This window comes from Glycine max, chromosome 10 (assembly GCF_000004515.6).
Source record: "Glycine max cultivar Williams 82 chromosome 10, Glycine_max_v4.0, whole genome shotgun sequence".
NCBI lineage: Eukaryota > Viridiplantae > Streptophyta > Magnoliopsida > Fabales > Fabaceae > Glycine > Glycine max.
This window is the reverse complement of record NC_038246.2, coordinates 5809479-5881567: the sequence shown is the minus strand read 5'-3', so window position 1 is coordinate 5881567 and position 72089 is coordinate 5809479. Positions and strand designations below refer to the sequence as shown.

Below are 72089 nucleotides of genomic sequence, written 5' to 3'. Positions count from 1 at the left end.
GAAACTTCGCTAACTATAAATCGATATTTAAATGTATTTATCGTGTTATTTGATTATATGATTGACTTGAATGAATTGAGGTATGACGTGAATTAGTCATGTGTGATTTGTTTCATGTGAATGTTGAGTTCTGTCGAATTTTATTTTCTCGTGATTTGGTTAACTTCTGCTTTGTTTAGTGTTTCTTGTATGCGAGGTAACTCTTTTGCAGGTGATTTAGCTTCATTAGATTTGGAGATAAAAGCTACTTGTAGGAGAAACAACACAGAGAGAAGAAGAAAAATTTTACAGGAAAAGACAACACAACCAAGTTTGGAGGAAGCTCAATCAACCAAGAAGTGGCTGCATTCGTTTAAGGGAAATAGCTTGAAGACTTGGGAGGAGGTTGTAGAGAAATTTTTGAAGAAATATTTTCCTGAGTCTAAGATAGCTGAAGGCAAGGCAGCTATCTCCTCATTCCATCAATTATCAGATGAATCCTTGAGTGAAGCACTTGAGAGATTTCGTAGCTTGCTGCGAAAAACACCAACTCATGGATTCTCTGATGCAAGCTCCATTGGAGCTTGTAGGCCTAGGATCTTCTTCATCAATGGATTCCTTTGCTTCTTGGAAGATGAATGGCAGCGGAATGGAGAAAGGAAGAGAGAGAGGAGACGCCACTTCAAGGAGAAGATGAGTCTAGAAGAAGCTCACCACCATAGGAGGCCATGGATAAGAGCTTGGAGGAAGAAGGAGATGAATGAAGGGAGAGGGAGAGAAGAGCACGAAATTTTGTGCTCTAAATGAGCTTTGAGATCTGAAGTTTAATATTCAAATGATCAAAGTTGAAAAAAATACGCACACATGACCTCTATTTATAGCCTAAGTGTCACACAAAATTGGAGGGAAATTCAAATTTCACTTGAATTTGAAATTGAATTTGTGGAGCCAAACTTTGGAGCCAAAATTTCACTAATTATGATTAGTGAATTTTAGTTATGGTTCAGCCCACTAATCCAAGATCAATTACAAGATTCTCCACTAAGTGTGCTTAGGTGTCATGAGGCATGAAAAGCATGAAGGACATGCACAAAGTGTGACTATATGATGTGGCAATGGGGTGTAGTAAGCAAATGCTCACCTCCCCCTCTAAAATTTAATTGGATTGGGCTTCTACCAATTCAATTAAATTTATTTCCAACCACACACATCAAATATCCACTTAGTGCATGTGAAATTACAAAACTACCCCTAATACAAAAACTAGTCTAGGTGCCCAAAAAATACAAGGGCTGAAAAATCCTATATTTCTAGGGTACCCTACCTACAATATGGAGCCCTATATACAAGGACCAAATATAATGACATCCTAGTCTAATATGTACAAAGATAATTGGACCCAACCTTGGCCCATGGGCTCAGAAATCTACCCTAAGGTTCATGAGAACCCTAGGGCCTTCTTCAGCAGCTCTAGCCCAATCTTCTTGGAGCCTCTTGCTCATGGTTCTAGTGATTGGTCCCTTCCTAGGGAGGATTGCATCATTCTCCGAGCCAATTCAATTGAATATTTTTATAGATGGTTTGAGACCACAGTCCAAGCAGTTATTGGATGCTTCTACTAGAGGGAAGATTAAATTGAAGACCCTTGAATAAGCTATGGAGCTTATTGAGAATATGGCTACTAGTGATCATGCTATTTTACGTGATCGAACTCATATTCCTACAAAGAAAAGCCTATTAGAGCTTTCCTCACAAGATACACTATTGGCACATAACAAGTTGCTAGCTAAGCAGCTTGACACATTGATAGAAACACTTAATAAGTTGCCAACTCAACTATAGGTGACTCAACCTTCACATTCAACAGTTTTGCAGGTTGAAGGTTGTAACATATGTGCAGGAGCTCATGAATCTGGTTGTTGTATACCTCTTGGTGAAGCTGTACAGAAGTGAATTATATGGGGAATCAACACAGACCAGGATTTAATGCAGGTGGATTTATAGGTTTTCAGCAAGGTTCTAATTTTAATCAGAATCAAGGGCAGTGGAGGTCTCATCTTGGGAACTAGTTCAATAAAGACAAAGGAGGATCATCCAACATGCCTTAAAATCAAGGGCCTAGCCTTTATGAAAGAACAACCAAGTTGGAGGAGACTTTGGCTCAGTTCATGCAGGTTACTATGTCTAATCACAAAAGCACAGAGTCGGCCATAAAGAACCTAGAGATTCACGTGGGACAACTAGCCAAGCAAATAGCTGAGAATTCTTCTGGAAATTTTGGGGCTAATACCAAGAAAAATCCCAAGGAATAATGTAAAGCTGTCATGACCCGAGGCAAGAAGGCGATCATAGTGGAAGATGAAAGGAGGAATGGTGATGAGCAAGAGTTAGGAGCTTAAGAAGAAAAAGAAAAAAAAAAGATCAGTTGAGAGAGAAGTGAATAAATGAAGAAGAAAAAAATAAAGAAAAGAAAGAAAAAGAGGAGGAAAAGAAGACCAAGAGTGAGTTGGCTAGAGAAAAGAAGAAGGAGGTTGTCCCATGCTTAGGGAAGGAAGTACCATATCCTTTGGTGCTGTCCAAGAAAGACAAGGAACGACACTTTGCTCGTTTTCTTCATATCTTCAAGAAATTTGAGATAATTATCCCTTTTGGAGAAGCCTTGCAACAAATGTCACTCTACTCTAAGTTTCTGAAAGATATGCTAACCAAGAATGGCAAATATATCCACAACGATAATATTGTGGTGGAAGGGAAATACAGTATTGTGATTCAAAGAATCCTTCCACCTAAATACAAGGATCCCGGGAGTGTCACAATCCCTTGCTCTATTGGTGCGGTGTCAGTTGGAAAAGCTCTCATTGATTTGGGAGCTAGCATTAATTTGATGTCGCTCTCCATGTGCAGAAGAATTGGAGAGCTGAAAATTATGCCAACAAGAATGACATTGCAGCTGGCAGATCGTTCCATTACAAGGCCTTATGGCGTGGTTGGAGATGTTTGGTCAAGGTGTGACAGTTCACTTTCCCTGCGGACTTTGTGATCATGGACATTGAAGAGGATGCTGAAATCCCTCTAATTTTGGGTTGTCCCTTCATGCTAACCGCCAATTGTGTGGTGGATATGGGGAAAGGTAATCTGGAAATGGGAATAGATGATCAGAAGATCACATTCAAACTTTTTGATGTAGCAAAGCACTCACTTGACTGGGATATCTGCTCCGAGATGAATGAAGTTGAGAATGAGATGGTTCTGATGGCTAGAGCCAAGCTTGCTCCAGACCCTTGAGGTAATATGCGTCAAGCTAGTGATGTTAAAGAAGCGCTTACTGGGAGGCAACCTAACTCTTTTTCCTTTATTTTCTTAATCATTGCATATAATTAGGTTTCAACTTGTTTGTGATTGCTAGAATAAGTCATCAACATGCTTTGTATGATACATGGGGTTGTTAAAGCTTCTTTGGAGTTGTGGATGAAGAATAATTTAGAAAATTTTTTAGTCATCCACTCGCTTAGCACGCCTTGTGTGCTAAGCGAATCATCCTTCATGCGCTGAGCGAGTCACCACTCGCGCTAAGCGCATCAACCCCAAACCATTGGCTGAAGGGGCCTCGCTAAGCCCAAAAACCTCTCTGGAATTGTATTTATTGGAATTGGGCTAAGCAAGTCAACTCGCTAAGCGCGCAACATAGTCTTGCTAAGCACATATGTTGCTAACTTGTAATGGAAGACTAAATCTCTTGTTGGGGAGTTCTCCTGAACCTTTGATGTAATATTCTTTTACTATATATTTAAAGTTGTTTTTATGTGTTCATTGCTTCTATCTATGCTTATTTCCGTATGCTTGTGGCTTGATCACCCATTTGTATGCATAGTTAGGATTTCTAGTACTGGGAAGTGCTTTAAAACCTTAGAACTTGATAGAGCAAGCTAGAAAACTGTATGTCTGGGGATGTAGTACAACAATATAGTCCTTATTATGTTGTAATCGTAATGCAACTCTTTTAGACTAAGTTTGTTGAGGGATCAAGGACGAGGTTTAAATAGAGTTAAGCCCATTCACTTGAGGGATCTTGGTTTGGGTAGTTTTTCAGCATAAGAACACTAAAATAGCGTTAAATAGAGAAAAACATTTAGCAACATCAAAGTAAGTTCAGTAGAATGACCTAACGCTTGTTACTTGATTGTTTAACTTCTCAACTTTTAGATATTTTAATTTGTAGTTAATTAGACTTTTAGACAAAAACCCTATTCAATGTTTACTTGCTTTAAACAAATGTTTGCTTATAGAAGATATATTTTATGAATGAAACATGTTCCCTGTGATTCGATACTCGATTCTTACCGTTTTATATTACTTGTACGACTCAGTAAACTTGCTGATTAGCATCATAGAATATTATTAAACAAGTTTTGCTGCGAACAAAGTACATCTAGTTTTTTATGAGGAGGAAGTTTTTCATGAGGAGGAATACTTGTACTTGAGGGCATGTCACTCGGTTTGTAACTCTCTTGAGACTCGGGCTGATCACCATGGGGGGAGAGAGTTGTCTGTGCACGACAAGGTGACCTCAACACTTGCTACATAGTTTTTCTAAGTGAAAGTGTCGCGTGGACATGCTTAAGCTATTTTCTGACGAATGATACCACATTACATTTGAGAGTTGAGGTCAGGTGCATGCATCATACTGAGCATAATTGATTAGAATTATGGAAGGTTGATGACTATTTTTTGAGTGTATGTTGGACTAATGAATACTCGTGTATGATTATGATATTTGTTAATGTTTTCTTACTAATCATAGTCATTTGATTTTTGTGTTAATTTCTTTTATAATAAACTCATCCTTACAATTTTTGTATTGTGTGGTTAATACCTGTGAGGATCGTGAACCTTCGTTTGTGAGAGTAAATAGACAATAATAGAGTATATGAAATGAGATTTTTTTGTGGAGCCGCTAAGCCGACGTGATGATGTTGAGATTATTTTGGGAGAGAGTTATGTTTTGTTGATCAACTCCTCCCTAGTTGATTATATAATTTTTTTTGAATTGAGGATGTAAATCACATATTTAATTATATGTATGAACTAATTTACTTTCCGTTATATGAATGATGTGTACTGAGTTAATATATATATATATATATATATATATATATATATATATTTCTTTAAGTAATTGTGTCTTATTTGGTGAATGTATATCATGAAAAATTCTCATTTTTTATAAGCAAATTATGGAGTTTTCATTTAAAAATTAAAATTTATGCGGTTTAAAGTAGTGATATCGTAGTGAAAAGGCGAGTCATTATACTACTAACTAAATTAACTAATTTTCTTAATTATGAAAAATTAATTGGATATTATAAATAGATTTGAATAAAATATTTCATAACAAAATCATGGTTAAAAGCATCTAAACATAATAAAAAAAAACGTGTAAAGGTCCAAAAGCCCAATATATATAAACTTATCATTAGTTGTTTTTTTTTTAAGTCAGGGAAAGGGAAAGTGTAAAGTTATATTATAAGCATATTGATTATGTTAAAAATGAAAAAAGATATATCAAGCATATGGAGATTTTAAAAAGGGGGAAATGTATGACTTTACAAGCTATTTTGTACATTGGTCTTCAGATACATGGTAAAAATAATCAACCTTTCAAAAGTCTCGCTCTCCTCCATAAAATTGTCAACCGCGTATTAATAGTTATTAAACAGCAATTAACAGAATAAATAATAATAAATGTGAAAGCTACTGTTCTTTTGGACTTCCACCTCCATTAAGCAAGTGAAAAATTAACACAAGACAATATAAAAAAAGAAATAAAATAAGCCATCTTACTGTGTATATATTTCTAGATGAATCCGCCAACCCTCCCCAAAAATGAAGTTATTTCTGGAAACTGTGTTTGTATTTTGTACTCTCAGAAATTGAAGATTTCAAAACCAAATATCCAGCATCCAATCAGAACCATATATGATATAAAAAATAGTGGTTTGATTTTGTTAGCCCATAGTTCTCCTGCTGCTTCAATTCAAAGAACTCCTAATAACAAAAACCATATATGCTACTACCCCTTTTGAAATTGAGTGAGCAGTGAGGTATCACTCTTTTCAATTTTCAAACCACTGTTGGATAGAGAATTTTGATCACGACTATAATAAATCCTAAGGGTAGCAAAAAAGAAGACACGTGAGGGGAAAATTGGAAAGGTGTTTGTCATATGTGGAACCAAAGGAGAGTGTGCAAGGGTATATGCTTTGGTAGATGCTATATTAGGAACCTCCATTTCACTCTTTATCACTTTAATTTATGTTCCCTTTAACAAAAAGTCATCCCCCAACACCGCACAAGGTACTTAAGTCATCTTACTCCTTTATTGCCATTATGACCAAACAAGAAACAAAATCCCTATAACACCCAATCCTAGCTACAACTTCAAACCCTCTCTGAATTGCACCACCCCCATCATCCCAAACATGTAACACCCCTTTTGAAACTTTTTCTCATGAGCCACCCCCCCTTTGCCCCATGCCACCACTTCCTTAATCAATTTGGCATGTGGGGGTGGTGAACATGTTGTGGATATATGGTGTGTTTGGTGTGGCTATAATGGTATCTTCCTTATCTTTCCATGCTCCTTTTCTTTCAAGGCTAAGCGAAAACGCTCCTTCTTGAGGGGCGGTTTCTGTTGGAAAGGGCAACTTCAATCCTTTGGCATTTTTCAACTCCTCCATCTCACCTCACACACTGTGATTTGGGCTCTTGAGGGACATCTCAGAATGGCAACACCCCTTTTTATGTGTACCGTACTATTTTCTAGTTCTTTTTCTTGTACAACGAAATTTAGATGCAGTTTCTTAGATGTTGGTGTTGTTTTTTAATCAAAATTAGAGTTTTATCTTGATAGTACCGGATTATCAAGGTAAAACTCTGATTCTTATCAGAAAATGGCACCAAAAATACTTTAAGAACTGTATGCAAGTTTTTTGTTGTTTTTTTTTGGTAATTCTTGTTTGTGATGTGATGATTTCAACTGCAAACTATGCCTATCAGTATGGTTACCATAGACTATATGTTATCTAATAAATTTACATTTGAATAGGCCTTTGGCCAAAATGTATTATTGTTGTCGTTAATATGAATATGGTTAAATCTGACTCTAGTCATGTTATTTTGCTAGTGTCTTTGCATCTTACATCATTATTCATTTACTCTATATTTTTGCTGATAAAAATAAGAAAATCATTTTCTTTATATAGCACGAGACTTGTGGTTTTATTTTTTTATTTTTATCTTTTTGATAAATTAACTACATATCATCTGATTTTATTAGACATATATATATGGCAAAATCTACTGCCATGTGCAAATTATATGGAGCCATATAAAGAAAGCCCCCACAATGTAGTGTTGTAAACGTGTTCTGCACACACCTTAGCAAACAAGGAGCATAAATTATCCATCCCTTCGTACGGAGAGATAGATTATTAGTGTTTTAGTGCTTCATGTTTTCTAACTTCATCTTCCCTTTGTAAGGTTGGACCATCTGTTTGTCCTTTTCTTTTTTCCTATTTTTTTTCTCTTTTCTCTTCAATAATTAATATATCTTCAAAAAATATTATCATGTGAGTTTTGAGTGTTCGTTAGTATGCGACATGCTAGCTGATGATACTCAATTCACACATCAGTGATATCAACGACGTTTAATTACAAATTTCTACACTAGCTATTGGTTGGAACTGATTTAGAACACGAATCATATAGTTATTAGTCAATTACAATAGAAAGCGGGACCCAAAGTAATTTCAACGTCTTTACAGTTACGTCCAAATTTGGATCTAGTCCTAGTTTCTTTCAGTTAAAGTCGTAATTAACTATATGTTGCTTTCTCAGCAATTTTGCATGTCTAATATCAGTTTGTCTAGTTATTAGACAGTTTAATTTCCAAATAACTGGTCTGACTGCGTTTCAAAATGTATTATTGGTGCAAAATTAAGCAGTACTAGGCAGAAATCACCTGGGATTTTTTATATGAACGGAAATCAGAATGTGTTGAGGGTGTGTCTATATACATTAAATTAAGTAAAATTAATTTTGATCAAATTAGTTTTAAATTACATTACTGAGATATGTGTCCAAAGTTACTTTCAATCATAAATTCTACCTTGGAATGTATGGTATGGTGGGAGGAATTGATTCTAATGTGTAACCAAATAGATACTAATAAAATCAATAACAAGTTGTTAGTTTCGGTGGAATAAATTTGAACTTCTTCTTAAGTAAGATCTTGGTTTGAGTTTTATGAAAAAAAAAATGACTGAAAAGAAAGAATTTTATTAAAAGTGATAAGCTAGATAATTAGATAACTTTCACTAAATCAATTAATTGAGAGGATAACATGAAGTAGTCTTATAAAGCATATTACGTGAGAGGGGCAAGACAATTAACTTTGCCTTTTACAATCATGATATAGATGAGATGATAAGATGAACATTGTGAATTCTTCTCATTTCTTACATCTGACAGTATCACAAGTCACAACATATCTGATATGTATAATATGTAAAAGATTGCTAACCTCCACACCTTCATGTGAAAGTAATTAACAACTTTCACATTTTGTTGTAGATGAAAAAATCAAAATTCTACTTTATAAAATAATCAAGTTTTCTTTATCAGTAAGAATTGAAAATACTTATGTAACATGTTCAACTAGTTAAATTAGACCCCTTTAATTATAAAATAATAAAATTTTAATTATATCTGTCACTTTAATTATAGAATTTAATAAAAAGAGAGAATACTTGACTTTAATTATGTGTTGGTTCAAGAACTCATATTCTTAAATATATAACTTTAACGTCAGGTCATGTGATTCACATTTTTATAAAGGAAATATTTCTATATATTTTTGGGAGTGTGCCCGTTAAGCACGTCTTCCCTTAAAATCATGTCAAGTGAACTCATTTATGTACAAGCAAGAATTTATCGATTCTAAAAAAATAGAATATATATATATATATATATATAATCGTAATCAAACACACTCTTTAACAATTCCACGTTAACTTGGCATACTTCACGTGAATTTGGTGCTAAATGTGACTGAAAAACTGAAATCCAAACATGCTATAATTAAACAGACGCGTTTAATAATTTAAAATCAATAATACAAACACACTCATGCATTAATTGGTGTTTATCGCTAATTGGCTACTTCTTCAACTCAAAGCCATGTTGTGGCGCAAGATCTTCTTATTATAATGTTGGAACTAATATAGGATGAGAAGGCCCCTCCACAAGTTTCTGTTTATTATGTGGAACCTATATATATATAACCTATTGAGACATTACATTTCTAAGAGGTCCTCAAGATTCTTACCCTTACATATGTAAAGAGGCTGTTTCCGGATTCGAACTCATGACCAACAAGTCACCAAGACACAACTTTACCGCTGCACCAGGGCTCGCCCTCTATTACATTATTATGTATAATGTAATCTAGGATGATATTTTTACATTTTACATTTACAGTACAAATATTCTTATATTTATGTAAGAGTGTCATGATCAGTCGAAGGCAGTGGATATGCAAAGTGATGGAGTTGGCCTTAAACCATACTGCAGCCATATGTGCTTTGGTTCCCTTTTAATGTGAGATATAACTTGAAGATTATAAGACTTGAAGAGATTTGATGAAGGCCTCACACTTGTTATGAAGAAGGATTGCGTCAAGCTTTTCAGTTTGGGCTTATGTATGTTTGTTGTGTCTTGATGTCCTTATTTTATTTTCTTTGTTATCCTATTTATTCTAATGAGAGTTTTAGATCCTTGAGCTATTTGAGAGTAGGAGTTAAAACTGTTGAAAAGAAAAGTTAGAGGGACCAAAATGTTAAAAGAATTTGTTTAGTGATTAAAAGCAAAATTTTTAAAAAGTTTAGAAATAAAAAAATATCAAATCCTTTTTATATTTAGTCTTTGCAATGATTTATTTTATTTTAATATTTATTTAAAAATTAATTGAAAATTAAAATCTCAACATGATATTTTTAATAAGATAAAATATGTTTTTAATCCATCATTTTCTTAATTTCTGTTATTAGTTCCTATGTTTTTTTTATTTTTATTTTTACTTCCTTAAATTGTTCTATTTTGTTTTCCCTACATGCTAATTTATTTAAGTTTATGGTGACTTTTAAGTGGTACAAAAATTTTGGGGTCTAAATGTTTATTTTTGTAACATTTCTAGTGATTTCAGAAAATTTGAGGGTCAAGATCTACGGAAACTCAAACAGAAAATTTTCAAGCACAAATTCTCTTGATTACGTCACTTAACAGTTGAAATTAATGTGAAAAATTAAAAATAAAATGAAATAATATACGAGAGACTAAAAATGATATTTTTTAAGGTTAAAATATGTTTATTATAAATATAAAAAAATTTAAAATTCATCTCTACAAAATTTTAAGAAATCACCACAAAATATATATATTTTTTTAAAATCAAATCACAATTTGTGACGGTTAAAAACCATCACAAATTGTAAGATTTTTTTTTTTTTCAAAAAAAAAACCTTTTTTTCCCATACCCATGCTACCACCAAACACCACCCTCGTCCCACCACCATTAAAATCAAACACCACCAAATATTGAGTGTTCCACTCTCCCTTATATTTGTGATCTCGACATTCTCATATGTCGTCATCTGCAATCCCAACACCGTCGTGTAGGTTGTGCTAGTTAGTGCGGGATAGTGGCAAGTGGCGGAGGAAGTAATGTAGGTGACCATGCAATGCGGAGAAGATGGGTAAGGTGGTGATGACACATTAGTCCGAGTTGTGGTTGAAAGAGAATTAAAGAAGGTGGAAGGAAAGAAAATTAGAGAATAAAAAAGAGGAAACATAGCTCCACATATTTTATTTTTAATGAACACTTAGATTTAGATTTCTCCAAATTTAATTTTAGGTAAAAAAATAAAATTTTAATTTTAGGATTAAAAAAAGATATCAAAAAGTTTACATGACAAATTTCAAACTTTTTAATATTTATAGAAATAAAAAAAATATTTTAATTTTTTGTGATATTGATAGTTGATGATGTAATATGCCAATACCATTAGTTACCAAAGTGTAACTTCGTAGGGGTGCCGACCATTGACCAAACAAACAAAATATTCCATAAACGTTCACAAAAAATAAAAATTATAATATGAGTAAATTATTAAAAAGATAAATGACGAAATTCATTAGTAAAGTGTAAAATAAATTGATTATTAAAACACTTTTTCTTATAAACTTATAAATCAAATTTAAAATTTTCATCCTTATTAAATTGTCGGTGTCTCTCGTATCAAGTGAGAGACGAATTTTGGTATTTATCTTTTTAAAAAAAATAAAAACGTAAAAAGATATAATTTTTTAAGATAATAAAGAGGAAAAAAATTAATCCTGAAACTATCCCCACACATGATCCACACCTCCTTCCCTAATTTGTGAGCTGGTCAGTTACTTAGGAGGAGTGAATGAGTGAGTCAAACTCGTCGTGGACCCCTCTCGTCTCCATTCCCATTTCCCCTTCTCTTCTCAATCAACAACATCACTCCAAAACCCTACTTCTCTCTCCGATTCCCATGTCCCCTTCCTCCTAATCCCCCTTCCCCCTCCGATTTCTATTCTCACCCCCCCTATGGAATCCACCGCCACCACCGTTTCCCCCGATTCCGAAAACGACACCACCAACACGCGAGTGAACGGCTACGTCGTTTACACTCGCCGCAAGCGCACCCTCCTCACCCTCCATTCCGGTAATGACGCCGCCAAGAGGCTCAGAACAGCTGAAATCAAAGTCGAAGCTCGCAACGACGATGACGACGTCGTTTTCAAGCGCCCCAAGCTCGAGTCTGAATTAACGGAGGAGGAATTGAAAACGACGTCGTCGTCGAAGAAGATCATTGTCGTCCACAAGAAACCCGCCACCGTCAAGGAGCTCTTCCAAACCGGCTTGCTCGATGGGGTACCGGTCGTTTACGTCGGTTGCAAAAAGGTTCCTGCATTTTTATTTTTTCTCTTCATAATCATAATAATAATAATGTACTAGTAGTAGATTGTGGCGTGCTACGTGTCCGAACCTTAACTAGTCTCAATTTTAGATTAATTTTAGTGACACATGGTTCGGACACACTCTAAAATTAGCCTAATACATTTTCTTAAACAAAAAAAAAAAAATCTAATCTGGTTCGGGCACGAAGGACATTTTCTAAAACAAAAATCTAATCTTAACCTTATTTTAGAAAATGCATGTGCTTACTTGGTTGGTTAGTGACTGTATTTGTTGACTGAAAAATTGCCTGGCCCGTTGGGGGAGTGCGTTGATAAAGATTAATATTATCAATGCAATTAAAATTTGAGAAATTATTTTGTAAGTTAGAGAGAAATAGGACAAGTAATGAAATAAGATGAATGATAAAGAGAGATGAGATAAATTATAACTTGTGTTGTAATAATATTATTTATAAGAAGAATAAATAATCCCCATATGTTTATAATGACTATAAGTTGTGCTTAGTTGCTTTCTATATCTATAGAAATTTTTTATTGTTTGGTTGATAATGTCAACTCTTTTTTTTAATATGGTGGGTACTATCACCTAGTTGAATGATATTGTAAAAAAAATTTAGATAGACATTACGTCGAAATTAAGCTCTTATTAATAACCCTTTACAAACAGGCTTGACTCAATGTAACCTTATTTCAAAATTATTATCTTGTTTTCTGTTTTTTGGCTGGTGGGTGGATCACTAGTTGTCTATTTTGAAGTGTGGCTTTCGTGAATAAATATAGCGCCACTGAGCTTAATGCTGGTATGGTGCGTTGGGATTGTAGGATTCAACTACGGAATTGCGAGGTGAAATCAAAGATGGGGGGATCTTGTGCTCATGCAGTCTGTGCAATGGACGCAGGGTGAGTTATCATTGTCATTTTGTTTTTGGGTCATGCTGTCATGGGTACCCACTACACTACCCGGTGGTTCCTTTAGTTTGAGACTACCCTCTCATTTGTTATTCCTTGTTCCTTTTGCCCTTGTAGGTTATTCCACCTTCCCAATTCGAGATTCATGCGTGCAACATATATAAGAGGGCAGCACAATATATTTGCCTTGAAAATGGGAAGAGCATGCTTGAACTAATGAGAGCATGCAGGGCAGCTCCACTGCATACATTGGAGGCGACCATTCAAAATTTCATTAATTCTCCACCTGAGGAGAAATATTTTACTTGCAAAAATTGCAGAGGTGAGAGCTTTGCTTTTGTTATGCTTGTTGTTCATTTATCACTCTGATCTAGTGTTTATTTTATTTTATTTTGTTTGATACTTATTGGTACTAATTTTAATCGCATAGGGTGTTTCCCTTCTTCCAATGTGGAAAGAGTGGGGCTTTTATGTCTATCTTGCGTGGAATCAAGGAAATCTGAAAAAAGTTCTATTCATGCTGTTGGCAAAAGAATCAGGTATTAATTTCTTCGGCCTGCTGAGTTTGATAGTTAACTTGCTGTCTTTGCTGAGATTTTGAAAAACCATGCCCTATGATTATTTGTATACTTATGTTGTAAAGTTAGTAATAATCTGCGGCTCACTAGAACAATGGCTTTTGAAGGATAGAAGTTAGTGTTTATTGAAAGTTGAAATGTCACATAGGATCTTGATCCTTGATATTTGTTTTAAGAGTAGTAAATGAAAAATTTGACAAGTTACAAATTCAAGAATCAGGTGATGGCAGCTCAAGGGTGAAAAACAGTTGTTTTAAAGAAAAAGTTATTGGAGGAAGGTAATTGAGAATCACCAGGTAGCGTTAACCTCATTAGAGATGAGATGTCTGAGAAGGATAGAATGGTTGGCAAAGTAGTCTTCGGTGAGTCAAGAAGTTTTGGACCTAGATAAGGAATCTTGGTGGTGGAAGGAAAGCGTTCAAGAAATGGTAAGAAACAAGAGGAGTTTAAAAATTGGGCAAGGTATTGGAAGTTTAAAAATGAAACAAGGAAAGTTGTGAATGAGACTGATCCAAAGCTTTTGAGGAGTTTTACCAAGATCTTGAAACATAGAATGAAAAACACAAGATATATAAGCTTACCAAAAATAGGGAAAGGAAATCAAGAGATTTGAACCAAGATGTATTAAAGATGAAGAAGGGAAAGTTTTGGTTATAGATCAAGATATCAAAGAGAGATGGGAGAACTATTTTTATAAGTTTTTCATTAGTGTAAGAATCGATCATTAATATGAAGGGATTAAAAATCCAAGTGGACAAATAGAGTTTTATTTACTACTGTAGAATCTGAGTCGGAGACGTTAAAGAAGCCCTTAAGAGTGTGGTTAATGGTAAAGTTGTTGGTCTTGGTGATATTCTTATTGAAGTTTGGAAATGTGTAGAATGACAGGGTATTATTTGGCTAACTAATTAATTTAAAGGGATCTAAGAAAATGTCATATGAGTAAAGAAGGAACACTTTGGTTCCTGTATATAAGAACAAAAAAGATATTCAAAATTGTATAAATTACAGAGGGATAAAACCTATGAGCTACACTATGAAATCATGGGAAAAGTGATTGAGCATAAATTGAGAAAAGCTTGGATTTTATGGAATTAATTTGGATTTATACCAGAAAGATCTACTATCTTTTATGGGGGTTGATGGTACTGAAATAAAAAAATAAAAAAAGAGACATACAAATGATCTTTATTGACCTGCAAAGGAATGTATGATTGATTGCTAAGAGAAGTGCTGTAGAAAGCTTTAGAAAAGAAAAGTGTCCGTCTGTCTTATATCTAGGCTATACAAGATATGTACGGTGAGATGATTACTAGTTTGAGAACTTTTAGAGATGAGACTAAGGACTTTCCAATAAGGATAGGTTTACTTCAAGGCTTAACCTTGATTCTTTACATGCTTAATCTAGCCTTGAATATGCTTATTAGAAACATACAAAACATTATCCCCAAATGCATGTCTTTTGCAAAAGATATTGCTTTGGTTTTGATTAAGGAATCAAGAGAAGATATTGACTCCAAACTTGAGCTTTAGAGACAAACATTGAAATCAAAGGGTTTTTACTTGAATAGGAATAAGACAAAGTATATTGCATTACTATTTTAACAAGAAACAAGGGAAAGGATGTCGAGGTAAAAATTGGAGATGATGTCTTACCATAGGTTTCTTAATTTAAGTATTTGGAATCAATAAGATGATGGAGAAATTAATGAACATGTTACAAGCGAGATACAAGCTGGGTGATTAAAATTGAGAAGGGATTATTTGTGACTGCAAATTACCTATTGAGCTCAAAGGGAAGTTTTATCAAATTGTTATCTTAGTGAATGTTGGACTTTGAAGGGATGAGAGAAAAAGTGGGAGTAGCAAAAATGAATTTGTTAAGATGAATGTATGGCTATACAAGAAATAACAAGATATGAAATGATTGTGTATATATGGGGAGATATTAGTATGACACCTGCAAGGAAAAGATGACAAAAAAATTGGTTTAGGTGATTTAGATACAAGAAAAAGGTCTGGAAGCATTGATGAGGAGAGTAGATTACTTGGTTTTTAGTCTTATGAAAAGAAGTAAAGGGAGACCGGGAAGAACATTTGAGGAAATTATTAAAAGGGATCTCATGGTGAATAATATTTCTGAGAATTTAGTTTTTAATCAAGCTCAATGACATTGTGTTGTCCATGTAGCTAATCTCACCTAGTAGGATAAGGTTATTGTTGTAGTTATCAATGCTCATTTTACTTTTTGCTTACAAATACAGCTGCTGTCTATCCGATATAGTCATTATAGGAATTATAAAAGAAAATGCAACAGGTAATTTTTACAACAGAATAATAAAGAAAAGAGAAAGCTCTTAATTTGGTCCTCCAATGTTAGATGTGTCACCACAGTACTCCAAAGTTATGATTACAAAATACTAAATTGTTCCCCAAAGATTTAAATCATCACTAATCCTCCAAAGATTTAATTTGACAATGAATTGGTTGCTAAAAAATATAAACTATACACTGTATTTGTCTTTATGGAGAATTGAAGTGGTTGATCCACATATCTTATAAAATTTTAATATAAAGCAAACAATATCTTCAACTTAAGGCAATGCAATAACATAAATTACATGAACAAAATATGATCTGATAATCTGACTAGATATATTTTTCTTCTAGTTTAAAATGAAAGCAAAATAGGTGCAAAATGTTGAAACCATGTGTATGGTGCTATGAAAAGATTTTGTGCCCTTTCCACTCTCTGACATTCTTTTCTTTCATCATTGCATTGCATTATTTCAGGTCCCCTCGGCCAGTATTATTCTCCCGTTCATGTTCATGTTGTGCTTCTGAATCTGAACTATGTATCACTCCTCAAACTAAGAAACAGTGGAAGACAAGAACAAAGTTGGTATTTATATCTATTTCATTTATACTGGTATATGATGTAAATTTGAAAACTTTTTGCATAACTATTTTGCACCAACTAATAAACTGTGTGGTTAAATAGTTTTGAACTTGATGGATTTCTTAAAAGAAATTTCTGATTATTTTGCCATCTGCTTTCTTGTTGCTATTTATATTTTTTTTAATTTATATGCTCTTGAACAAATTATACGTTCATCAAAACTGGTTAGCAGCTCAAATTCTTCCAAGAGTGTTTCCGTGCGTAGTTTATTTCACAAGAAAAGCTTGTTCAACATGGAGACAGTTTTTTTTTTTTTTTTATATCATTCTTGATATTATTAGGATAACAAGATTGCAAGTTAAATTGATTATAGCCAAGTATCCCTCTCTCCCTTTTATTATAATCACTTGTTATTACTAGGTCATCAAAACTGTCGGTAAAATTGAAGACTGCACCAATTACTTCAAAGTGTTTATCTCCACAAAATAAAAGTCAGTGGAGGATCTCTAAAAGGTTAGTTCCTTTCTGCCCCTTGTCTTGTGTGTATATATATCTGCCTCTAATTCTTTTTGCATATCTTCTTTAGTGATGATATTAATTATTTTTCACCCAATATATTCTTCTTTAGGTATCAACGATTACATAAATTAATTTTTGAAGAGGATGGATTGCCTAATGGAGCTGAAGTAGCTTATTATGCACGTGGACAGGTAGTTCATGTGTGAATTTCTTGTACAAATAATTGTGTGTTGGTTACCCTGTTAATTGTTTCATTCTGGTTGGTAGAAATTGCTTGAGGGTATCAAAACATGCTCTGGAATTGTCTGTCGATGCTGCAACACTGAGGTATTTTTTCTTACTTTTGTCTCATTTGTTTGTGGACAGACCTCAGGAATTTCTAAGTTGTATAGATAATGTTTTCAAATTTCATTTGTTAAATGTTTTGCAGATCAGCCCCTCACAATTTGAGGTCCATGCAGGCTGGGCTTCTCGCAGGAAACCGTGAGTTTTCTTCTTGCCAAGTTTCTTGGGCGGGGGGATTTGGATTATGGTTGTGTGGGATGAATTTCAGAAGCTTTTTGAATTGCTTGTACCTATGAATTTTTATGGCAGTATAATGTTTTTTGGCAGTTATGCATTCATCTACACGTCAAATGGGGTGTCACTCCATGAGTTAGCGATATTTCTCTCAAAAGATCACAAATGCACTACAAAGCAGAATGATTATGTATGTGTTGTTTGTTGGGATGGTGGAAACCTGTTGCTTTGTGATGGATGTCCTAGGGCATTTCATAAAGGTCAGATTTAAATGACAGAAAAGAGTTCATGGACAAATTGTCTAGTTTTTATTGTGTGTAGAATCATCCCCCCCCCCCCCCCCCCCCTTAATTTTCTATCCCCTGCCATTGTGGCTAGAAGTTCTATATCAACTACACTGAAGTCGAGATATTTAAGATGCAGGAGTTTTGATACAACTGTATTCCCTAGGGTGCTAACATAAGAAACAGCTCCTTTACAGTTTTTTCAGTGACCTTTGTCAATAGTTTGACAAGTGTATCAAATATTCAAGTAGTAAAGACTCGGAAGTCTGAGTGTCGATTTTCACAGAGACTTTATTTTGTACTAGTGTTGTATAATTTTTAATTTATAAGAAAAAAGATGGGCAAAAAGAACAGAATAAGATAATAGATATTAATATAGAACAAAAGGAAATAATAGAGAATTCAATGAGATGAGAATGTTAGCACCTAGCATGTCTTATTTGCCTAAGATGTATTATTTTTTATTTTTCTTTATCAATCAGGTGAATTTATCCTACTCACATCTATTAGATTACTTGTCCTTGATGATGTCTCACGATGACAAGTTTATTTTACTTATCTATCTCCCAAATGTATTTGCAAAGATTCAATAGATAAAATGCATGAAGTTCTAATTGTAGATGCTTGCTTTGATGCATGGACATAATGCAATCACTCTATGTTTAACAATGATTTTATTAAAATACCCCTTTTAGTTCTTATTAGAAATTATTCTCTGTCGAGCGACTAATTCCTAAAACTAATGCATGCAAAACCTTCCTTGTATTCCTATTAAGGATTATCTTTTGCTGAGCATCTAACCCCCAAAATAATACAAGGATGAATGATGCATGAAATTAAAAGTAAGAAAGGATAATAGGAAAGAAAACACCTGTTGCATTGATGAATATGAAGTATACAATACATTTTTTGACTTTTTAGGACTGTCAGGTCCTAATTAAGGGTTTAGTCTCTCATAGTCATAAGGGACCTTACACTTGAAAGGGGTTTAGAAACTAATGGAGGAGAAGGGATGAAAAAAGGGAATAGAAAATGATGAGAGAGAAGAAAGAATTCCCTAAGGGAGAGTTCTTAGGCTTTAGGTGTGTATTAGAGTGCTCTGAGACTTGGTGTGTCTTTTCTCTGACTTTACTCTCTTTTTATAGTTGCTGGAGTGGACTTGGGCCTGTGTGCTCACGCTTAGCACGGATGCATGTATTCGTGCTTAACGCGCCTCTTCCTCCCTTAGCGTTAGTGCTTGTTTTCGCACTGAGCGCGCCTTGGGTGTTGAGCGCGTATTGGACTGGCCTTTTTCAACTTTTTTTTTTTGCTATTTTCTTCAGCTTTTAGGCTTTTAATCCCTCCTTTTCATATCTGCAAGCCATAAATAGGAAAAATGTCAATTCCTAACAATTAAGCATGAATAACTACTAAATAATTATTTTTAAAGATATTTGCACTCTATTTTCATCATCAAAAACAACTCATATTTTACAATTATCAAGCTTGTCTATGAAATGTGCAAGTGAGAGTGTATACACCCTTGAATTTTAGTGGTACAGGATCACAGTATACTTTAAAAAATTAAGTTACTTGAAGAAGGAGCAAGAGAAAAATGTTTGTTTATATATTCTTTGCTTTCTCTAATACTCTTTTACCTCCTATGCTAAATACCTTCTTAATAGTTATGTTCCTCTAGATATGATTTTGAAATGCTTACAAGTTAGCGTAATCTCATTTGTCTAATATAATTGATGGATGGGATTATTTTACCCGGTAGAATTTGTACTTTGGCCATGCTTCGAGGCCTTTTGATTATAAACTTCTATAAGACTAAGACATTGTTTTCTACAGGTATTAAATTATTAAACTTAAATTATAGAACTAGATGAAGTTTTTATTTTCATACTTCCTAAATTTTCGTTTCACAATTTACTGAATTGGAAGCAGCATCTGTGAAGAATATTATTATTATCTTTGATAAATTACAATATAGTCATCTTGTAAGTGGATTTATATGTTCCTATGTTTGGAAATGTACAGAATGTGCATCTGTATCAAGTATTCCTCGGGGTGAGTGGTACTGTCAAATTTGTCAACACACATTCCTCAGAGAAAGGCCTGTGTTACACAATGCCGATGCTGTGGCAGCTGGAAGGGTAGAAGGTGTTGATCCTATTGAGCAGATTGCCAAGAGATGCATTCGCATTGTAAAAGACATAGGAGCTGAGATGGGTGGATGTGTTTTGTGCAGGTGATAATTGTATTGTATTGAATTAGAACGTAGAAGCCAATGCATGGACTTCACTTGGCTCTCATCTAAATACTTATTGAAATTAGAAAGAGTCATCATGCTTTTACTTTGGTATTCAAGTTTAATAAAAAAAATTTGCAATAGATTCATGATTTTCCACCTTTATATACTTGAAAAAGAAAATTTTGACCATGTAGGAGTTCTGACTTCAGCAGATCAGGATTTGGTCCTCGCACAATTATAATTTGTGATCAGGTAGGCATTATAGTATATTTTTTATTTTTCGGCAACATAATAGCCCTGGTAACATGCAAAGTCATGTTCTCTTTTTTGAAGTGTAGTATGATCAACATCGATTTATGCCTAGTTCTTGATGATGCTAGTATCTAACTCAAGGGATTGATCTGACTATACTGAACTAACTTCATGTTGTTTTTCATAAACCCTCTTACCCCCCTACTTGTTTGTTGTAGTGTGAAAAGGAATATCATGTGGGCTGCTTGAGGGATCATAAGATGGCATATTTAAAGGTACTCACCATATTGCTGTCTTTATATGTGGATACATTAGTTTAGACACCGAATTTGCTCTTCACTTTTAGCCCTTTGGACATAATATGTGTGGAACCAATGACAGGAGTTGCCAGAAGGGGATTGGTTTTGTTGCAATGATTGCACAAGAATACATTCTACTTTGGAGAATCTCCTGATTAGGGTGGCTGAGAGACTTCCTGAATCTCTTTTGGATGTTATAAAGAAGAAGCAAGTGGGAAGATGTTTAGAACCCCTTAATGAAATTGATGTACGATGGAAACTTCTTAATGGAAAAATTGCATCTCCTGAAACTAGGCCATTGCTTTTGGAGGCAGTGTCCATGTTTCATGTAAGTTCTGTCTGTCCGTATGAGTTGATTCATCATCATTATCATTAATATTATTTTATATGGTTGCTTCATTATCATCATCATCCTCGTATCATTTTATTCTTTATCATTTACTATCATCATCCTTGTTTGTTCCCAATGAATGGTAGAGCTGCTTTGCATTTTTATTAATGGTGTTATTCTTCTTTTACTAGATTGATCTTCTTCATCACATGACTTCAGCGTGTGATTTAATAGTTGTTGAGACAATTATCTATAAATCCATTTTTAGGCAAGTAATGAAAAGTTTTGCCTTCAGCAAAAATGCATGTTAATGTCAGTGTAAGACTTACACCATTCAATCACTTTATTTAAAATGAGATTTTGATCAATTAAACCATTGAATCATAAGTATATATTATCTTGATTGTTTGTGTTAAATCTTTTGTAAAAATTGAGCAACAATTAAAATATAATCAAATTGTTCTTATTCCCTAAAGAAGGATATATTATGTTAAATTTGATCAATAAGGTATCCAATAATTTTGGATTACTATAAGATTTAATAGACTAGAAATTTATGATTAAAAATTTCATTGGGGAAAGCCTTTTTGAGTTATTCATAAGATCATTAAAAAAATTTAATACAATTGTTGGACTTTGGCCTTTAGACATATCTTGCATGTTTCAGGAATGCTTTGATCCTATAGTTGATCCAGCTGCCGGACGTGACCTTATTCCTGCCATGGTTTATGGGTAAAATTTCTTAGAACATTTGTTTGCTTTTCAATTTTCTCTTCAATTTCTTTATTCCCTTTGTCTCAACTAACATATCATTCATATGCAGAAGGAATTTGCAGACTCAGGATTTTGGAGGAATGTATTGTGCATTATTGATTGTCAAGTAAGAAGTAGTTTTCTGTATTTAACTACAATTATTTCATATCTTTCTTTCAGTGATGTTCACATTTTGTTCGCTTTGACATTGAAGTTCATCTGTGGTATCCGCGGGCATGGTTCGAATTTTCGGTAGAGATATTGCCGAACTTCCTTTAGTTGCAACAAGATATAAGAACCGTGGAAAGGTGAGAGATCGTGTTACCAAATTGATTAGCATTTCTTGGGACACCATTGTCTCACCTGCCCCCAACCTTATTTTGTTTTAAAATATTCCCATGGGGATTTAAAGTTCAGGTTGGGGAAGGTGTAAGTAACCTGTACAACATATCTAATAAGCTACTAGTTCTGCAAATGTTTGATTAGCAAAATCTCCAATTAATGCTTCATAAAGTTAGCTATATCTCGCAAATTTCCTTTTAATGTTTTTATTGACATTAGATTTAGTTCTGTGATCTCCACTACTGTTCTTTTATGTATTTAAAGTGGTTTCTGTCTTGCTTGCTTCATAATTTCATCCCATTGAAGTTCTGTCTGGAATTTTGATATATTGCTCTGTAATGATGATTTGAATAGCGGGATGACTAGATACAACTTGGTTTTGTTATGTTATGATCACTTTTGCCTAATTCTTGGTAATGCACGATTTATATTTATATTGATATACTCTTACAGGGCTACTTCCAAACACTTTTCGCGTGCATTGAGAGGCTGCTGGCTTTTTTGAATGTGAAAAATCTTGTGCTACCAGCTGCTGAAGAAGCAGCATCTATATGGACAGAAAAATTCGGGTTTAGCAAGATGAAACCCAACCAGGTATATGTCTACAATTAGGTTTCTGTGGTTTTGATAATTTAACTAGCTGCATTATTTGTCACAAGACTCACCCCAGCTCAAAAAATGATCGGAGTTTAATTGTGTTGCAGCTTACCAACTACAGAATGAACTGCCATCAAATCATGGCATTCAAAGGGACAAATATGCTTCATAAAACGGTGCCTCAATGTCGGGTCATCAATACTCAATTGTGAGAAATTTGTATACAAAAAAGTGAATCGTGAAAGGGGAAAACCCTAGCTTTCTTGTCGCCATCTTTTTTTCATTCAACCTAGTCTGTACATGTATCGACTTTAGGTTATTTGTAGCCAATCCTGAGCCGCCTATACTTGATATTTGTTTGACGTTTATAATGTCATTTTCCTATTTTAAGTTTTGGTTAGTCTTGAGCATACTCGAGTTCTTGATCTTGGACCTTGTGCTTTGCTGCGGTATAATATAATGCTGTTTTATATAAATGAGATGTTTCTGGTTTGATTTAGAATTTTAGATTGGGATAGGGGAGGGCTAGCAACACATTTTCTTTGATACTCTCCCAACTTTATATAACCTTAGTAGTAGTTGAATGCACAAGAAATATTAGTAATGCATTCTTAACATTTTTGAATATATTCATTATTGGATCATATTTATCTGAAATCACAAAATTGTGAGTTCTACTTTTTAATAAGTTATATTCAAGCTAATAAATGGGATAGCAGCAAAGTCAGATTATTCTACTATCTTGATCCGCTTCAATTCTACTCAAAGGAGAAGATACAATAATGCTTTCAAATTTGAAAATTCTTGGTTACTTGAACCTGAGCTAAATGAAGTGGTCCGAAAAGGCTGGGACAAAAATCCTGATGTTGATCTTACATCAAAATTCAAAAATTGTTATAAAGAAATGAAAAAAATTTCAGGCGACAATACAGAGATCAAATTGATGATTGTAGAAGACATTTAGACATGATTCGCCAATCTTCTGATGTTGTAGCAAAAAATTTCTTAAAAATAAATAAAAAGCTAAACTAGTTGATTGGCCAAGAGGAACCATATTGGAAACAATGGTCCAAAATTTTTTGGCTAAAAGATGGGGACAACATAATTCTTTCACAGTGTTGTAAATATGGTTATCAAACTCTCGAGTTAACTCGTTAACTCATACGAGTTTACGAGTCCACTTGTCATTTACGAGTTGATTCTTGAGTAAATATTTTTTTATAGACTTTGAACAAACTCTATGAACTCTAAGTAAATTCGGTAGACTTTCCAGTTTACTACCGAGTCAACGAGTTAGCAAGTTAAAAAAAATAAATCAAAATGTAAGTTATTTTTTATTATTTTTTGTCTGTTTAACATTCAACATATCTTCATTTAGTGTATTATTCTCAAATACAAAATTCTCACTTTTAATAATATCAAACTCTTGTTCTCTAATAACATCGAACCCTCAATGAGAATGATCTACCACTGTTATAATGTCTGCAAGTTATTATCCAGTAGTGATATATTATTACAAAACTTGGTTATTTAAATATTATGAACTTTATGATTTACTGTTTTGTTTTATTATATTGTTGAAATATTTAATTAGTATTTTATTTATAAATATTTTGTTATTATTTTTATATGAAGTAGATTCTTACGAGTCTACGAGTTGAGTCCATGAGTTGAATCTATGAAATTCTCACGAGTCTGCGTAAACTCTCGAGTTTGATAACCTTGGTTGCAAATGCCAAGAGAAAATCAAATCATATTTCCTCTATCGAGAAAGATTTTGGTGAATTAGTCTATAGTTATAAGAAAATTTGTGATAGGTAGTTTCTTACTTCAATAATTTGTTTCAATAGAAAAATCTTTATAATGATTTTCTCCCAATCATAAATAAAATTTCCATTTCTGTTGCCTCTTATGACAATAACTCACTTTTGTCCCCCCTTCATAGATGAGTTCAAAGTTGCCATTTTTCATATGAACTCTGATAAATTACCAAGACCAGACGGTCTCAACCTAGCTTTCTATAAACAAAATATGGCATATGTGTGGTGAGGAGATACCACATGGTTTGAAACTGGTAATTTTTCTCCTCAAGTCAATAACACCTCCATTGTTCTTATCCCCAAAACCTTGAACCCAACCACCATGAAGGACTTTAGGTCAATCTCTCTATGCAATGTCTTGTATAAAATAACCTCGAAAGTCCTAGCCAGCATATTGAAATCTATCATCCACAACTGTATTTCCCAAAAACAAGTTGCTTTTGTTGAAAACAGGTCCATCCTAGATAATGTTTTGTTGGCCTCTGAAATTATTCACCATATGAAGTGCAAACATAAAGGGAAAGTGGGAGAGGTTGCCCTTAAAATAGACATCAACAAAGCTTTTGACTGTGTGGATTGGAATTTTTTGTTTGATGTTTTGCACAACATGGGTTTCAATGATTAATGGATTGGATGGATGAGACTGTGTCTAAAATTTGTGCAATACTCGATCCTTGTAAATGGAGACGCAAATGGACAAATCATTCCAAGGAGAAGGCTTGGGCAAAGGGATCCATTATCCCCATACCTTTTCATTTTGTGTATTGAGGGGCTTTCTTCTTTGATTAAACACAGTGAGGGCAAAGGAGAAATTCATGGAGTGAAAGTGTGTAGAGGTGCTCCGACACACACACCTTTTATTTGTTGATGAATGTCTTTTATTTTGAAGAGCAGAAGAAAATGAGATAAACAAACTTAAGGAAATTATCAACACCTATGGAAGGATCTCTGGCTAAACTATCAACTACCAGAAGTGAGCAATCTTTTACAACACCAACACCCCACAACATCTCAGAGACAACATCTTTACAATACTGGGGATCACTCAAACCATAGATTCAAGCAATTATCTGAGACTGTCTTCAATTATTGGCAAGAAGAATAGAGTTGTTTTCAGTTTTCTCAAGGTCTGTCTTTGGAAACACATCAACCATTGGTCATCAAAGCAACTCTTAAAAGCGAGTAAGGAAACACTCATAAAGTCAGTTGCTCAATCAATTCCCTCTTACAACATAAGTGTTTTTCTCCTACCAATCACTCTTCAAGATGACCTTGAGAAAATGATGAATTCCTTTTAGTGGGGTTCTAATAATAACTCGTCAAAAGGAATACATTGGCTTAACTAGGAAAAATTATCTATGAAAAATGAATTTGGGGGAATGGGTTTCAGACATACATGCTTTTAATCTTGTTATGCTAGGGAAATAGAGTTAGAGATTATTGACCAACCAAGATACTACTTTCTCAAAAAGTATTCAAAGCAAAATACTTTTCGTCGGGGAATTTTTTGGAGGCTAATATAGGCCATAAGCAAAGCTATGTTTGGCGTAGTATCCACGTTCCATGGGTAATTGTAAGACAAAGTATGAGATGGCGTATTGGAAATGAAAACTCTATAAAACATGTGGACTCAACCTTGGTTGCAAAATAATTCTTGTCCTTTTGTTTCCTTTCTCCTATTTTAGGCTTGGAAAATCTTACAGTGGCAAATCTCATAAACCATGACCTACAAGAATGAAATAAAGTCTTGATAAAGGATACTTTTACTGATGATGATGCTGGAAAAATCTAGTGTTTGCCTTTAATACTCACAAATGAACTTTATTTTCTTGCTTGGAGCCGCACCAATACTCGAGCTTACACTATTAAAAGCGCATACCACAACATCATGGAAGAAATCCTTGACACAAGCCATCTCAAGGTTGCTGGAAATTGGGTACAGATTTGAAAGCTTAATGTCCCTCTAAAGATCAAGAATTTTATTTGGAGACTCTAAAGAAATTGTGTGCCAACCCGACAATGATTGCAGAAGAAAGTGTAGAGTTCCAAGCCAAAAGATAAGGTGCATGCATAGTAGGAATTGAATTTTTATCACTAAGGTATAGGTGGTTTAAATGTAAAGTGGAAGATTGCATTTTACGTCTATGCACTCTCTCTTCCTCTCAAATCCATTTTTTCTTGTTTCTTTCCCAAAACCCTCTTCTTCCCCATACACTCAAACCTATATCAGTAAAATGACGATCCTAGACTCGTTAACCGTTGGATCACTATGAAATTTGAAAGGATTGTTCGAAACTTAATTTTGGACATACCCACCGTTGGGAGTTTTGAGATAATGTCTTTGGTGGATTAAATGACCCTTGCGCTGAGCTTTCTCTTTTCCTGCAAACACCTAAAACCTGTTCTAGTAAAACTATGATCTCGGATCTGTCAACTGTTGGATCATCGTGAAATTTGGACACCATATTCATAACCCATTTTCTCACATTCTCATCATTGAGATTTGCAAAATAATAACTTTTCAGAGAACAATTAGTCTCGCACATTGACGGTAAAATAGAGGCTACAATCTCTTCCCTTTCTCTCTAATGCTTGGAAACCATAACAAAGCAAACAAAGGAAAAACTTGAGAAATCTTAGGGAACTTCTAGAGGCACCACTATCACTGCCGGACTACACATGTGAGTCCTCTTAGAGGTAAATGATGAGTTTATCACAGTTGGGGTTAGAATGAACATGTGTAGGGATCTTTAGGGGATCAAATTGGGATTTATTTTGGAATGTTTATTAAATTATAATTTTTCCTTTATGATTATAAATACGATATTATTGTGTTTGACGGACCAATTGATGTCCTGATACAAATTGGTTGATAAAATTAAGTGCTCTTGATATAATCCTCCCTAGGAAGGGACCAGTCACTAGAGCCATGAGCAAGAGACTCTAAGAAGATTGGACTAGAGCTGCTAAAGAAGGCCCTAGGGTTCTCATGAACCTCATGATAGATTTTTGAGCCCATGGGCCAATGTTGGGTCCACTTATCTTTGTACATATTAGATTAGGATTTCATTATTTTTGGACCTTTTATTTAGGGCTCCATAATGTAGGTAGGGTACCATAGAAATGTAGGATTTTTAGCCCTTACATTTTAGGGCACCTAGACTAGTTTTTGTATTATGGGTAGTTTTGTAATTTCACGTGCATTAAGTGAATATTTGATGTGTGTGTTGAGAAATAAATTTAATTGAATTGGGAGAAGCCCAACCCAATGAAATTTTAGAGGGGGAGGTGAGCATTTGCTTGCTACACCTCATTGCCACATCATATAGTCACACTTTGTGTATGTCCTTCATGTTTTACATGCCTCATGACACCTAAGCACACTTAGTGGAGAATCTTGGACTTGATTTTGGATTAGTGGGCTGAACCACAACTAAAATTCACTAATCATAATTAGTGAAATTTTGGCTTCAAAATTTGACTCCACAAATTCAATTTCAAATTGAAGTGAAATTTGAATAGAAATTCAAATTTTCCTCCAATTTTTGTGACACTTAGACTATAAATAACAACCATGTGTGTGCATTTTTTCAACTTTGATCATTTGAGAATTACACTTCAAAGTTCAGACCTCATTTAAGACACAAAATTTCGTGCTCCTTCTCTCCCTCTCCCTCCACCCATCTTCTCCTACCTTCAAGTTCTTATCCATGGCTTCCTATGATGGTGAGCTTCTTCTTGACTCATCTTCTCCTTGAAGTGGCGTCTCCAATCATCTTTTTTCCATCTCCATTCCGCTTCCATTGATCTTCGGGAAGCAAAGGACTCCATTGATGAAGAAGATCCAAGGCCTACAAGCTTCACATGGAGCTACGTCAGCTCTTGGTGTTTTCATGTTTTTAACCTAGGATTTTGATTCATTGGTTTTGATATGATTGTGTGAAACTTGTTGAGGGGTTTTACTCCCCATGTTGTGAGAAATATTTTTGTATAAATTGTTTGTACATTGGACAAGATTTGCTATATTAGCATGATAAATTGTTATATTGAGATTATGAAATTGTGATTAAAATTGTGCCTAAGTGATAAATTGAATATGTGATAAATTGTGAAATAACATGCTGCTTTGAGATCATAACATTGCTATTGGGATTGAGTATAAGTATAAAGTTGAACATGCATTGATTTGTGAGATACACGTAAACATGTGATGGTGGATTGTGACGTTGTGATATGCTAAAATTGTTTATTATGAAATTTGGTTGTGAATAAGTGTGTGGTTAACACTTGATGTGAAAATACTTGTGTTGTGAGTTGTGAATTATACAATAACCCGATTAGTGTTTACCTTGAGAAAAATGTTTATGCACAATGTTAAAGGAAAAGTGTAGGATTCCTAGTTAGGAAGCTAAAGTGTTAAATTGTAGCACAATGTTTTAAACTTGTTTGAAACACGAGTGTGAGGTCTTGGGTATTGTATAATTTATTAGTAGTGTCTGTGTGCAAAAATTGTTTTAGGGGTTGGATCTGAATCAAGAAGGTGAGGTCCTAACGAATTCTTCAGAGTCTAGGCCTTGGGGGTAAATACACTCAGTTTGAGTGCTCATTTAAGCCTATGTTGATCTCATATGGTTGGAGTATTCTCATAAAACATAATGATCCTGATTGGTCACCTTATGATTTTATTTAGTGAGAGTGACCTGACATACCCATTATGTGGTGTGTCTTGTTATGCACTCCTAAGCACCTCAGGATGATTTTTCACTAACATGGTACCACATTGCGTATAGGCTTGAATCTTAGTATAATTGTTGCATAACACTTGCTAATTGTTTATTATGAAATTGATGAGTGTTATTACATTTTGACTCGAGTGTGTGATTCATGTGTAACGTGATTGGTGATTGAAAAAAAAATTTAATGATAAAGTGGTGAAGTGACATGGATTGTATTGTGTTGAGCTATGTTATAAAACTTCCATAATTTATTTTGATTACGTCTTTGTTTATTTGTATTTTTTTAGAAATGTGATAACTCACTCCTTGTGTGTTATTTGTGTTTGGATCCTGTGATGATATTGAATCTTGTGTTCGTGGAAGCAAATGACTAAGTCGATGACTTTAAAGAACCTCGTACTAGAGGATGCTGGGACACAATGCTTTGATAGAGTGTGACATTGGGGATGACTTTTTATTTTAATTGTATGATGTTATTTTATTTTATTTTATCTCCCTGATATAACAAAAAAAATCTTGTAAACTTTGACGGCCTTGTTCCGAGCTGGATATGTTTTTAATAAGTTTTATTTGATAATATTAAAGCGAATGTGGTCTTTTTACTCACATGAACATCTTTATGTTAATTGAATAAAATCATTTTATTTAATTCCACATTTTTATATGTTTTTCTTATTTATATGTATATCGGGGTATAAGGTGTCACAAGAGGTGTTGAACCATGATAAATTGTTGTGTTTGTTATTATTTTTTCTACGGTGTAATCTTTGTTGTGTTTTCACGATCATTTGTGGATGTGAGTAATTTTATTTGAGAAAATGTTGATTACCCAACAAAAAGGTATCCCATGTTCATCTGAATGCATATTTTGTAACTCTTGAAATTGAAAATACTTGACACCTCTTTGTCACTTGTCATAAAGCTCAAGAAATATGGAACCAAGCTGGAATTTTCGAAGTCATCCAAAGACAATCCCAAATAGTAGAAAGTTTTCACTCTCTTGTGTCTAATCTGCTTAGCAACTAAATGAACCAAGTAAAGCGCATTTCTCAATGTCCTTGTGGTGCATATGGACATGAAGGAATGAAGCCTTGTGGAAGCAGATTGCCAAACCTCCTAATATTTCTTTTGATGCAGTTATGAACTACCACTCTCAATGGCAAGCAGCACGCACAACAACATGCTCCAACCAAACACCACCAGCACTAGACCAAGTTATAAAATGGAGTCCTCCACGTCAAAACTACATCAAGTGCATTCTGGATGTGGCATTGCTCGCTAATGATAACAAATTTAGTCTTGGAGTTTGTTTCCGGAATAGCCTTGGAGAGTTTCTAGAAACAAAGACAACTTGGTTTTACGGCATTCCGTCAGTTTTAGAAGCAGAATGTGGGAATTATATGAAGCAATTCAGTCATCCATTCAGTTGTAACTAAACAATGTGATTTTTGAAGTAGACTCAAAGATGGTAGCAGGCAATTTAAATATTTTGGGATCGATTGTCTCACTCCTTGGAGTGCAGCTTATATATCTGTTGAACAACTTTCCCTAATATTAATTGATTTTAACATGAAATTTAACATGGTATCAAAGTAGGCTCTCACCCTCGAGACCTCACCTCCGCTTCTGCTGTGACAACCTACCATTTTTAGAAATAATCCAAGTGAGGGTTGATTTCATCTCATGCTTCTTTATCATCTCTCATAAGGAAATGTCGTGATAGTTTAAAATTGATTCCAAACTAAGCCAATCATGTTGCTCACACTTTAGCATGAGTTTCACGATTTCATGCTTGCAGCCAATTCTTGGATACCATTCTCACTTGTATTCGTGTTTTACAACTACCTTAACCGTATATTCCTTTTAAAAAAAAGTTATATTCATGATTTTATAATTTTTAATAAATTTTAATTGATAATAAAGAATATAAAAGTGTTATTAAAAATACGCTGATGTAATGAACAGTGATATAAAAAACATTAAAACTCTATGTTTTAGTCCCTGTATGGGCAATTTTTTAAAATATTTAGTCTCTGTTTGTCAAGTAACTGTTAATTTTTGGTGCTCTAACCCCATCACAAAATTGAAACTGATGTAAAATCTTTAGGAATTTTTTGGTGGTTGTTAAATAGACAGAAAAATGAAAGCGAAGATGGTTTCACCATGCACCACTATTAAAAGAAATTGTTGACAGTAGGGATCCTCATCCTAATTTTTTTTCTCACGCTTCTCTTCTCCGTTCCCTCCTCTTTCTCTCTTCTTTACAAAAACAATCAAGACAGTGAAGACACTAATAAAGCTAAATTCAATATATATACCTCAAACAATATCCTAAATTGTCCATAAAATCTCAAAGCCTAGGCAAATATGCCACTGTGTGCATATCCAACTATAATTGAATTCCAAGATACCTAATATATATCTGACATCACAAATCACCTCCAACGAGGATGTGTGGTAGAAACATCTTTGTTTATAAATATTTGCCTATGTTAGAAATATTAAAATATAAAATTTTAAATAAAATGAATTAAAGGAGAATAGTTGGGTATAGTTCACATGCGTGAGTGGCGATATTTATGAGAAGTTACTTGAGCACTAAAGTCTTTTTTTTTATATATATAAATTACATGTATTTTCTTCTAATAATAATCATGTTTTAATTTAGTTAGGTAAAATTAATGTGAGTAACAAAATTTTTCCTCTGAGTGATTAACTGAAAAGTGGATATTTAAGACTTCTTATAACTCTTAATGGTAGGATACTTTAATTTCTAAAATAATACTACACATTTAACTGGGATTTCAACTTTTCACAAAATTTATAATCTTGTTGAGACGTACTCGTGAACATAGGTAAAAAGGTGTTCAATTTCGTAAATTTTTCTATGTATCACCAATCACCATTTTTGTGATGTGTGTGTTTATGCCATTGATATGGAGTTTTCCCAATAACCCATTCATTCCTTATCTCACACTCCAATCATGCATCACTCCATTACCCTTTTTCCTTTTCACATGTTATTAGAGAATAAAAGCATTCGTACTTGCCTCCTCCACTCATACTGACCAATTCATAAAGCTCAAGCACGAGAATCAGTAAAACCCCTTTTAACTCACTTGGTCAATTTTCTCCTTCATGTCTTAATTTCTCACATTATGTCACATTTCCTACCAGGCTACCGCCATCACGTGCTGCCATTCCATTCCAAATTCAATATTTGTATGAAAGACTATAACACTTCAAACGTGTTGTATGCAAGGAGAATTAGCAACATGATCGTCATTGTTCATTTATTTAAAATCCTACATTGTTTTATTTCTTTTGCTTAATCATTTGTTTTCTCCCTCCTGATCATACCATCTTGTTGTATATATTTTTTCATAAAGTCTTGCATGATTAACTTTAATATGACACTTCCATTTTGTTTTTTCTTTCTACTGTTATTCATTTGTCAGTTTGTCATTTCCTTTATTTCTGTAATTGATTTTTTTAATCATATTTTATTGATAAATAGTTTATCTTGTCATTTTCTTTTCTTATATTTTTCCATTATTATTTATTTCAATTATTTATATAAATAATAAAGTTGTATAATTAAAATGAAAATAATTTTTCATTAGTTATTCCCATCAAATATGTTTGGTACATACTTCTAATTTTTAGGAATTTTTTTATATTTATTTTAATTTTAAAATAAAAATATTGATTAAATAAATGATGAGATTGAATAAGAATAAAATGAATAAGTTATTTTAAATATTCCCACGGGGACGTAAGTCTCATCCTTTTACATGAGAATAAGAAGATGGAGAAACATATATCACATGAATTCCTATGAATTATGTTTGAAAATATTTTTTGATTACCTTTCAATAAACATGAAAATACATATTTTAATCTCTATATTCTTAGAAATTCAAATAAGAATTTGTGAAACAAATGCCCCCTTAGTTTTTAAGTAACAAGGTTTTAATACAAACTAAAATTCTTAAAGTGATAAATAATATAAAACAAAAGGAATGTTTCCAAAAATAAATGAAATGATTTGAGTTTTATTTTATATAATAAATACTTTTTTCTTATTATTTATCTTGTATCCATGAGTACCCAAGCACAACTACGCCATATTTTAAACATATCATTACTTTTACTAAAACAATATAAACTATTAAAATAATTAATAAATAAATAATACAATTATACATAAAATATTTTAAAAAATACTATCATGTTTTATTTTCTGAGTTGAATACTATCATGTTTTCTGTACAAATATTTAAATAAAATAGTTTTTAAAAGTGTTAACACGATATTCTGAAATATTTATAGATATTTTGTGGAAAATTAAAGTTTAGAAGAGGTTATCCTTATTTAAAGACCAATATGTAAAGTATGTCAAGTCACTGTTATGTTATAAAAAAAATGCAATCAAGTCATTAAGAAAAATACAGACTACTTTTAATCACATTATGCTGAAAGTCGATTGATTAACCTTTTAATTTGTGAGAAATTGACTTTCTTATTTATTATTATTATTAGGTTAAAAACTAATTTTGCTTATAATATGTAATTACGACTGGTTCTAATTCGCACATATATGAACCCAATAAAATTTACATCACTCCACCCATCCTTTTGGATTATTGACTTCCTCGTTTAAAAACTCAAATTAACATTGTAGATTCCCACATTGAAAATATATTAATATTCAATGCTCCAACACCCAATACACATCATGCAATCCTCAATTATTTCATTTTGGGTTTTCATCCACAATTATTCAATTGTTAACACTATTTTGGGATATTTAAAGATATTTTGTGGAAAAAAAATGTTTAGAAGGTTTTCCTCGTTTAAAGACTAATTATGTAAACTATATGAATCATAAAATGAGAATATATATATATAGAGCGATGATATAGTTCTATCAACAAATTAAAAGATAAGTCATTTTCTTCTTATAAAAATGCAATCAAGGCATAAAAAAAAAAAAAGACAAACCGGCTAACATACCTTTTATTACACTCTGAGGGAAAGTTTGATCGCTCACTAATAAAAAGTTGTTATGATCTAAAAATAACTACCAAATATGCTAAATTTTGACTAATTAACCTTTTATCTCTCAAAAAATAAAATCTTTTTACTCCTTCCTTTCCTATATATAAAATCCAATTATCTAATATCAAAATTTAAAAAATGGTTAATTTAATTTATAACAATAAATTTATAATTTTTACTAAAATTATCTTTATCATTAATATTTCTCATTCTTCTAATGATTTTTCAATATTTTTTTCTTTTAATAAGGAGTATTTCTAGTATAAAAATAATTAATGCAAAGAACATTGTAGATTGAATTTTATAAAAAACAACAAACATTATTTCAAACTTAGGTCTTATAAATAGGAATGGAGAGAGTAATTTGTTCAATAGAAAAAAACTTTTAATTTGTGAGAATTTGAGTTCCTCTTTTCTTTAATGTTTTACTATATTATAAATGCGAAATATTCATTAATTTTGGTTATCTACCAAATAATCTTGCTGATTAATTTTGGTGAAGTCTTCACTCTTAATCATTTTTTTTAAAAAAAAAGAAAAAATCATGAGTTTGATCTCTCTTACTAATAAAAATTAATAATTAATATTTACCAATAAAAAAAATATATTCAATACTCTAACACTCAATACTCATCATGCAAATCCTCACTAATTCAATAGTTACCGCTGTGTACTCCCTAAAAAAAAGTACTGCTAAGTGTAAACATCATCTATCATCTATATATGAATGAGTATTAATTCAATAGTACGATCATTTTTATTTAACCATAATTTGTTATGTATATATAATTGTAGATTTTAACAATAACTATCTTATAAATCATTTTAACGATTAATGATATATTTTTTTATACTAATAATATATGCCAATTAAACTTGTGGAATAAATTCTCTTATTTCATTTAATATCTTTCTCATCATTTTATCAAATTTAAAAATATATATGTGATTGAATCATTTTTTTATTCATCATAAAAATATTTAAATAATATTGCATGATGAGTATTGAGTATTAGGGCATTGAATACCATTAAGCTATTTTCAATGTCAAAATCTTCCATGTTAAACGGAGTTTTTAAATGAGAAAGTCAACTAGTATTATGTTGGTATCAGTAATAAAGTATTGGATTTGAATTTTGTGAGTATAAATATTTACTAATAATATTATGTTAGCCTGAGTTTCTGAATCAAGTCTAAATGTTATACTATTTATATAATAATTTTCAATAATATTTTATACAACATTTTTTTTCTTTAATCCTTTGTTTTACATCAACCATCTTATTTTATACTAGGGGAATATTTTTAAGTAAAAAAGACAGGTTAAATAAAAATAAGAATGCCAGATGAAAAAAACTAGAATATAAAAATAGTGGTAGGATAATGGAATATACGCATAAGGATTAAAAAGTTGTTTCACATTTTCACGTTCCTTACACACGTTTTTGGTGTAGAACAGATTCAAACACCTACTTAGTAGGGGTATAAGGATAAAATTGTCTTATGAATTGTGTACACTAAAAATGAGTATTCTCTTTACTATTAGTCTCTATCTTTTTGTCTCTTTCTTTTTCATCATTAAACAAAATATATAATAAGAGTTTACTGTATAATTATAATTTCTCGTTTATAAAATAGTACTTACATAGGAAGAAGATAGTTTCCAATTCATGTACCTTATCGTGACAATATAATCTACTTTTTCTTAACCAGGGTACGGTTATCTTTTTATTTTTGTTACAAATCCTCTGTGACAAACAGGAAAAAACAAAGATTTCATGAAGTAAATCACTAGCTACAACAAAATCTATTTACTTCACCAACCAATATCTTAACTCACCTCACCATAAGTAACAAAGAAAGAAGAAAAAAACTAATCGTATTCATGACTCTAACCTTTAGTCGATTAATGTTTCATTACATCTTGAATCAAGCATGAAATGTTGAAACGAGATGAACCTTCCTCCTCTAGAGCCCTTCTAGCAATGTTTCCAAGTTCTGTTACTCCACTCCTCCTCTTGTCTCCCTCTTCACCTCCTTCCATAATCATCTCTATAGCTTCCATGATTTGTATTTTCTTCACCAAAACCCCACCTTTCTTTTCATCACCAAACCTTACTGGTACCTCGACCCCTATCCTGACTCCAATCTTCAAAACTTCAACAATGCATTTTTCATTCAAAAATTGCTCAGCAAACAAAGGCCATGTTATCATTGGCACCCCAGAGCAAACACTTTCTATAGTTGAATTCCATCCACAATGAGTCAAGAACCCTCCAATTGAAGGGTGAGAGAGTATTAGAATTTGTGGGGCCCATCCCTTAATCAAAAGACCTCTCCCCTTGACCCTTTCCTCAAAATTCTCATCTTCCAACCACTTTTCCACCTCAGAAAAATTCTCTCCTATAGTTTTTACCACCCAAATAAAGGGTCTATTTGATGCTTCCAAGGCCAACCCAAGTTCAATTAGTTGTGATGGAACAAGCCTACACAAGCTACCAAGACACACATAAATAACTGACCTTTGTTCCATTAAGTTGAGCCATTCCAAGCATTGTTTCTCTTCAATTGAAGGCTTGTTCCCTCTCTCAAACTTGTCCAAACTCTCCTTGTTACACAAAGACACCGGACCTATGCACCAAACTCTCTTGTTCATAACCTTTTCGTACTCGCCGGCGCACCCTTGTTCCAATTCCTCGAAGCTATTCACCACAATCCCATAAGCAGACATTTCAGCCTCAACCATTTTATCCCTGAAATCATCCAAGTCAGGTAGAGCAACAAATGCACCAGGAAGCTGTGCTCTTGTTATCTCAATTACCCTTTGTGGCAATCCAGGAATCACAAAAGGCTGTGAATCAGAGTTGACAGAAAGATGAGCATTGCTGAGTTTGATGTTGTGTGAGCTGAGCAATGAGAAGCATGACATGCCGTGGAAAACAAGCCTTGGAATGTTGAACCTTGTGGCTGTTGTTGAAGTCCAAGAGATGCATTTGTCTGAGATGATGCAACTTGGAGGAGTAGCATGACTTTTGAGATACTCTTCCAAGGGCTCTTGAAGCATGTCAAGTGCATTGTAGAACTTTCTGAGGAGGTTTCTTGATTGCAAAGTGTCAAGATTCTCGCACCCTATTGGAAGACCAACTTGTTGGCATGGGAATGGGATTTGCAAGAGGTGAATTGGAAGGCCAGATTGTGATATTGCTCTGCAGATTGTTTGCTCAAACCTTGAGGCGTTTTGAGGGGTGCTGAGCAAAGTCACGACCACTCCTTGCTCGGCCAAGATCTTTGCCATGTCTATCATGGGGATCATGTGGCCTTGAGCAAATAGTGGAACCAACACAAAGTGAGGTTGCATTGGTTGAATGGCCATCTTTACTTTGTTAATTTGGGAGCTGCTATGTGACTATGTTGTGGGTTTGGTCAATTGGATTGTGCATCGTGGTGTAAATAAACTGATCATATATGGCTGTAGATTAGGTTGGTTAAGCCTCAATCGAAGACCTTGACTTAGAATTTTGAACACTTCAAACGTGGGCGCATGCATCCAGCATTCACATGAAACTTGCCCGCTTAATGTATAGTATTACCAAATGAACAGTGTTTTATCACTTGTTTTTTTAATAACGATGTAATAATTCTAATATAATATTTTTATGGCAATCTTTTTTCACACTTATAATGTTTGATTAACTTACGACAGATTTCACATAGATTTCAATCAAGAATTGCGTGAGAAACAAGTAAAAACAATATTGTATTCGCGCTATATCAATTATATAGTATCGTAAACTTTTGTGACGACGATTCTAGGTTTTAGCAATCATGTATAAATAATAAATTAATAATTTGATTATGAATATTTTTATTCTCTAAATTAGTTAATTTTATCCTAATTAATTGCTTTGTGTTTAATTTGTGATGAGAAGTATTGGGATTAATTTTGTCTCAAGTCAAATATGATTTTAGCAATGATATATATATATATATAGTTATTGTTAAGTAATATTGATTTTCCGAAATTCAATTTGACTAGAAGTTATAAATAAAAAATAAAAAAACAGCTTGCTCGGTCACATCTGGGGATCATGTGGCCTTTGAGCAAACAGTGGAACCAACACAAATTAAAGTGAGGCCATATTAGCTGCCTTTGTTGTGGGTTTGGTCACTTAGGTTGGGGTGTAAATAAACTGATCACATGGCTGTAGATTGGGTTGGTCAAGTCTCAATCGAGGACCTTGACTTTGAAATTTGAACATTTCAAATTGATCGGAAAATGGTCCAAATACATCTCATTTTTTTATCTGAGCGAAAGAAAGAGAGAAATGAAAAAAAAAACAAATAAAAGGAGTAGAAAATGATAGATGTGATTATAAATGACTGGAAAAAAAATGAGATGTAACATTTATGGAAAAATAATGGTATAATATAATTTTTGTTCCATGATAATCCTTTTCACATTTATAATATTTTATAATATATGACTTACGGTGGATTCCATGTGAATTTATTCAAGAGTTGCGTGAGAAATGAGCATACAAATAATATTGTATTCGTACTATATCGACTATATGCACTGTTGACTTCTGTGTCGACAACCTGCAACTTTAAACTATAACAATCATGTATAAATAATGAATTAATCATTGATTATGATTTTTCTTTAATGTTAATTTTATTTATTTAGTGCGTGTTTAATTTATGACGAAAAGCATCGAAATTAATTTTGTCTCAAATCAAACATGATTATATTTTAGCAAAGATACATATTTTTAGTTATTTGTTACTGGGTAATATTAACTTTACCTCCAAACTTCAATTTAACTAAAAGTTATATATAAAAAAAACACTCTCGTGTTAGATTGAAATTTTACAATTAAATTTTCTAACAAACTTACTTTTAACATAAAAGTATTTAAATATAAATTATTTTATTTGAAGATTAGTTTTTGATCAAAATTAATTTCATCCAAAATCAAATTTATAAATGTTGAAAAACAATTCAAATTTGTATTTTCAAATCTTTAGGATATTATTTAAATTAAAAAAAAGATATTGTCTTATTCTTAGAATTAAAAATATATTTCTCTTTTAAAATTATAATACTACATCTATATATAAAAGTTATTAAAATGAAAAAAAAATTATCTAGCCTAAAGAAGAGGGAGCAGGAGCCACTATCCTAAGTGAGAGAGATCATATTGAGGAAAGATTTATAAATTTGTCCAACTTATTTTAAAAACTTGTTTAAAAAAATTCTGAATGTAAGAATATGAGTCTAATCACATTAAATCAATTAAAGTTAACCGTAGCTAGCTGTAAGAATAAGGATCCAAATCACATTAAATAAATTTATGATTTTTTTTATGGTGTTGCCACTTATTCTTGATTATATAATTTTTAAGTAATAAAAATATGAGTGTATTTTTTTTTCCAATAATAAATGTTAACCCAAAAACAGAATTGGAGTGTTTCTTTTCCTTTGCCATACGATCAAAAGGACGAGAAACACTCTACTTATAATTAATTAGAAATAATATGTAACCAAATGCGTAGAGCAACCTTACCAACCTAGACAGCTACTTAAAGACTAATTAAGATCAGGATTTTATTTGTTAACCTTCAAAACAATTATCTTGTTCGAAGAGTGCTAGGAACCATCAAGGCAACTACCATATTGGTTCTGGACCGAATAGATGTACAACGATATTTTCAAAAATAAGAAATGTCAATATGAAACTGAAGAAATTGATAACCAAATATCCATTTCACTAAAATTTTATATAAAATTTATAAGTGTCACTATACCTAGTACAATAATTTTGCAAATTGACCTTGGCCCATTAGGGATGATCATGACATTGATGCTATAGTTTTGGTCTGTCGAACTTAAAAAACATACATATATTTTTTGGTTAAATATATTTTTAACCACTTATTTTATCTTGATTTATGTATTTAGTTTCTCATAAATTCTTTTATTATTTTTAATCTTTTATAAATTGTTCCGTTTTATTTATAGTCTCATATTAATTTCAATTGTTAAGTAAAATCATGATATAATATGTTGATATTTTTATCAAACTATAACGTTTGTTTTGTTAGGAGACAAGTGAAGTTTGTCACTTATAACTTTGCTATAGGGGCAATCTCCTATGTTGGTCCCATCACTTTAGTGATATTCAAATTTGTATTGCTACACAAGTTTCTTTGAAAATAATGAAATATTTACATTAAAAAAAAAAGTAAAGTCATGACGAACAGTTTGACGAACATAAACTGTGTGAAAATTTCCTGATAAGCTTTTATCCATGTGTTAGGTATTCAAAACTCTTTTCTTTTCCTTTTGTTTTCTTTTAACCTACTTAACTACAAGTAATCGGACAAAACACTAGAAAATGATGACACATTTACTAGGTTGTTTTATATATTGCATTGTCCAACGTTGATGTTGGTTGTTAGACCTTCTCTCGATCTCGTTAATTAATTAGGTGACCATCTATTGGAATTTTTAACTGACCAACTCTGTTCTTGTCCCCTCCTTGAACTTGAAATGCTTGTTTTTATTGAAGGGGACGTGAACATAACATTAGTTATTATATTCCTACTTCCTAGTTAAGTTTCTGAACAATTTGCTAACCCGCTCATGCACATTAGATAGCATTCCTCCAAATAATATTCTAAATTAATATATTTCGTATCAAATTTGCTTAAATCTTGTCTGGCTAATCGGGATAGTTACCTGTTGCTGAATACTGTATTTAAAAATCTTTAAAAAATAATTGGACTCAAGAACTTATTTTGCATTCCGAGTTTAAAAACTCTCTAACCCATCTTAATTAAATAGGATAATCATTCGCTTTCTCTTCTTTCTTTTTCTATATATTGTTCCTACTTAAAATTTTGCAGTATTTTCACCCTCAGTAATGCATTTAGTTAATCGCTGTCGTTGAATAAGGATTAAATAACTCATGTTTAACATCTGATTTTTCAATCTTCATCTAATAGTTAACATTTTCTAATTAAATGAATGTAGACTTTATTTTTTTTTACATTACTGTTTTCTTTTAATTTACAAAAATGTATAATTTTCTTAAAAGAATTACGTAAGTCGTGTTTTTCTTAAAAGAATTACAAAACATGACTTTAAATGCAAAAGTCGTGTTTTGAAACATAACTTTGTATTTTTATTTTTAATTTGATTTTATGATGCAGAGTTTATAAAAAAAACACTTTTATAAAGAAAACTAGAGTCGTGTATCAAAGACAACTTTGTAAAAAAATTAAAGTAAATGTCTTTTTTGAAATCACAACATAAAAAACTAAAAATAAAAAAGTTAAAGTCTCATTTGAAATTATGACTTCATAAAAAGAAATTGAGAAAGTGGTGATTGAAAAAATGACTTCTAAAATTTAAATAAAAATTAAAGCAGGTCATATTTTAAAACACAGTTTTAAATATAGAAGTCATATTTTAAAATATAATTTACTCATATTTGTAATTTTATTTAAAATTTACCTTTTTTTTTCGAACTCGACCTGACTTTGTCTTGACAACTTTAGTATACTGTTAGATTTCTTCACAACACATTTACATATTTATATTACTTTGAAATATATATATATATATATATATATATATATATATATATATATATATATATATATATATATATATATATATATATATATATATATATATATATATATATATATATATATAAACAAAGATAAATAGTTGACACGCTCACAATAGCAAAGTCAACGATTTAAAAAAAATCTACTCAACTGTTAGAAATATATTTACCCATCATATTTGTACACTCTTATATTTTATATAAGAAATATTTTTTATTTTTAGTTATTTAAACAATATCTTAAGGAAGGGTACTTAAAACACTCACTACTACAAATAAGTCTTTCTATATTGACTAGTCAGTGATCACTTGATTTAGAGACTTCAAAGGTTGACCTTTATGTGAATTTAAAATCTGTGCATACACATAGATCAGTTGATTAAGGAAACTTGATGTTTATGCAAAACAATTGTTTCAGATCACAAAATTAACAAACTATATTAAGATGAATCTCATAAGGCTCAAACATAATAAACAAAATAAGTGTTTAAAACTAAAAGGGTTAAAAAGTAAAAAAAAAGTGTAATTAAATTGAGAATTGAAATTTCAAATAAGTCAAATAGTTTTTTTTATAAATATATCACAGCATGTCAATTATAATATAAATTACTTCATATTTACATTTGTCAGGTCACATAACAATTGTTAATTTACAGTTAAACACTTGAATTTCATGCACATCAACAGTGATCACACTATTTTCTCTAATTACCTGAAATAAGAGAGAAAAATTATCAATTTCAAATCCATGTTCATGTTCTATTAACTGCATTTAAAGAAGAAACTATGCACATATAAATAAACAATTCTAAATACAAATCTATTAAAATGCTGAAATGAAAATATATCCCATGTGAAAAATAAATAATTTTTAAAGTGCCACAAATTTAAAATTACTCACTATTAATTTTTTAAGTGCCAAATAGATAATTTTTTATATAATTACTCACTATTGTATATGTTTGATTTAAAAAATAAAACATCAAAAAGGATATATAATAAGTTAAAAAGTTAATAAGATAAAAAATAAACACACTTGCTAAAGTTAAATCAACAACACATAATAATACTAATTAATAATAATAACAAAATAAATAAATTAATTAATTAAATACAAAAAGAGAAAGTAAGGAAAATTGCTACTTTTCATTGCACTACCGACGTGATTTGTCTCCCGTGTGAATCTCAGCATTAAAGTTGGTAGAGTATTTTCAATTACAATAAATAAGAAATTCAGAGTATAATTTGTTTTCACCCATAAATATAAAGAGAAATAACTAAAATACACATAAAATCAGAAATATATTATGTAAATAAAAATGTAGGAAGCAATCAACAAGATAAAAATAGAAACATTATTAATTAACTGAAAAAGAAAAAGGTGATTTAAAAAATAAAACATCAAAAAAGATATATAATATGTTGAAAAGTTAATCAGATAAAAAAATAAATACACTTGCTAAAGTTAAATCAACAATACATAATAATAATAATAATAATAATAATAATAATAACAAAAGAAATTAATTAATTAATTAAATACAAAAAGAGAAAGTAAGGAAAATTTCTACTTTTCATTGTACTATCGACGTGATTTGTCTTCCGTGTAAATCTTAGCATTAAAGTTAGTAGAGTATTTTCAATTACAATAAATAAGAAATTTAGAGTATAATTTGATTTCACTCATAAATATAAAGAGAAATAACTAAAATACATATAAAATTAGAAATATATTATGTAAATAAAAATGCAAGGAGCAATCAGCAAGATAAAAATAGAAACATTATTAATTAACTGAAAAAGAAAAAGGTGATTTAAAAAATAAAACATAAAAAATGATATATAATAAGTTGAAAAGTTAATAAGATAAAAAATAGACACACTTGCTAAAGTTAAATCAACAACACATAATAATAATAATAATAATAATAATAATAATAATAATAATAATAATTAATTAAATACAAAAAGAGAAAGTAAGGAAAATTTCTAATTTTCATTGCACTACTGACGTGATTTGTCTCCGGTGTGAATTTGAGCAATAATAATAATAATAAATTAATTAATTAAATACAAAAATAGGAAGTAAGGAAAATACCCTATACCTGAGGATACTCCACCCAAGGGGCCCAAACAAATTTACATATACACACAATATCATAAGGAGTAAAATCAGTAATTGCTTATGGTAATTGTTAACAGACTAAACATAACAAAAATAAACTTGATAAATCAGTAATTCCTATTATATTAAAAGAATTGTACATGTCTTCTTTATTTTATTTATATAATCAAATACACAGTATCATTAGAATCCAAAAATATACTTATAAAAAAATATCATTATTTCTATTTTTGTTAACTTTATAATAAAAAATCAATTTCCCCCAAGTTTACAAATTAAAAAATATCAATTTAATATTTTAATTTACCGACACATGGGCATCACGTGCTCTTGGATCGCGTGGGTTTCACGAATTTGTAGCGAGAGATGGCATGATTATGATCAATGTTCGTTCATCCCTTCAATTTTCTGCCACCATCATCCCAAAACCATTTCAACACACTACACACACACCAACCCAATCAAATCTTCCTCTGAATCCTCTAAATTAATCCCCAACCAGGCACCAAATAACAACACACATCGCACATCACCAAATTGTCACAGAGAATAGCTAAATTGAATTCAAATTTATATTACCGATATCAAGGAGTAATTTAGGAACGTCGTTATCAGGTAAAGCAAGTAGTTCAAGAGCTTTCTCTGATAGAGTCGCCTATTTGACACAAAGGAATTAATTAATGAATGAATTTCAAAAAGAAAGAAAATTGAATTGGGAATGAGAAGAAAAAGAAAGGGAAAACCTGAATTTGAACAATAGGGGAAGCTCTGTGGCACGCGTCAACAAATGAGGCAAAAAAACCATCAAGCAAAATAAGGACCAAAAGCATCAATAACAAAGTCTGGGTGATTTGGGAAGTGATAAGTTGTACAAAGAATATTCAGTTAAAATTATTATATGGGAAGTGGACCGGAGTAAATAAAATTTTACCACTAAACTGACCCAAATCCAAAGTGGCAAAAACACAGATCGAAAAGGAATTGTAGGGACACACACATATACCATATACGATTTTATTAATATTAGAATGTTTTTTTTTATGCTTTAGTTATATATGTAATATTATTATGATAAAATTATTTTATTAATATTAGAATGTTTTTTTTTATACTTTAGTTATATATGTAATATTATTATGATAAAATTATTGATATTTGTAATAATTATTTTAAAAGTCACATATAAAATTATTTATAATTGATTTCAAGTGAAGATTTTTTTAACATTATAAACTCTGTATATATTATAACATTCACATAGAAGAAAGTGAAAAACACGAAAGGTAACTTTAATTAGGTCTGGTCATTTCACAAAACAAAGAAACTATTCTGCACGCAAAGGTTAGCAAAAGAACAATGAAAGGATTATCAGCGCAGATTTAGGCACTTAGGGTATCCGAATAAGTTATTTTTCTGCTAACGTGTTTCACTGGCAGGTCCAGGTCGTGCATATCTGTGGGAAACATTGGCACTTTTGGGGGTTGGATTGGTTTGGGCACTTGTCGTGCTGATTAGAAGAGACATGAAGCTTGATGCACTATTGGGAGGAGGGCTTTTGGTTATTTACTTCATTTCTCTATTCCTGAGGCTGATTCAGACACTTGGTTCTCTCCAATTTCAGCATATGTTGTTAGGCTTATTCTTCAGCAGATGATAATGAATTGTGAATTTCTCATCATATTGGTATAGCTATTAGCCACTGACATCACTTTCTGTGCAGGAGCTATATTGTGCAACCATGATAGGTAGGCCTAAATTAGATAGCGTTAGAACTTCCACTGCTATTTGTACTTAGCTTTTCTTGGCTAATGCCATTTTTAATACATTAAGATCACAAAATTACATCCATACATGTATAGAGAGAAGAAGATCAAGTTACTGTCTAAAGTCTCAATAACTCTTGCTAAAGTTTTTTCCTCTTCTTTTTACAAATGCTCATGTTTGGTCTGAAATCAGCTTCATATTGCACACACAATGTAGCCATTGGCAGTGGCGTGCTGAAGCCCAACATGTCAACTTTTGGTGCTGACCAATTCGATGACTTCAGACCCAAAGAAAAAGTGCTAAAATTTTCATACTTCAACTGGTGGTCGTTTAACACTGCATTTGGCACTTTAGCCGCTACACTGTTTGTTGTGTACATTCAAGAGAGGTTTGGGTGGGGATTGGGGTATGGAATATCAGCATTGAAGCATTTCATTTGGACGTAGAGGCAAACAAACACATGGTTAGTATCGATGGATTGATCTCGGCATGTGCCAGAGAGCATAGCCAGCAATCTCCAAGTACAACCGATCGAGCACCAAATTTAATTTAATGCTTCCCCTGGTATCCCCATGGATTTTTGCTTGTCCAATTCCATAAATCCCTGCACATTTCCTCTATACCGTATTTTGCCTGCACCATTAAAAAAGACGATAATAATAATAACTCTAAACTGTCTATCGACAATGCAGCATAGTAGGTTGGTCGTCTGTTCTATAGACCTCATCCTTTTAATTACCAATTCATAAGCTGGTTTCTCATAATTATGCAGAGTAAACCATACAATTATAAAGCTAATCTTTAATTTTGTTGTGCATGAGTTAGTAAGTAAGTTTATAATATCGCCAGAGATAAAAAAATGATAATGATCATGAAATTGAGAGGAGCAAGTAAAAATAAAGAAAGCGATGGTGGGTACGTACTTCCAACCAAGTTCTTTCTCAGCCTTGTCCATAGATGCATATACAGCAGTAGCATCCCCGGGTCTTCTGGGACACATTTTTAATGGAATTTTCTGGAAAATTAAGAAATCAGGTTGAGTGGATGATTCATGTGAGCGAGGAGAGGAAGATGAAAAATAATATGATATGACCTTGCTGGAAGCTTTTTCAAAGGCAGCAACCATTTCAAGCCCACGCCCAGTTCCAAGATTACCAAACTATTTGGTAAGTTCCATTCCCACCTGAATTGCATAAAAATAACAAACATACAAAAAATAGAAGTGACAACAATATACTCTTAATGGCAGTCATAACAACCATTATTGCCTATCCAAAAGAAATAATTTCTCTGTAGTATCAAGTATGATCATATACACAGGTAGTTGAATGGTATTTGCATTAACAAATGTTGCATGTGTATCTATCAACTGCAAAGTCGAGAGCATAGCTGTTGTTAAGCCTCCGAACTGCCATTTTAAACTGAATTTGTGTTTTATATATGCTGTCCAATAGAAAATCTTTCACCCTATTCATTCAAGTGGAAATATTACACAACATTCATTTCATAGTTTCTAAATATTTTCTACCTTATATTCTGCAGAACCTTGTTGTTTGCTAAGTAGGGCCTCCAGTAGGAGCTTGTAATAGGCCTCTTCAATAAAGCACCATCCTAGATTTCCACCATACACCTGAAGAAGCCCCTACACCACATGTTAAAAAGTAAACCAAAATTATGAAAACAAAATATTTAGCACTTGCTAAACTAAAATCAATGAGGGTAGAGATAGATAAGTTAACCTGGAAGCGAGCAATGGCATCGGCGGCGATGGTGGTGTAAGCACTACCCATGTGAGGAGGGGCATTAGTACAACCAACACCTAACTATGAAACTAATAAAGCCAATTTTTCCGCTTCCATAACAAAACTAAATATAAAACTGCTAGCAAGCAAGCACAAAAGTAACCAATGAGAGTTTATATGCTGCATCAAGTTAGGCTGCTTAACTCACAAAATTGGAGAAATGCTGATAAAAAAAAATACTGTATGGAGAAATTTCCCCTGAACTGAACATTTTTTTTTGCCATACCCATTGGGTTCTGAAGGCACGCCACCATTTTATTTGCCTTACTGTAGCTCCCCAACTGGTGCCTCATTGAGCCACAGGAAATGAATGAAGTCGTATAATTTTGCACTAACACTAACCTGCTCATGATTAAAAAAAAATCAAAATCATTCAAGACAAAAACAATTGAGTAATTTAGAGAAAGGTTTAACTTTGTGACCTTATATGGAGTTGGGTTAAGCCTCCTCATGTGGTCAGATCGCATTTGCTCAAGTTGATTGATGCATCGCTCTCTGATATCTCTTAGAGCTGGTAAAGAATCTTTCTTTTTATCTTCAAAAAAGAATAAGCAGGTTACTATAGAAAAGTAAAAACTGACAGTCATGAGCTGCATGCACTAAAATGACTGAATATATATATGAATTGCAGATAAATGCTGGTATTGGTAAGCCACTTTATATATTCCAGAGTGCAACCTAGTTTTCAGTTAACAACATTTCATGCAGGAACTAATAAGATAATACATTTTGCAACCATAGGATTAACAGATGAGGCAATAAATTCCTTTTCTTAGTTTAAAGGGGTAGTAAGCGTTAGTGTGGCAGGTTCAAAAGCTACACAACCAAATTATACAGTTGGTTAATAATGAATCATGGGATTGTACTTATAAACGATGTAATTGAAAACTCAACTGGCCGCCCACCATCCATGATTAACAAATATGGCTTATAATTAAAAACATCAGTGTGCAATAGAATTTTGAAAGAGGAAAAGTGTGCCAAAGCTAATTCAGGGATAAGAAAAAAGAGACAGAGAAGAGAGCGTTTACCTGCAGCGGTGCGACAGAAGGAGTGAAACCGTTATTGGAGAATGCTCTTTCGGAGCAGAGGCAGAGCTGTAAATTTACCTCAATACACCCGCTCCCCGGGGCCAGACTGACCTTATACTGAGGGGGGGTTTCAAAATTAATACATTATCATTTATTTATTTCAATTTCAAATAATATATAATCTATAGAAGATTTTCATGGGCATTCAATACCACCTTAGCAAGAGAATGGAAAAATAAAATAAAATGAAGAAAAATACACTAAATTAAAGTAAGCACCTTAGCAACAGCTTTGGGTGGGTATTCTCCTCCTAGTCTTGTATCAACACACTGCCTGACTTTATCCTCACTGAGTTTTGGTGTAGCCTGAAACAATATACATCAATTGTTGTCATCAGTTTCATCAGCTAGGATTTTAGAATCGACAATAGACCATAATAAAAAACTAAGTTGTTGAGGTTGGAGAGAGCGTGTCCAGCATCGCAAGCATCCCACCCGCGGAGCTCACCAAAGTCGTCGCCATGATTTCGCGAAGAGGAGTGGAATTCGAATAGCTAAGGTTAGGGTTAGGGTAATAAGAAGAAGAAGAAGAAGAAAGGGAAAACCTAATTTAGAGGGATGGCTTTTGGCTTGCTCCGGCACCAGCTGTTTTGGTGCTTTAAGAAAAAGAAGACATGTTGCTGTTTTGGAAAAAAAGCAAAACATGTGTTGTTGTTGAAAAGAAAGCAAAACACGTATCCAGGTGAGCAGGTGGAGTCTGGAAAATCAGACACATGTAAGAAGCACAGAGAGTGGAAAATGAAAGGGCTAAAAAAAAACCAAAAAAAAATGGACTGGTGAGCTCTCAATTATGGATATTTTGAACAAAAAACTAAAATTTTGGACAGCTATCAACCTCTCAGCCATGGGTATTTCAGTATTTTCAATTTCCTTCTCTTTTATTATGTAGATATTGATTATTCGGGTCATTCTAGATTCGTTTTCACCCGTCTTAAATAGGGATATCGTAAAATATGGTGGGTTTTACAACGCCGATTTTTCACCCATCTTAGTATATCAGTGTTTCTAAGACGGTTATTTGGATAATCGATCTAGAAACTGCATGACTTTCTACATTGGTTATGCGTATAACCGTCTTAGAAATGCATTATTGTAGTTGCCTTTCTACATCGATCATGCGTATAACCGTCTTAAAGATGAATTAATTTATCTGGCTTTCTACATCGATTATTCGTAAAATCGTCTTAAGAATTGAGTACTGTGTCAGCCTTTCTAGATCGGTTATTGAATAACCGTCTTAGTAGATGTGTCATTCTAAAACTTAGAATTTAATTTTTTTTTTGTTTTTCTTGTGTTATCATAGCTTATACTATTGGCTTTACCTCAGTTCATCAATACAAAATATTTGGAGGAATACAAAGTATGATAAATACAAACTAAATAATAAAAGTAATTCACAAAACGTCAACAAATATCAAATGAAGATTTAATTCACCTTTGTCTTATTTATTTGAAGCAAAGCTTGCAATCTTAGGCACATAATGAATCCAAATAACTGAAACCCTCGCTCGCCCTGCAATCACCAAGAAAAATATGAAGCTCTAGAGAATCAAAATGAATAAGCTGGGAAAACAAAAGGAAAATATACATGATGCTAGTTGAAAGGAACTGTTATGATCTTGCCACTTGCCAATGATATAACATATTATATTGTGGTGTGTAATACATAGAATGCCATGACATTTAATAAGTACATAACTACAAAGAGCCTAATTCATGAAAAGCTTTAGGGGAGGCATCATAATCATATATATAACATGATTAGATAAAATAAAATGATAATTAAGTAACTTCAATGCTAGTTGATTATTTTAAAAAAATCCCAAAAACCCGACTATATGATATAAGCTAATAAACTAGAACAGTGCAAATCCAAAAGAAGAAGACAACAAAGAATAATGCCAAGAAACATCATTTTCCCTGTGATTGTCATAGATTTGCAATTCTTGAAAAGTTGAGATCTCATTAACTTCCAAGCAGGTTTCACTTCATGAAAAACAGATTCCTTATTTTCAAACAATCACAGATAAACTAAATCGCACAAACCACCACCACCACCTAATCTGTCCAACACCACTCCAAATCTAGAGTGGCTCAAGGAACATGATGCAACATTGACATATCTCTATAGTCACACAAACACCTTTCACACACCAATATGAATCAATCAAGAGCCCCCCTATCCCAATCTCAAAAAGAAACACATCCATGATCATTCACAACATTCAAATACAACAAATCAAAAGAAAGCAATGAGATTAAATTAAAGAGAACAAGACATACCCCACTTGCAATGACAACTCCAGCAACAATAGGAATAAGGGCACCATAGGTAACCCAAGTCTCTCTCTTGAGGGTGATATGAGTGAGTCGTGCAACCAAAAAATCTACAACAAGGGACAAGCATAACAGGGAGAAAGTGAAAATTCCATTGAGGTAGTGTCATATGATCTCATTCACATTGATTCAATGCTATATACAAGTATCTTAGCATCATCTGAAAACTAAAAAGCCAACTACATAATAAAAGCTTCAAATAAATTAATAATAACACAACAAGGGACAAGCATAATAGGGAGAAAGTGAAAATTCCATTGAGGTAGTGTCATATTTTTTTTTATTTTTTTTGAAGAATGCCATAATTTGTACTTGATTTAACACAATAAGGTTAATTATAAAGTTACTTTAATTTGGTTTCTAAAAACAATAATAACAATAATTTTGCCCTACCTAATACATCTTTCCATTGCGTCGGGGAACAATAAAGTTCAACATCAATCATATTGCTCTTGCAAAGTAACCAAATAATGCATTACTGCATTAGCTGATGATGACAGAGGTTGCAAAACTTCCTTTGAATTTGTTGACACCATTTTCTCCAATGTTCAACATTAATCAGTGTTGAGATACACAACATCCTTACTTACCAATCAGGTTTTAGGATAAATGTAAATTGAACATAATTACAAGGTGATAGGTGCTACTACTGTGCTTTTAGAAACTAAATGATAGGATAATAATTCTCTGATTCATTTCATTCATAATACAACTGAGGAATATGGCTGCCAATCATTGGCTAGCTATACATGTACTATATTCAGAGAATAAAAGTAATGGAATTGATAAATAAATCCAAGGTTGTTATAACAAAAATTGCGGACAAGCCATGAGGGAATCTTCAGGAACTCTTGTCCTTATCTTTAGCTTGTGTCAAACAAAGTCCTTAATATGGGTAGGCCTCCTTAGTGTCCTCTTAGGCCTGTTGGGTTGAGTTGCTATCACAAGGTATAATACAATGTTTATTAAGGATAGATATCATTTAACTCTTGAAAGGACAAACGTGAGTTAAATTTAGCTATATATAGTGTGGGCAAGACCCGTTAACTCCTAGACTAAAAGGGTGAACGTGAGTTGCATTCTTCAATATATAGAAGGGAACATTCTTGGGGTTACAGCATTAGACCGCTAAAAATGTTCAAAGAAGTTCACCTCAGACTTAAATTAGTTTCATATGAGAAGAACAGAGTAGCGTAAATATAATAATCTCAAAAAGACTAGAAACTCTCTCAAGGAAATCTTTAAGGTGAGGGTGGCAACATACGTAGACAATGTGCTCCTCACTATTGAAATTAATAGGAAAAGTGAAGTCTACATCCTCACAAGGTTCCAAGGTAGAATGCACCAAAGTTTCTGCAGAGTCAAAAACAATAGAGTATAAAATAAGCAGTTCAACCAAGAGCTTTGACCACTACTTATTTTGAGCAACAAAAAAGCAAAATGAGACTAAAATAATAGAAGATTGGTACAAGCACTTTTCACTATAAAAACATGTTTCTACCTCCAGGCTCCAACATTCATTTTCACATGGTATGATAATTTCAGGACACAACACCAATTTAATTAAGGCAACACAATCATGAGCTAGAACCCACAAGGTCACAAAGTAGCAACATTAAGATTGCACCAAGGCTGATGGTTCACCCCCACATAACTAATTTAATATAGGTTCTATGAAACTATACTAGTTGATGATGTGTGATGACATTAAATTAAAGCATCCAAGTAATGAATGATAGTGGTATGAGTAGAGCGAGAGCATAGCCATCATATAAATGTTAATAAGAAAAATTAGAAAGATGAAACTAAATATAACTGCATAACAATAAATTAATGACGACCCCAAAAAAATCGAGGGGAAAAGGACATGGAACAGAGGCCATCAAAACAGAAATCAACAGGATACTAGCATCAGTTCTGTTGTAGCAAACAGGCCATCCATATACCTAAACTCTCTCAAAATAAAAATAAAAATAAATAAAACATTCTGATGAACACCTTAACAGTTAAGCATGGATATATGGCATAAACTTCCATGGAAAGACCATTTCCATCATAATCAGAATTGCAACCATTCACATTTTTTGTGCTTAAAGATGAATTGTTTATGTCTATCTCTATTGCAGTGTCAGAGTCTCGACTAACATGACCATCTACTGCATCTTCCTGTGGTGACTCTATTTCTTGGCATGGAGAAACTCTCTTATGGTCTTCATTTTGAAAAATTTTGATAAAATTTGAGAATCAAACAGAACAATAACAACTACAAGACATGAGCGTGAGCTAACCAAAGAAGCTCAACTCAAATCATGGATATTTGATATGAAAATCAGAAGCGATGAGCTTTCATGGCAAGTAATGCATTCGCAGTGGCTTTTTTCCTTTAACGAGAAAAAAATAAAGGAAGAGAATGAATCAACTCACAGTAAATAAGCTGAAGGAAGAGACTAAAACCCTAGATTTATTAAATAACATTATGTTGGAGCTAAGGGGTTTCAGCTACAGTGCTTTAGGGAGAGAGAGGTTTTAGGGAGAGAGGGGTTTCAGCTACCGTGCTTCACGGCGCGAGCTAGAGTATTAACGGTGTAACCTAGGGCACAAGACGGTACGTTGGAGTTGCGACTAGCTAGAGTGTTTGATTCTGGTTAGAAAGTATTTCGTGTAGCTACGGGTCGGGGTCGAGGATGCAATATTACTAGTGTATACGAAGACAGACATACGCGATAATCGTTGTTGTCTTATTTATGCTAATTACAACATTGCCACCAGCTTACATTCTAAGATGGTTCTTTGTAACCGCCTTATAATGTGCGACGTAAAAAATATTATTTCTCCCCCGAATTACAAAACTGCCACCACCTCCTATTCTAAGACGGTCATTCAGAACCGTCTTAGAAACAGCATTGTAAAAACGCACTTTTGTAGTAGTGACGGGTAAACAAAAACATCAGTTTGAGGTCCTTTTCCAAACTATTTATCAAAAGAGGGTTATTTTCAAACTATTTACCGAAGGGGTCTATTTTTATTTACATTGCGCCAAAGACAGGGGCACAATTCAACGGGGAGATGATATGTGGCATTGAGTTGTGTTGTGCCAAAAGATTTGCACAATGGATTGCTATAGCTACAGTGGCGCAACCACTTTTGGACAGGTTATGTCAGCGTGTGCTTTCGACAGCGTGTGTTGCTACAGCTGTAGTGGTGCAACCACTCTTGATTTTTTTTTTCTGGATCTTCACACTCGCTTTCATCAAAGGAAATTAAGACATCTCATAATTTAGAATTCAACCTAAAAATAAGCAAGATGTGGTAAAAAATTACTTACATCAAAGATAAAATTTAAATACTATCACATAATTATATTGTAACTTCAACACATTAATTACTTGTTAAAATTCTCTTGATTTTAAGTGAAATGAATAATATGTACACTAATATCATGTAACTATGTGCAAACCATTATATATAATACATTTATTTACTTTAAAATTAGTTATTTTAAAAGTTATATTTATAATATTTTTTATTAACTGAAATTAGCTTTTTTTTACACTAACAATACATCTTTATTAAATTTTTATAAGTATTAGCTAATTAGTATTGATTTTGTAAAATATTTTATTGCTTGATTTATTTTAAAAATATTATTAATTGTCATTTTACAAAATTAAGAATTAAAATGATAGTTTTATAATTAAACAAAAATATGAAAATTTTGTAAAAGTTAAAATTTAAGTGACCTGACCAATATTATAAAGAATAAAAAGTTTCACCATATAGATTATGTCAAATTAAATAGTGATATTAAGTTCGAATTATATATATATATATATATATATATATATTAGATAATTAAAAAATTATCTCCGATAATAATTCTGTGACTGGATCAAAGTTTTTTTTGTCACTATTTTCTTAATTATTCAATCAATATTTGTTTTAAATTTTTTTACCGTATAATAGTAATTGACATTTGAGTTAGGTAGTGATTCTTTTTTTGATCTCACAAATCACGTGAACAATTTTACATTATAATATAATAGTAATTGACATTTGAGGGATACATTATAATATTTTTATAACACTTAAATAATTTTTTTTAACAAACGGGGCTCACGCCTTAATAAGAACATTTTATCTTCTGAGGACATAAATACTATATAGCAACGTCCATTAAATAAAATCGAGTGTGAAGATCTAGAAAAAATAAAATCAAGATTGGTTGCGCCACTGCAGCTGTAGCAATACATGCTGTCGAAAGCGCTGGCATAGCCTGTCCAAAAGTGGTTGTGCTAGCTGTAGCAACCTATTGCGCAAAACTTTTGACACAACACAACTCAATGTCACATGTCATCTCCTCGTTGAATTGCGTCCCTGTCTTTGGCGCAATGCAAATAAAAACAGACCCCCTCGGTAAATAGTTTAAAAACAACCCATTTTGATAAATAGTTTGGAAAAGGACTCCAAACTAGTGTTTTTGCCGTGATGGGTAAGTAAAACCCATATATTTAAGTATCTTTCATTTATTTGAGAATTATTATAAGTTAAATATAAGACTTTTTTTGTTGAAGTATAGCTATTTTTTTATTCAAACAAAAATTACAAATACGATGCGCATAATATTTGAACTTTTAATTAACATTTATTTATTTTTTAACAAATTCATCAAATAAAAATTGTTGAAACGCGAGGTTAGTGATAGTATCTCCGTGGCCCAGGGTCAAAGCCCATAAAAATTATCTCACAAAGGAAGGTGGGCTTGAAAGTTGAAACGTATGAACCATAAAAAAGGAGGGAAAAAAACGTAAAAGCCTAAAAGGGCACCCTTCAAGGCTTCAACAATTCAACCTAATAAAAAGGTGCCAGCATGGCAATCCCGGTGACACAATCCAACGGTCTACATCCTCAAATAATTGATTCACGCGGATCGCCACACAATCCAACAACAAAGAACCCTCCTTCCTCATCCGATATATAAGAAACCTCCAGAGCCCAAGCAACCTCAAGAATGCATCACGCAACACATAGTACAAACAAAAAAAAGTGTACAACACAATGACCTTATCATCTCCGAAGCCGCCGAGCCAGGATGCCAGGAAGAGGAAAAGGAGGCAAGGGTTTGGGAAAGGGAGGAGCGAAGCGACACCGTAAGGTTCTGAGGAACAACATCCAAGGGATCACAAAACCTGCGATTCGGTGTCTCGCGAGGCGTGGCGGCGTTAAGCGAATCAGCGGCCTCATCTACGAGGAGACACGTGGCATCCTCAAGATATTCCTCGAAAACGTGATTCGTGATGCTGTAACCTACACCGAACACGCTCGCCGCAAGATTGTCATTGCTATGGACGTTGTTTACGCCCTCAAGAGACAGGGCAAAACCCTCTATGGTTTCGGTGGTTAGTTTGGAAAATTAACAAGTGTCTTGCTCTTGTTAGTACTTTGAACGTTTCGAATTTGTTGATATCAAATCAAATGTTGCTGGATGGATCTTCACGATGTAATGGTTGTTGTTGTTGTTGTTGTTTGATCCTATAGCTTATTGTTGTTTACTTTCTCTTCTTTCTCAGCTGATTTATTTTTCTTGAAACTTCGCGTATTATTAACTTGTTACACCTTTTGAATGATGTGATTGGAGTTTTTATTTTTATTTCTGGGCCTTAGAATGTGTTACTTTGCTTAGGGTGTCGCATATTTGCTATTTTAATTTCTTATAATATAATTTCTTATAATATAATGTTCTTCCTTTTCATTTTTTGTTATCGAATATCACAAATGTGTGAATTTAATTATTTGGTTTCAGTTGTGTTAACTGGATTACTTAGGTATCATAATTGTACAGTTTTAATCCTTCAAGTATATATGTTAAGATCAAGTATATATGTTAAGAAGGATATCGTACCAGAAGCCAACTAGGTTGCAAATTCTTTGGCTAAGAAGCATGAGTTATTATAAACAAAAAAAATCCAAAATCCCAATTCGTTTCTCTATTTTTTTTTAAAGTTCAAAGCAGATCACACAAGAACTATGAATTGCAACCTAGAAACCAAAAATCCCATCACTTTGTGCTGGACATCAAGGCGATCGTCATTACATTCATGAGACCAATACTCGGGCCATTGAAAACCCTGTAAACGGAATTGATTCAAATTCAATCGATTTTCGTTTAACTGACCGAAACATAATTAATCTCGTGTTTGTGGTGATTATAGAGAATTGAGATATTTCAAAGAGGTCGCCTAAACTAACTGCACGAGCTTGAAGGTGAAGTTTGAATATGTGTATTTACTTATACGGATCATTTATGAACTCAAATTGACTCAAATCGATTCAAACTGTTTGAGTTAGATGATTTACGTATTTAAATTAAAATCGAATTAAATTGATTAAAACTGTTTAGGTACGAGTTGTATCATTGGTTTAAATTTATAGATCTGTTGACAAGGAGAAAAAAATGAGATAAATATGTATTTGGAGGATAATGTTGAAAATGATCATCATGAGTTTGACATTTTGAATGGGTAGAAATGAAAAGTATCCAAATATTATATTATTTTTTGTATGACTAGAGATATATTAGTCATTTATGTATCTATTGTATCATCTCAGTCTGCATTTAGTACTGGCGTAGAATTCTATATTCATTTCGTAGTTTTGAGTCTCATTATTGTTGAAGCTCTCATTTGTGTCCAAAATTGGCTTAGATATGTGAAGCAAAATATTAATGACTTACAAGTTGAAATAAATGAAGCGAAAAAATTGAATGTGTAATCTCTTATTTCATTTTTTATATTTGTATAACATATCAATTATTTTTTGTGCCAACAAGTTGTGTTTAAATTTTGAGTTGTTTAGTTTGACTTTAAATATTGCAATTATTAGGGACTCTAAGTGTTAGAACCACAAGTGTTAAGACTATTAATGTTGAAACTTCTTAAGGTATTACTTTTGAGTACATTTTTATTTGTTTCACCTTTTTTCATATTTATTTTTTTTTTTGTCATGTTTATAATATTAATGTATCATATATTGTTCATTTGATTTAGCAAATCTAGTTGGAGCAAAGCTTATTGCAATAAATTAGTTTGTAGAAAATAATTGTAATTCAGACTATTATAGTAAATCTCGTTGAAAAATATTTTTTTAATTTATATTAGTCTATTTTAGAATATTATGCTGATAGTATTAAATGAATCAATTTTACTACTTTCAAAAATTTGATAATATTGTATCAATTGTGTGGATGAATTATGATATAAAATAGTAGTTCTAAGAAAAAAAAATCAAATTTAAATGGGTAACTCATTGGCCCGAGTCGAACCAAATAGTTCATGAATGAGTTGGATTGAGTTTAAAAAAATTGTGAAAACCGAACCGAATCAAAACGATCAAATTTGATTGGGTTGGATCCTAAATTTGGCCAATCTCGACTCGAACTGGCCCGTGAACAACCTTATCCAGGAGCTATTGATTGGGGTTGGGGTGTCTAAGTCAGTAAAAAAATTGTGACAACCGAACCGAATCAAAATGATCAAATTTGATTGGGTTGGATCCTAAATTTGGCCAATCTCGACTCGAACTGGCCCGTGAACAGCCTTATCCAGGAGCTATTGATTAGGGTTGGGGTGTCTAAGTTAGTGGATTTTGGTTTCCGGGGTCATTCTTAATGTTGTCATTAGTGGTTTCTTTCTTTTTTTTCCCTCTTTTATTTATTACTTTAAGCATATATTAAAAAAACACTTAGTTGCGGTTTTAAACGGCCAAAAATCCTTTGCAAATGTAAATACAACACTTGTCTATACGTTAACATTGTTAGTCTTAATTTGAACCAAAGGACTAGATTGAATCAATTACAGAAATTAGAAGATCAAGTTGAATCATTTAAAAATTAAAGGATCAAATCAAATTTGAAAGATTAATTAGAGGGCCAAAACAATAATTTAGCCAAAAAAAATTTAAAACAAAAGATCAAACAAGTTTTTACTCCAAAATTTTGATTACATTGCTAACTTACTCTAATGTGAAAGTATGTTAACAATCCCACCGTATATATATAAGTAAGTAATTATTATTGTGTCTTTTATTACACAAAAAAAATACTCAAGTTAGACTTACAATTAACTTGAAATTTGAGGTTGGGAAACGAAAAGTGGAGAAACATAGAAATTAATCTATAAGGAGAAGCCTAAAGACTGATTGGCTCACTTCGCAAGCAAGAAATCTGATTTCTTTATAAAATATTAAAAGTTTATATTTTAGATCCCTCCTATTCATGCCCAGTGCAAGTGCACCTCTAAACTATGTTCAAGCCAAGCCTGTCGTATATTTCGAGGACTTAAGACCTCTAGAAACAAGGAAAGAAAAAGTTCTAATATTTTTCTATTGATCCCCTTCATACAGAGAAGTTACATATATATAATATTCCTAGATACTAGAGGACAAAATCCAAAACGTAATAACAGAATGCACATTCACAACACAACATAACAAACCAGATACTATAGTGCCAACACAATTATTCTTCTAACAGATTTTGCTCAAATGTAATCTTTCATATGTTTGGGTGGATTGATTCTCCTCTTAGGCCTTTCACTATCAAGTTGTTAGGCCATAGTCCTCTACCTATCATTTCCTGGCCCATCAAAAAACACCTTGTCCTTAAGGTGGTAAGTTTCCTTCAACTCGATCCACTCGACAGGTGATAGCAAGATGGCCTGAAAGGGCGTGAAGACTGTTATGGGCCTGTGAGTGCGCAGCCATTTATGGTGACTCTTGTTGCCAAGCCACCGAGCCAAATGTTCCATGTGGGACATCATCATCTGCTATCAACAGGAAGAATTTAGAGGACCACTTATGGCTTCTGTCGAACTTCTCATTATAATTAAAACAGAGGCCCTTTTCGCGACATACCACCATTTCTTCTGACGACAGACGCTTAAAGGGTATTAGTGATTGTTTCGACAGAATGGGTAAAAGAGGAGGTAATGGGTTGAAGTTTGAAGCTTGTGGCGACAATGGATAAGAAGGAATGGGGAAGTAGGGCTTGCCTCATAGCATTCGACGAGAGTCACTGAATTTCTCTTCCTGCAGTCGGGCCAGAGCAACTGCTTGTATCAACGTCAATGGTTGTATGGCTTGAACCTCCCGGTGAATCTCCAGAGCTAAGCCAAAGATGAAGCAACTCAACAAGAAGGGCGTTGATAAGCCAATGTTTCGGTTGGCTAAGGATTCGAACTCTGACAAGTACTTGTTGATGGAGCCACCTTGCATTAGTTTGAATAGAGTGCCAATGGGGTCCTATAGGTCGATGATGCAAAGCAGGTTTCCAATGCCTGAAGTAGACCAGTCCATTAGGTGAGTTGTCCATTCCTTGTCATCCATTGGAACCAAGTTAACACTAGTCTTTCCATGTAGAAAGAGGCGATAGTGAGGTGATGATGTTATGGGGTGTAGTGATACTTGAAGAATTGGGTTATCTTGAAGATCCAACCCATAGGATCTGAGCCATCGAATTGTGGAACTTCTAGCTTCATGTGATGTTGAGTTGAAGATTGCGTGGCCGCGTGGGGAGTAGCGGCAGAGGAAACCAACAAGTGTTGGTTGGTCTCCAATTCAGCCATTTTCTGAAGCAAATCGTCAAGTTTCGTGGACATGGAATTCTAGGTTGCAAGGAGATGGATTTGGGTGGTGAGTTTGGCAATGACTTCTTCGATTCTATCGATGTTAGACTTAGAACGTGTAGATTCCGTCATTGGAGCTCAATGAAAGCACCAAGATGTTAGGAACTGAGAAATAATCCTTAGATTCTAAGGACTAAGGACATGCAGAAACAAGAAAAGAAAATGTTCTGATATTTTTCTATTCACTCCCTTCATACAGAGAAGCTACATATATATAATATCCCTAGATGCTAGAGGACAAAGTCCAAAACGTAACAACAAAATGCACAACACAACATAACAAGCAAGATTCTATAGTGGCATCATAATTATTCTTCTAATAGATTTTGCTCAAACATAATCTTTCATATATTTGGATGAATTGATTCTCCTTTTGGACCTTTCACTATCAAGTTATTGGGCCATAGTCCTTTGCCTATCAGTTACCAAATAAGCTCTTAATGTTAATCTTTATCCAATGACAAGAAAATGAAAAGAAAAAGATAGGGAGACGTGATAATGCATTAAACCATACATTTGAACCATATGATCTTTTTCTTTTTATAAGCTATAAATCTTTGCCCATCCAAGTCCAATGAGATTCAAAACATAGGCCCCAGAAAATAGAAAATGTTATATTTAATATCCCTATTGCTATATGCAATCTTAGAAGATAAAAAGAAATAAAAAAATAGACAAAGTAATACATATGATATAGAAAGAAAGAAATAAAGAGTATCAAATAAAGTTGCATTTTTTTGAAAGGTAAAACAAAGTTGCTAAAAAATATTATCTCATGTTTATGCTCCAAACATTAAAAGACATAAGGATTCCATATTTATTACAAACAATGCCACAAAACAAGGAATCATTGAATGGATTTCTAGACAAGCTTCCAATACCAAATGCATTCTGTCTCCATTGTGGCTTAACTTTGATTCAGCGATTGGGCATGCACTATGTCATCAATCAACATAGACATATTATGGTAAGACGAACCTCCTTCTTCTATGGTTTTCTTTGCCATGTCTGCGTACTTTTTAGCTTTTTCTCTTCTTTTTTCATGATCTCCACCTTTACGCATCACTTTCTCTATGGCCTCTTTAACACTGTCCTTTTTCACCTCTCGAACACATTCTCCATACTTATCTTTCCCTCCACAGTGAATAGCAATTTCAGTTCTCATCGTCACACCAATCTCAGCCACTTGAGAAAGAAGCTTCTCATTGTAAAACATTTCAACAGCAGACACAGGTAATATCACCAAAGGCACACCAGCACAAATGGCATCCAATGTGGATATCCATCCAGCGTGTGTGAAGAACGCTCCAACTGCTCTATGTGACAATATCGACACTTGTGGCAACCAGTTATCCCGAATCAAAATTCCTTTATCTTTGACCCTCACTTCAAATCTTTCTTCTGACAACCACCTTTCCATTTCATCTCTCCTATATATTCCTTTGAGATCCCAAATGAATGGTCTTTTTGTTGCTTCCAATCCTAAACCAATCTCTATCAAAACCTTAGGTTCTACTGGACAAAAGCTACCAACATAAATTACTGAGCTTTGTGGCCATGAACTAAGCCACTTCATATATTGGTTGGTTTCAATTTCACTAGCATTTGGGCTTTTACTAACTCTCCCAACTTTGTCCCAATCATCCTTGTTTGTTAGTGATAAAGGACCAACACACCATACCTTATGCCCTGTAACCCTTTGATACTCTTCAACATATTCAGCTTCAAACTCTTCAAAACTATTCACCACTATCCCATATGCCTCTGCTTCAGATCCCCTTATTCTCTCACGTACAACATCCATCTTTTGGCTCGAGTTAGGCGAGTAAGGCTTGGATACTGTGGGCAACCTACATTTCCTCATTTCAATTCTATGGGGTAATCCGGGGATAATAATTTCATCTGAATCTGAAGAGACAGTCTCATAGACCTTATAAGTTAGCAAGTTGTGATTGCACAAGAGATTGAAACAATTAGTCCTATCATATGTTATTCTTGGGACTTTTAACTTGACTGCGATGTCAGCAACACAAAAAATGTGCTTGTCATGTATAATGCAACATGGAAAGGGGTTTAGCTTTTTAAGAAGCTCTTCTAGTTGCGGCTGCAACATGCTTAAAGCTGTGAAAAGTTTCTCCTTCAAATCTATAGAAGGTAGTTGTATGTTTTCAAACCCCTCTGGTACTCCAACCTCTGCATTGGGAAATGTAACTAGTTGAATTTGGATTGATGACCCAGATTGGATCTCTCTGTCGATGCTGGCTTTGAATTGGACTGCATAGCGGGCTGTGGTGACTATGGTAACTTTTACTTTGCGTCGTGCCATTAATTTGGCCATGTCTACCAAAGGACGCATGCAACCTGACAACATCAAGGGGATGAACACAAAGTGAAGGTTGCGTTCTGGTGTTGTCTCCATTGGAAGCGCTTGTGTTGTGTCACGGGAAAACTGTAATTTGAAGGCAAATAAGTTACAACTTTCATGGAACTGGACAGATAAAATATCAAATATATCTTATATGAAGCTTGTCGTCTATGATGTGTCAAAGGTTATGGTTGGTGGAGAATGATATACTCTCCCAATCTACCTAATATTTTATAAAAAGTACTAAATGCAAAAAAAAAAAAAAACTTTTTTGAGGAAAAAATAAATATACTTGATATCTTAGAAATATAAAAAGATTTGATATTTTCTTCACCTTGTAGAAGGATTATGCAAGTCTTAACACTAATTCATACCAAATAGTGAATTGCAGATCTAGTCACAAATGATGTGCATCTTTTATATGTTTTTAGTAGAAACTGATACCTCTAAATTTATTTCAAATCCATAAATGTTATTTTGTATCTTAAAATTAACTATGGGGCTAAAAACAATGATATCATATTTTTGAAGGATAGAAATAAAATAAAACAATTTACAGGATCAAACCTAAAATTTGAAATCACTATTTTAATTCCCAACATTAGTCACAAGGACCAAAGATAGTGATTTCAAATTTTAAAGAGATGTAAAACAAAGATAATTTTTACAAGAACCAAAATAAAAACACAGGTATTTTATAGGAATCATATTTCTTTATGAATAATTTTTAGATAAGAGGTGACAACATAACTTGGTTTTATAAAGCAAGTTTACATAGCCAAACCCAACAAAGCTCAAGATTTAAAATAGAAAGGAAAACAATTATTCTAACTTTGTCATTATAAATAATACAGAGTACACCAAAAGAAAGAAAATGAAAAGATGAGTAAGTTAGTTATGATTAGGGGTGTTCACGGGTTAGGTTGGGTCTAGGCATGACAATGGGACAGGGCAGAGACGAGTTTGATGTTCTTCATCCTCGTCCTTGTCCCTAATCCCTAACCAGGCTAATTTTTTACATCTGTCCTCGTTTCCATTTGGAGTTAGGTATCCTTGTCTTGTCCCCGTTCCCGATCCAAAATTTTATTTTTTTCTAAAAGACAATAAATTTGATTGGATTATCATACCTGAATGTGCATAATACAAACACAATAAGTGGTTCATAATTGTACACACACAAGCTACATAGTGATGTCAATGTTCTAAGTAAATACTAGTGCAAATAACACACTTTGCCAACTATTGACATTACAAACAAGATTAATTCAAAATACCAATGCAGATAACATACTTTGCCAAGTGAATGTCATTACAAGTTTATAACAAGATTCATAAAGAAATCAAATTACAAGTTTGTAACAAAGGTTCACTTGAACAAAATGATAACCTTTAACAATTTAGATAATCTTTATTCTCTTTACTTGTGTAACCCTAAATAAGGATACATAAGTAGTTTTATATATTTGTGACATAAGGGGGGTGGGTAATGGGTACGGGTATGGAAAAAATGGCTATCAATCCATGTCCCCATCTCTGAAAATAAAAATCGGGTATTACCTGTACCCATCCCCATACCTAGTCAAACTGGAGGCAAAGACGAGCTGTTACCCACGGGTACGGGGTTGTTTGCCATCCCTAGTTGGGTCAAGTTTGGCTAAACCTGCTGTCCAATTCGATCAAAATTTAACAGGTTGGGTTGGGTTGGTTTGTGTTATTTTTTTACATACCCAACCCAACCCGATAAAAGAAAAGACATCCAACATCCATACATCGAATGGCAATTTACATGCATCAAAACTCATTAAATAGAATCCAAAATTCAAAATCTAAAGAATTACCAAACACACTATTCATGGTAGCCAACTAATGCAACATATCAGACATATATCTTGAAAGGAATGCTAATCGTTTCACCAAATAACCTAACATTTCAAAACTAAAGTCATTTGAAAGGGAAATAAAAGAATCGACTACTTAATGCATAAAAGCTGAAACAAACCTTTAGTAAATGTACCCTAAGCCGTAATCCCAGCTTCCACTCAACGTTAGCCAATTGAACCTGAAAAGTTAGGGTTTGATGAAGAGAGTTTTTTCTTCAAATTTCTTGAGAGGAAATACTTTGGGTAATGTGAGGAATGACACTGAAAACATATAATAGAGAGAAAATTAATGTTAATTTTAATAATAACCATTGGATTAAAATTAATGGTTAAGATAAATTTTAACAAAACTCACCGTTCACTTTTACCGTTTTACTTGATATATTTTTTAACTCACATTAAAGGCATCACTTATGGAACCAAAACTACTTTCTTTTGCAATTTCTTTCTGGCTATCTTACTATGGTTTCCAACCTAAGAAATTGAAGGATACCCATGGTTTATTGAGTTGCTTCCCTATCTCTCACCTCAAGGATGCTTTGCTTCTTCTTTTTCACCTTTATATCATGTCAAACTAGTGATCATCTAAAACAAAAGTGGTAGAATGATGACTACGACATCAAAAGAAAGTCGAGGTAAAATGATCCTATTTAGAAATAGAAAAAATCATCATTTTATTGAATTAGTAATGAATATGAAAAAAGAAAAAATCATACCGAAAATTAGCTAGGTTTGGTATGCCCTCAGGTCGCTCTCTAGTTGCCATTGCTGGTCACGCTCTCTGGTCACCAAAGCCACCAAGACACAAGGTTATCGTGTCTTCTTTCAACTGTTTGTTGCCAACCTTTTTAAAATTATCTCATTACGGCAAATTGATTTGACAAAGGGAAATTAAATTAGGGCTAGAGAGTTATTTCTAACTTTAATGAAATGATAAGTTTTGTTAAAATTCATCCTAACCAATAATTTTAATTTAATATTATTTATTTAAATTGAGAACTTTACTGTTTTTTATAAATTAAGGAGATCCGCTCCAAAAATACCAGAGTATATGAAAAAAAAGGAAAAAGGATAAAAAGTCAAAAGGGAACAGAAAAACTAAGCAAGAAAAAAATGCTATTGTTGCTTAATTACACATGTATTGAGGGGATAAAATAGTAAATGTTGTAGTAGTTAAGTTTATTATATATAAATAAAGTAATAGACTATATTTTTCAAATAATACTAAACAATGTAACTTTCAAATTGTGCTTTAAATAATTCTTTGAATTTCATTATTAGATTATTAAATGAGGGTATTAAAGGTGTACTATTTCCTCCAATTCCAATAAAAGCATTATTAAATGCACCGTTTTGTAGTCATTAGAAATGTAACATCAGTTATTTTTCTAATGTGTTTTAAAATAATTTTAATAGAAATTTTAGTTTTAAAAAAAATACAATAAATGAATGTTTGATAATTTTTTTGTGAGTTTTAGTTGAAAATTCTACAGAAATTGAAATTATCTCGTGAACTCAGCGTGGAAGTACAATGTAAAAGTGAGAAAATAACCAGAAGCGTTGCAAATTTATTTATGTGGCCAATTCTAATCATAAGCAATTTTCTTGGTGCAAGTTGTATTATTGTTTGAGCACCTATTTATAAGACTTCATTATCCAATTTATTTGAAATATAAAAAAATGATTAATTTAATTTATAACAATAAATTTATCCTAATTTATATATTTCTTTAAAAATATTATTACCGTTAATTATCTTTTCTCTTTTAAATGTTGGGCAAATAATCACTTTTATCTCTGAAAGTGTAGTTCACTGACAAATGTGTCCCTAAAAGATCTAAATGCAAAATTTAGTCCTCACAAATGTTAAAAGTGTGACAAAAATATCTTGTCGTCAACTTTCTTCCGTTACCGTTAAAAAAGTTGTCTATGTGGCACAAAAAAATAAATTTGTCACAAAATTGATTAGTAATGTGATCATGCTAATTAGATTGGACGAAAATGTCAGTAAGAAATCATTTTTGGACCTAAATGTCAATAAAATTTTTATGGATTAAATTGTCAATAATTTTTTTGTTGGAGGAATTTGTCAGTAACTTTATTTTGACTTAAATGTCAATACCTTCTTTTGGAACAAAATGTCAATTTTGTGATATATTTTGGTTATTTGGATGAAAATAGTCACCAATTTTGGACGACAATGTCAGTAATTTAATTTTTTATGGGTAAAATATAATTTTATAATAGATTTTTGACATTTTTTATCGTTACAAGCATAACGTCACAATGATCACTTAAAAATTAATTTGCAAAAATAATTTATAACAAACATAATATCAATAATATTTATTATGAATAATAATTTTTTTGTCACAACATAAATTATTCAAAATAAATATTGTACCAAAATATCAAAATAAACATTGTATTAGAGTATTAGTCATTACAAATTTATCTAAATTATAATAATTAATCACTATCTACTATAAATAAAAGATTAATCTATTCCATATTTTAGTTCTTCGAATCTTGGCGGTTGGGCATTCCTAGTGTAGGTATGAAACTCATAATTTGGTTGGTTCTTGTTATGAGATACTCCATCTGGCATTATAATTCGAATTGGTACTGGAGGTCTAAGTGGAGGTGGTCTAAATGCAGTTGACATCGGTGGAGGTATGAAGATTGTTTCCTACGACAGTAATAAATACTAGTTAGTTGTGTATAACATAATTTAACAATAACTAATCAATAAAATGTAAAAATCACTCACATGACTGGAGTTGGAATATTTTGAGTTGAAGCATTTTCAGCATTAGGAATTAGAGTAATTTCCAAATTAGTTTAAGGTTGTTCAACTTGTGAAGCAGATTAAGAGCAGTTAATCTTATCCTACATATATGTAAGATAGTCATTAGCCTTGCACAAATTTAATATAACTATAGATAAATAGATTATTGAGAACTAACATTAGTAAGTAATCATTAGCAACTAACATTCCACGTGGATAGTACAAATTTAATGTAACTATGATAGACAAATGGTGTATGCAGTGACATCCTCCGAAAGGAGTAATCATCAAAATTTAGTCTTTAAAGGTAACCTTTTGCAACAAAACAGAATAGTCAAATGGTTGCTAACAATATATATATATGTATATATATATATATATATATATATATATATATATATATATATATATATATATATATGATTAGTTCATTTTTATACAACACAAACAACATTTAACAATAGCAGACCTGCATAATCAGAATTGCATACTCAATGGATTAACAACAGTAGATCAATTTACAACATACACAAAAAAGTGGATTTACAACAAGTAGATCAGTTGACAACAAGTAATCAATGTTTAATCTGTTACAACCATGCCTCATGAACAATAAAAAACTTAATCAGATGTTTAGAAATATCTTACTGGTGTTGTTGTGGTTGCATTTGAGTTATTGCCTTCATCAACAGTAGGTTTCCACTTTTTTGGTCTTGGTGGAACACCACTATTAATGCATCCTCTGTTGTTATGACCATTAAGACCACATCTAGTACATGTAACCTCTTTGTAGGATCTTTTTAGTCTATTGTTATTGACTTGGTCCTCATTTTGATCTTTTTTTCTACATTTTTTGGGTCGACCAGGTCTCTTTTTAATATGGGGTGGTGTCAGCCTATCAAACGTTGTAGTTTCCCAATATTGTTGACTCCTGATAGGGCGTATGTAATTTTCATAGGTTTCATTCTAAGATCTAATGGTCAACATACCATCACTATAGTTCTCTGGTATGTGGTTATTGTATCTAATGGTAGCAATCGCATGCCTACAAGGCAGTCCTGTGTACATAAACACAATTTTCATAGAGATGCAATACATAAAATCTATAATTGACAAATTTAATTCATCCAATAGTATACCTGTAAGTTGTCACATCCTACATGTGCATGACTAGTTTTGTAGATTGACATCAATTCTTGTTTCATGATGGCAGACCTCAAATCTAGTTCCATCAGGATCACCAACCCAGTTTGCAATCCACTTGTTGAATTCAAGTTTCTCCTTTTCCAGACTTAACTATTGCATAGGTACCAATGGGCCTAATCTTACAACCATTTTCAGTTTTGTGCATTATATACGTCCTTATATCCTCACACAGACTCAAAATTGGCTTATTTCTAAACTTTAAAATCTTTACATTAAAAGACTCACAATTGTTGTTGGTTATGCTGTCAACTTTGCAATTTTCACTAAAGTAAGCTTTGGTCCATGATTCACAGAGCCACTTATCTAAATATACCCATGCTTTTTCGTTCTTCCTTGTTACAACTTCCATACTAACCTTAAATTCTGCTTCAGTAGTAGATTGTGCACACTTCCAGACTAGGCCTCTTAACTCTTTGTCTTTCCACTGCTTTGAGAAATTCCTCCATAAGTGCATAACACAATATTTGTGTTTCACACTGGCATAACTTCCTGCATTGTAGGAAGCAACCCCTACACATAGCATATAAATAAACATTACATGTTAAATATCAAAACGGGTAAGTGTCGGGAAAATTAAACACACAGAACAAATTATATTGCCAACATGACACACTAGTATGATTTGAATGAAATCACATACTAAATTACTACATAGTAAAAAAGAACCGTGATGTTTATAACTTATTGACATTTATATCATTCAATTATTGTACTTACTGACAAAAATTTCCACGATATAGTATATCATATTGCTATCACATATGCATACATGAAATCAACTTTGTATATTGAATTGCACCTTTTGGATGTCTGACATGAAATTTCATCCATATTGCTTGTAGTCTCCTATGTCTTCATGTAACAAAGTGAGGAACCACTTCCAATTATCTTTATCTTTAGCATTTATTACTGCATATGCAATCACAAAAAAAGCATTGTTTGCATCTTGTCCCACTGCTGCAAGCAAATGATCGCCATAGTACCTTTTCAGGAAACAACCATCAAGACCAATAAAAGGTCTGCAGCCAGCCTTGAATCCTTTCTTGCATGCATCTAAACATATATAAATTTGGTGGAATTGTGGATAAGATCTAGGTATGGGAATGCAATTCATTTTCACAGTTGATCCTTCATTGCTTCTTGTTAACTCATGTGAATAGTCCAAAAGCTTAGCATATTGCAATTGGATGTTTCCCTCTACCAGTGATCGAGCCTCTTTGCTAGCCCTAAACATCTTTATTTCATCATTGTGCACACCATAATGTTCTCTGTGATGTTCATGTGCTTCCACATGATTTAGGTTTGGATGAAACCTAAGCTTATCAACCATCCTATTTGCCTATAATTTCATTGTAGCTTGTTTATTTTTAAAGACCCTTCCACATATGTGCTCCTCCAAAAAAAGTCTTGATTTGAAAGCTTCTTGTAACTTCAAACCATGAACAATAAATTTCCTATGAACATCCAACTTGTTTACAGCATGCTCTAGCTCAAATGTTGTCAACTTTTACCCATTTCAGATCTCTGACATGAAAAATAGTAAAGTCTTTGACAACTTCAATAAACATTTAGATGGTATCAAACTCCATCCCAACCTCCAAATGCACTTGTCCAAAACTATTTGTAGGATTGTATTGAGGATACACGATTTTAGAATTGGAGTCACCTTCATCATCACTATTGGAAAGGGATTGAAATTCTTCAGACTGGTAACTATCTGCCAATGTGTCACTTAATTATCCATCATCTTCTGGAGACACATATACATAGTTTGGGTCATTTTCAGAATGATTAGAAAACTCAACATCCCCATCATGTTCTTTAACTTCATCATTATCTGTATCATTGTTCACTTCAGTTTCAATTCCAACAACTTTAGGTTTTGTTTTAACTCCTATTTCAACAACTTCAGTTTCTGCTTCTTGTACATTAGTTCCAAGTACTTTATTTTCATCATCTGAACCACCTTTAACACCATCAACATCCATATCTTCAATACCATTCTGAGTACACCTCAACCATATTTTCTACACTGCAATTTATAGGCATTGCATATACTTCAATCACTGGCCCAATGTCACTAACAGGAAACCCCTCTAGATCAGCATTTTCTAAGTATACATGCACTTTTTTTTTCTGGATTAGCAAGCCTAATTTGGCACATAGAAAACACATTATGAATTGGTCCTTATAAAAAAGAACAAACATCACTTTTAATTTGGATATTATAAATAGAAACATAACTAGTACAGTGTTACATGGGTGAACATTCTTATAAAATTGAAAAAGAATACTCTTAATTTTTTTTTCAATTGGACAAGACTCTTATTCTTTTTTAAAGAAATTTTCCAACTCGTTGTCAGATGTAAAATAAACCCATTCCAACCAGGCTTATTCTATAAATCAAATTATATAACCAATTCATAACTAACTCAATTCAAACTACCTTAAATCCATCTTAATGGATTGGTTTTATATTCCAATCTAGTTTTTTGGATTTTAAACCCAATCTAATTAATTGAATATGAATTCAATATTTGTTTGGATTTTTAAATCCAAAACCCATGCTCACCATAACTCTTCAAATGATATAGCATTCCTTTGGAAAAAAAAATCCTTGATTGAGATTGTTGAGGTCGATAAAAAATATATCTAATTAAGATCCGTAAAAAATAATGGTGTCCTAGTTGTGGTTGGCCAAAATGCTCAATCAAGGTCGACCAAAAATATCTTAGCCAATATCGACCAAAAATAACTTCAATCAAAGTAAGCCAAATACAATCCTTATCAAGGGTGACAAAAAAATTATTTAAAATTTAAAACTAAATTTAAAACCAAATTAATTTTGAACTATAATATGGTCTAAAAAATCCAAACTATTTCATCAAATTAAGTTAATATAGATTTTAAATCCTATCCATTTAAATGGATTTGGATTGAATTTTTAAAAGTACAATCCATGTCCACCCTACCAACCATTCTCACCCTCACCCCTAATACTTATATAAAAATTAAAGTGAGAAAAATCAAAGTTACTTGAAAATAAATCATCCCACATTTATTAAAAATAAAACCAAAATCCAAGGAACCGTCATAACAGTTTCAAGAAAAACTAAGAAATGCTTCTAATACCAAATGCATTGAAGCAAAAGCTTATCACAACACGTATATGCATTTGGTTGGACATTATTATGTCATCAATTAGCATGGACATGTTGCAATAGGAAGATCCACCTTCTTC

The 72089-nt window shown here is 32.6% G+C and overlaps 5 protein-coding genes and 1 long non-coding RNA gene across 20 annotated transcripts; 3 read left to right on the top strand and 3 right to left on the bottom strand.

The window, feature by feature from the left end:
* Positions 1–2647: 2647 nt before the first annotated feature.
* Positions 2648–3019, top strand: LOC102665435 (uncharacterized). The gene has a single exon (XM_006589777.1). It carries the CDS (start codon positions 2648–2650, stop codon positions 3017–3019), a length of 372 nt encoding a protein of 123 aa, XP_006589840.1.
* Positions 3020–11375: 8356 nt separating this feature from the next.
* On the top strand, positions 11376–22960 carry LOC100798276 (uncharacterized). 2 transcript variants are annotated; one of them, XM_006588744.4, is made up of 19 exons: positions 11428–12025; positions 12865–12942; positions 13069–13273; positions 13382–13490; positions 16323–16427; positions 16849–16941; positions 17057–17138; positions 17215–17274; positions 17378–17430; positions 17560–17726; positions 19773–19983; positions 20181–20238; positions 20457–20513; positions 20620–20865; positions 21536–21600; positions 21692–21748; positions 21836–21929; positions 22417–22557; positions 22668–22960. In XM_006588744.4, the coding sequence occupies exons 1-19, from the start codon at positions 11669–11671 to the stop codon at positions 22770–22772; spliced, it is 2343 nt and encodes a 780-aa protein (XP_006588807.1). In that variant the 5' UTR covers positions 11428–11668; the 3' UTR covers positions 22773–22960. The 2 variants fall into 2 exon arrangements, 1 of the variants encoding a protein (XP_006588807.1); XR_001383062.3 differs by lacking the exons at positions 21692–21748; positions 22668–22960 and having other exon boundaries at positions 11376–12025; positions 21802–21929; positions 22417–22554.
* A 12624-nt stretch (positions 22961–35584) lies between these two features.
* On the bottom strand, positions 35585–37628 carry LOC100796163 (UDP-glycosyltransferase 73D1). Its single transcript, XM_014763020.3, has one exon. It carries the CDS (start codon positions 37548–37550, stop codon positions 36084–36086), a length of 1467 nt encoding a protein of 488 aa, XP_014618506.1. The 5' UTR covers positions 37551–37628; the 3' UTR covers positions 35585–36083.
* A 4776-nt stretch (positions 37629–42404) lies between these two features.
* LOC100795640 (uncharacterized) lies at positions 42405–53371 on the bottom strand. 14 transcript variants are annotated; one of them, XR_001383060.3, is made up of 12 exons: positions 53357–53371; positions 52197–52285; positions 50879–50982; positions 50031–50108; positions 48815–48901; positions 48537–48653; positions 47928–48040; positions 47443–47847; positions 47232–47345; positions 46797–46886; positions 46627–46718; positions 45736–46336 (listed from the first exon to the last, which is right to left on the bottom strand). It is a non-coding gene; the product is annotated as an uncharacterized lncRNA (long non-coding RNA). The 14 variants fall into 14 exon arrangements; XR_005886594.1 differs by lacking the exons at positions 50031–50108; positions 50879–50982; positions 52197–52285; positions 53357–53371 and adding exons at positions 42405–42526; positions 44247–44347; positions 44519–44594 and having other exon boundaries at positions 44683–46336; positions 47232–47847; positions 48815–49280; XR_005886588.1 differs by lacking the exons at positions 50031–50108; positions 50879–50982; positions 52197–52285; positions 53357–53371 and adding an exon at positions 49044–49336 and having other exon boundaries at positions 47443–47581; positions 47732–47847.
* A 2650-nt stretch (positions 53372–56021) lies between these two features.
* On the top strand, positions 56022–56333 carry LOC100793507 (histone H4). The gene has a single exon (XM_003535177.4). The coding sequence runs from the start codon at positions 56022–56024 to the stop codon at positions 56331–56333; it is 312 nt and encodes a 103-aa protein (XP_003535225.1).
* A 5183-nt stretch (positions 56334–61516) lies between these two features.
* LOC100794588 (UDP-glycosyltransferase 73C4) lies at positions 61517–69596 on the bottom strand. Its single transcript, XM_041006114.1, has 5 exons — positions 69566–69596; positions 69204–69358; positions 68858–68938; positions 68632–68700; positions 61517–63097 (listed from the first exon to the last, which is right to left on the bottom strand). Exons 1-5 carry the CDS (start codon positions 69594–69596, stop codon positions 61517–61519), a joined length of 1917 nt encoding a protein of 638 aa, XP_040862048.1.
* Positions 69597–72089: the final 2493 nt, after the last annotated feature.

Bases quoted from the DNA above. Each gene is read 5' to 3' on its own strand.
- LOC102665435 (XM_006589777.1), top strand. From the start codon at position 2,648: ATGTCACTCTACTCTAAGTTTCTGAAAGATATGCTAACCAAGAATGGC.
- LOC100798276 (XM_006588744.4), top strand. From the start codon at position 11,669: ATGGAATCCACCGCCACCACCGTTTCCCCCGATTCCGAAAACGACACC. The intron at 17,139-17,214 runs GTAGTTCATGTG...TCTGGTTGGTAG, and splicing joins CTTATTATGCACGTGGACAG to AAATTGCTTGAGGGTATCAA. The intron at 19,984-20,180 runs GTGATAATTGTA...TTGACCATGTAG, and splicing joins GGTGGATGTGTTTTGTGCAG to GAGTTCTGACTTCAGCAGAT.
- LOC100796163 (XM_014763020.3), bottom strand. From the start codon at position 37,550: ATGGCCATTCAACCAATGCAACCTCACTTTGTGTTGGTTCCACTATTT.
- LOC100793507 (XM_003535177.4), top strand. From the start codon at position 56,022: ATGCCAGGAAGAGGAAAAGGAGGCAAGGGTTTGGGAAAGGGAGGAGCG.
- LOC100794588 (XM_041006114.1), bottom strand. From the start codon at position 69,596: ATGATATACTATATCGTGGAAATTTTTGTCA. The intron at 69,359-69,565 runs GTAAGTACAATA...TGCTATGTGTAG, and splicing joins TATCGTGGAAATTTTTGTCA to GGGTTGCTTCCTACAATGCA. The intron at 68,939-69,203 runs GTTAGTATGGAA...CCTATGCAATAG, and splicing joins CTACTGAAGCAGAATTTAAG to TTAAGTCTGGAAAAGGAGAA.